At 39.1% G+C, this 52,294-nt stretch overlaps 1 protein-coding gene across 4 annotated transcripts; it reads left to right on the top strand.

Annotated features, from left to right (window-relative positions):
• Window positions 1-11,073: 11,073 nt before the first annotated feature.
• CXADR (CXADR Ig-like cell adhesion molecule) lies at window positions 11,074-40,531 on the top strand. 4 transcript variants are annotated; one of them, XM_052667045.1, is made up of 8 exons: window positions 15,354-15,456; window positions 24,997-25,163; window positions 25,868-26,072; window positions 26,416-26,574; window positions 28,147-28,269; window positions 28,540-28,678; window positions 29,010-29,196; window positions 39,961-40,531. In XM_052667045.1, exons 1-8 carry the CDS (start codon window positions 15,369-15,371, stop codon window positions 40,000-40,002), a joined length of 1,110 nt encoding a protein of 369 aa, XP_052523005.1. In that variant the 5' UTR covers window positions 15,354-15,368; the 3' UTR covers window positions 40,003-40,531. The 4 variants fall into 4 exon arrangements, with proteins under 4 accessions (XP_052523022.1, XP_052523013.1, XP_052523005.1 ...); XM_052667062.1 differs by lacking the exons at window positions 15,354-15,456; window positions 39,961-40,531 and adding an exon at window positions 11,074-11,344 and having other exon boundaries at window positions 29,010-33,336; XM_052667053.1 differs by lacking the exons at window positions 15,354-15,456; window positions 39,961-40,531 and adding an exon at window positions 12,942-12,978 and having other exon boundaries at window positions 29,010-33,336.
• Window positions 40,532-52,294: the final 11,763 nt, after the last annotated feature.

The following is a 52,294-nucleotide window of genomic DNA, read 5'->3' on the forward strand; positions in this document are numbered from 1 at the left end:
TGCACATTACACCTTTCTGCTTTCTTGTTTGATTCTCAGTAGCATCAAAATACACTCTCCCCCTAAAAATAAGTAAGGCCACTAAGTTGATTTATTCCACATGCTTCCTTAAAACCTCTCTCTCCATGTAAACATAATTAATTTGCTAGTTAGTAGGCACTTGGGTGTTAATACCTGAACCAGAACCAAAACTATTTTCTTTGTCTACCTCATACTTACTGTAGAGGCACTTAGTACTTTTCCTGACCACATTTCTTTTAACTTTTTTTGCATAGGTTGACTAAATGACAAGTCTGCATTATAATTTTCATGTCTTTGTTGTTATTGTGTTTTTTTGTTGGTGTTTTTTTTTTTTTAATGGTCAGCTAATTTATAGTATTAAACACATCTGGAGAGAGAAGTATACTGTCCATAGTTTTGGTCAGAACTAATTGTTTTAGTTTCTGTTTTTTACACTGCTGAAAGATAGAATGTATTAAATTCTTAGCTTCATCTTGACAAAAGCAAATGACAAACAGTAACTTACAAAAAAGGGAAGTATCCCCCCTGTTCTCTCCACTAAGACACCCTCTGGCCTCTCCACCAGAAGTTATTACCAAGCACAAAAATAGGAACAAAAAAAGAGGTTTGCCTTGTTTCTCTCTTCCATTCACTTCAGTCCATTCAGAAGCTGGTGACCTGAAAGCTCTTAGATGTGACTGATTTCCAAAAAGTAAACTGGAGAAACTGAGGTGTAAGTACAGCTGTTATTTTGATGTTCCTGCTATTAGAGTAGTAATCACTGAGAGAAGGATAAGAAAAATGTTTGCAGGAAAAAAAAAGTGCTTCTCAGGGCTACAGCCTTGAGAAGAAGGGCTTGTTATGAAATAGTCACAATGAAAACCAGTCATGTTTGCTCTGGTATGAGGTTACAATGCCAAGTCAATTATCATCCAAGTAATAGTTCTCTGTGGGAAAATTAAAACACCTTATCTTCCCTGAGAATGCATGTTGGAATAGCTGGGTTCATGATGACTGTTTAATTGCACACCTTCAAAAGAGCCAGAAGAAAAAACAAAAAACAACAACAAAAAACCACTAGCTTCAGAAAAGAATGTAGACACATTGCTTAGGACATTGATCAACATTTTTTTACACATATTTAGAGTACTTAGTGAAATAGAGCTATGCTTTGTGACAGGAGCCTTTAGACACTGCACAAAGAGACAAGAGTAGCTACAGTTCTGACAGTTGTTTAATAGTAGATTTAGCTGAAATGACAACTGCATTAGCTGATACAATAATCCCAGCCCCATGGTCATCCTTACCTTTTTGCAAAACTACTAGCCTGCAATGCCACTCTGTCCTGCATTAGTTTATGTACCCTGCTCCCCATGTGTGTTATGGTGACCACGGTGATCAGCAGTGATTTGAGATGGGATTCAGCAGCCACCTGTGGAGATGCTGTGTTGGCAGCTGCTGCTCATGGGAAGCACACCTGGTGACAAGAAGATCTGGCCTTGCTGGACATGGTGCTGGAAGTTCATTCCCAACATGCCAGAATTTCTCTTGCAGCCTTTACTATGGGGAAGTATCAATATCTTTCACCAACTTAGCAGCATGCCCTGGCAGCCCAAAGGGCCAACTGTACCCTGGGGTGCATCAGGCCCAGCACTGCCAGCTGGGTATGGGAATGGGTTTTCTTGCTCTGCTCTGTGTTGGGCAGCCTCACCTGCATGCAGGTTTCAGTGCCACAATTTGAGAAGGACATGAAACTATTAGAGAGCATCCAAAGGAGGGCTGTGAAGATGGGGAAGAGCCTGGAGGGCAAGATGCATGAGGACAGGCCAAGGTCCTTTGGCTGGTTCAACACAGAGCAGAGGAGCTGAGGGGAGACCTGCTGGTGGCTGCAGCTCCTCACAGGGAGCGGAGGGGCAGCGCTGAGTTCTGCTCTGTGTGACAGCGACAGGGCCTGAGGGAACAGCATGGAGCTGTGTCAGGGGAGGGGAGATGGGGGTTAGGGACAGATGCTTCACAAGTAGGTGGCTGGACTTGATGTTTCTTTCCCCCTTGAATTCTGGGATTTGCCTAATCCCTCTTCCCCAGTGGCCACAAGCCATTGAACACAAGCACAAAGACAAAGAAGTAGCAAAGGAGCAGTGATGAGCGCAAGGGGAAGAGAAGGACCAGGACTGCCTGTCTGATGTCAGTACAGGTTATTTGTAAGACTCAGCCTCTGACACCCTGTAAAGTAAACATAATTTCTTGTTCAATAAACTTCTCATAATAAAATACATTAAAATGCTCCATGAAACGGGCATTATTGCACCTCTAACACCTCTTACCCTTAGAGTATTTCCAGCATGAAGGGGAAGGATGTTTTGCCAATTCTAAGTTGTTGATTTTTTTTCATATTTTCCCTTTTAGTCAAGCAAATACTTTATCATATAGCTATACAGATTAGACAACTAAGGAACAGACAAATGAAGCAAACTGCTCAGAGATTTCAACAAACAGCAAAACTAAGAATCTGGCTGTCCTGCCTCCCACTCTCCTCTCCATGTCTCGCAATTCACTTTTGAACTCCCGAATGCATTTTACTCGTCCTCCTGGAGCATTTCACTAATTGGTGAAAGATTAAAATATAATTCAGGATGACATTCAGCACTGAAATCTGCCTTAACAAGAGGCAATAAGCTGAAACTACGGCAAAAAGGGAAAAATAATTACAGAAAAGCAAATTACAGAATATGAAAAGTAGCTTCATTCCTTTGTAACATTCTCCATGAACAAAGTTGCATTTCTTTGTTCATTCTGTACTTGCATCATGTCCAAAAATACACCACAATTCTGTAATAAGCATCACTTTCAATAAACGCCAACATCGTTGTAATTTCCCATTAGATTAACAGTGCTTGACTTCCAGTTAGAGAATACTTCTACTAAGCAAATATTTTCCGCTGGCTCTCTGAGAGGCCATTTAAAACAGGTTTCGTTGTAAATAGTTACGCAAGCCATTACAAAGGCTGTTATCAGTGAAAATATGTATTCCTTAACACTGTCAGCAATTTTCTACCAAGCTAATCTAATTACAAAGCACTATTGAAACTAACCCAACCCGTAAGGGTAGGGAAGGTAAATTACATAACCATACTTTTTTTTTAATTATTATTTAAAAAAATTTTATAAAGTTGATCTTTTACAGTGATTTTACTGTAGTGTGATGTTAAAAGATCAAGCAAGACAGAAATGCATCCAACTCAACTCAACCTGAAATACAAACTGGAGCTCTCTCTCATGACAGGAAGCTGTTTAGGTGCAAAGGCATACAGAAAGAATCACAACTAAAGACAGGTGCACATCGGAGTGGATTCCTTTTCGGATCAGCGAGCAATATTCAAGCAGCCATGTCATACACTCCCTTTCAGAAACTGGTGAAGCCTCGTATTAAAAGTTGCTAGACTTTTATTTTTGCCTCCATGGGAGAAGGCTCTTTTAGAATTTCCAGCTTGGAGAATTAAAAAGTTTCCTTTAGGAGGAAAAAAAAAAAAGTAGAGTCTTGGTCCAAAGTTCCTGTTATACCCAGCAGGTGTGGCTACAGTGAAAGGCAAAGGCAGGTTTCTAGAGTACTCCAGGACTAAATGTACTTCAGTACTTCAGCAACAAGAGGCTGGCTCAGCACCAGGTCTATTCCTGTCTGGCCATGGTTATGTACAGTATGCCTGAGCTCACTTAAGGGCAGACTGTTGCCGGGAGCACTGGAACACTTTCTCCAAAACCAACCCTGATAAACTACCGGTTTCTGTTGACAGATCTGTTGATGAAGTGGTTTCATATGATTCGGGAGGACAAGAAGCAATGGATTTTATTTTCCTTTGTAGGATTAACTTGCCAGTGTGTCAGTGCATGGACTTAGTTGACGGATACATGACCATTACACAAAATAGGAAAATGGAGGGCAACATACTGGATGTGGAACTATGACTAACAGTAAGACTGTAAGACTACTATTTTAGTAGCAGTTAGATACTTAGGCAGGCAGTCATTTGGCTATTTAGTCCTTTCTGTTTTCTGAGAACCTCCCTGATAGCCAGCATAGTTTGAAGGAAGTGTATAATTTTTATTTGCATTTTTATTTTGTGATTTCTGTAGGTCTTCTTCCCAGACTATCAGTTGCAAAGAAGATCTAATATTTGTTAATTTTTAATGAAAGTTCTGATTTTCACAAGTGTAAAAGCTGGTCCTTCAAGCAAACTGGAGAAAATTGCCAGTGATATTACCATCACAATCTTTGCAACTGTTGGCCCCAACATACAGATCCTCAAACTTATTTAACAATTTAGCTGGCAAAAATGGCAGTTAACGCTTTGAGGAGCTTGGCTTTATGTACTGTTCCAGTCACCCCATGGCAAGCAAATTTTACAGTTCTAAGCTAAGCATTCAGGCTTCCCAGGAGAAGGGGGGTACTAGACACCTACACAAGAAATATTTCAACAAGTAGCCAGCTGAGCACAGTGTCTCACACTTGTGAAGAATGAAAGGAAAAGCGTGGAGCAACAAGTAAGGTTGAACAGGCATCTATGCTACTGACAGTTGGACTTGAAATGGCACCTACCCACCTACCTATTCTTAAGATCTTAATCTATGAAGTGGTGACACACTGGAACAGGTTGCCCAAGGAGGTTGCATTCCCTGTAGGCATTCAAGGCCAGGCTGGATGTGGCTCTGGGCAGCCTGGTCTGGTGGTTAGTGACCCTGCCCACAGCAGGGAGGTGGAAACTAGCCAATCTGACGTCCTTTTCAACCCAGGCCATTCTATGATTCTATGAACATCTTTATGCCAGCAGCAAAGACTGGTTTGGCAATACCAGATGAAACAGGTTGTTTTTCCATCCTGTTGTCACACTGCCCATCTCTTATTTTGCCCTATCATTTTATTCCTTCCACTGTCTTCTGTGCTGACACGCTGTTCTTCCACCCTTGTTGGCTTGTACTCAGACCTTTGAGGACGTGAGCTGGCAGAACACAAACATGAGCAGTGATCTGGGCATGCCTGTGGGATCTGGTCTCACTGTCAGAATAAGCAAATGAATGTCAAATGAAGTGAGTATGACATGCAGTTGGCTCCTGGCACGTTCTTGCTTCTTCCACTGGCTAACAGTTGTATCGCAACACAGTTAAGAGTAGAAAGACTGTATAGCAGACTTGTGCACTCCAGGCCACAGGCTCTCCCTCACACCAATTAGGCCAAAGTAGTCTTCCAGCTTAGCATGAAAGGGTAATTTCCCCTGATTGTGGAAGATCTTGACTCAGGTTCAGGGATATCATTTCAGGAAATGGCTTAGAGCAGATGCTAATGAATGGGAAAGGTCAGCAGTGACAACAGGAGAAACTTGCTGCTTAGCAGGATAATGCCAGCTGAGTAGCAGTTCAAAAACTGTACCAAGTGTCTGTAGATATAGACATTAAAGTGGATAGTAAGTGCTAAGGCACTATTCATAAATGCCCTGCCCAAATAAAATAATTTGAAAAGTCACGACAGATTCCAAGAAGTCATCAGCTACTCGTTCTAGGCATCAAAGCTGTCCTAACTTTGGGATTAGATATAAAACACCATTGCTTCTGACCTATCTGTGATCATCTTTATGTTCAGCTGAGCTCCCTGAAGGGTTGGAAAAAACCCTTCCCACTACCATTAGCTCATGAATGCTCACAGATTTCAGGTATTGTTTCTTTTCTCCTTTCAAGCACTGTCTTCTGTTCAGTCCTTACAAGATGACTGATTCCTTTTGTTCTGCGCACTGGATAAATGTACTACAAACACCCTCCTGTCTATAGATAACAATTCATACAGTGCACCTTCCTGCTTCTTCATGGGCGTTTTTCGTTTTCCCTTTGGCCTTTTGGCTCTCTAATTATCACTTCCAGCCTGGCCGTGCAAGAATCCACCCCAGTGCTGGTGAGATCCAGTTGGAGATTATAACCCAAACCAAGCATAACTCATAAAAACTGTGTACTGAAGAACCTAAATCCTCTGTCTGGCTGTAATATTTAAGATCTGTGTGTGGAGCACAACCGGCTGGGCATGCTAGTATGCACACTGAATTCCCTGCACAAGGAGTCAATTGTAGGAGTAGAAATTCAGCACTTAATCAACACAACCATTCCACGATGCAGCTAATTCTACTCTAAAGTGAAATTAAACCAAAGCTGAGAGGCCAAATTTCATGAGGCATCTGAGACAATCTATTACTACAAGGAACAAGTATGGGCCTATTCACGCCATCCTTTGTCACAACTTCACCTCCACCTACCTTGTGTTTGCAGGGCTTTTATGGCACCAGCAGTGATCAGCTATCAATTCATCAGGTAAATTAAACTGATAAAAAAAAGTGAGGAGGATAATTATTTGCTAGTCAGGTGAACTAAATTAGCTCACTAGGTTGTCAGATGGCTATCAAAGTTAGCACAAGAGAAAATCTGGCAACTGCAAAAGTGGGGAGAGGTAATTGGGATTGTGCTTTTTGTGAAAAGCTGTTGCTGGTCATACAGGCAGCAGCTAACTTCACAGCTGAAAGACAATGCAAAGAGAGAAAAGGGGAAAGAAGAACGCGAATGTAACCTTTGGCGACTGCTTATTTCTATATCAGCTGCTACAGAAGTACTTCCTCACATTTTTTTCTTTTGCACTTTACTACCATGCACATTTACAATGAAAGTCTGAATACAAATAGATCCCACTATACAATTAATAGAAGGCACTAATGTTTTTACAAAGACAAATCATGCAATGTACTTATGCTACAGACTTTATACAAATCAAATCTATTTTGTATTACACAGATTCAGCTTCCCTTTTATAGAGAAAATATGTAAATTTAAGCTTGGGCCAAACTCAACTGCTAGGAAACTGTAGGGAACTGGTGTTCCTCCTTAGCCCTTTATTGTCAACACCCTACATGATGCATATGTTTAAGTAACCTATGAAAAAATAATTATTTGAGGCAGTTTTTATTATTAAACTTTAACATACAGGGACACAAAGGTGTAAATTGCTGCCCCCATTTTTGCCAGAAACAGTCTCCCCAAAAGGAGCACAGCAAGGTGTGAATTGTATCCTGATAGCAACTGTAGCTTGATTGAGGTGTTAAATTTCAAAGCTGTTATTTTAACTCTGAACAAGGCCACCTGTGAAAAACATTAACCCAAATCAGGGATAATTAAACCCCTGCTATTGTTGGCTATTTTTCTCTTTATTCCTTTTTATTTTCCCAAATAATGGATTGCATTTAGTGATCATTATAAAAAGGTAGTGATCTCATGAAAGCTTAATAGGAAACCACCCAAGGCCATTAAAGAAAAAGGTGGAACTCATTCTGATCTCCCCATTGGTAATCCATCCATCCTAGTGTGGAAATTAAGGTGAGGAAGAGGTGGTGATACCTAGCTGGAGCAATCCCAGTTGGGAAGCTGGAATGCTGAGCATGTCCTAGCCTCAGAAATTTGACTTTGTTCCAGGTTCTGCCAGTTGGGACGTAACACGAGTGTGTGCTCAAATCAGTATTATGAAATACGTAGTGCTCAGTAAATTTGCCTTCTAAAATCCTTTGCTGTAATCTCTCCATGTTGATGAGACCTTAATGTAGTCTATATCCTTGCTCTGACAGGTATTTTCAGCATATCAAACTGATTTGCCCTGGGCTGGTTTAACTGATGTTGATAAGGACAGCTAGAGACAAAAAGCTTCATTGCAGAAGTGCCTGTGCCTCCCTCCCAGCAGGGCATGTACTCCAGCTAATGCAGTGCTGAAGTTTCTTGGAAAAAAAATTGGCTGCACATGGTAGACTCTTCCCTTCTTACAGTTCAAGATGCGGTTCAACAGCAGATTAAATTGATCTCAGCTGGGCCACTGAGTCCTTCCCTTCCCTGGCTGCCACCCAACCTCATTTTTAAGGTCAACTGAAACTCAGGCAAATAAGCAGGAAAACAGTGTGCAGAGCTGAGCGTGTTGAAAACAAAAAGTATTTGCTGGGCAGGCTTCCTGAGCTAACATCAGCTAGTGTCGCAAGGTCCAGACCCAGCAAAATAGCACATGTGGCAATTCTGGTGTTCAGGGCTGACCTCCAATTTAAAATACATTCAACAGCAGCAGCCTGCAGCTTCAGAACATAAACTGTCCCATTCCCCTCTCTTGGTTAAGACTGTTCTCTTCATTTGTGTGTTTTCTGTCTGAATTCTAATGTAAACTGATGCAGTACATTGATCAAGAAGAAAACTCGTTCCAGAAACAAATGCAACAAATCCCTTTTACAGGTAGAAATCCAAACCCAAGGTCCCATGGGTACTATTTGCTCCTTCTTTATCTTTCCTTCTCATTTTTTCTCTTGGCCTTCTTGAGACACATTGTTAACCATGTTAGAAACTATATAGGTCCATGGGCAATCTTCCCTCAAGACTTGTGCTGGCTGACCCCAGCAACTTCTCCATTTGCCAGCATGGAAACCAAAACAGAGAATAGCTCTTGTAGGTCAGATAGTAAAGGAAGTGCACCAGAAGAAGGGAACAGAAATTACTCATAAACTGAGATTTAAATTGTTAGATTGTTTATTTCCAAGAAAAGTAGTGGCAAGTTGCAAGAATATGCAAGCATATTTATTCAGTCTTTCAAGTTATGAAAAAATTAGTTTTGGATATACATGCCTATCTCACCTCAGTATTTTGTAAATGCATTTTAAAATTACTTCTGAATTTGTGATTTATGTAAAAACAGTATTTTAAAACTTTAGCAAGATTTTACTGGTATTATTTCAAGGTACCTATACATACAGGCTGATACCGATCTATGAGTTCTCCTACATAGCTCTGATTCTTTTTTTGGGTTTGATCCAAAATGCTGGCATAAGTGGAAATCTGTTCAAGAAGTTTTGAACTTGACCTGTTTTATTGTGAGTGGAACAGATTTGGTCATTTTCAAAGCTATTTTTTCCATTGTGGTGTTTAGAGTTCCAGGAATTATAGATCATTCAAAACCTACAGCATGTCACATCCTCTAATAAATCCAGTAGCTTTATGCCCTATTAGCCTGATCTGTCTTTGCAGTGGAGAAGAATAGATTTTTTTATTATTATTTTCTTTTCTTTTTAATAGTAGTTGTCATTTAAACATTTTATGTTGATGGACTCTTCATTTGCTAATGCATGACAGTTTTCAAGAGTGTAACACAACTGCATCAGCGTCCCTTTTGATTTAAATGAGAGAAATATTCTATCTAGGCTAGACAAAGTGTGGATTTCATATTTCTTGAATGCAGTACAGTATTTCTTCTAATTATTAGCTGGGATTTATTTTGCAGAAGGTTGAACATCTCCATTTTAATGATGAATCATTTTCTTTTTCTGTGATGACCACAATTGCCTTGCTTGACCATGATTACCATGCTTTCCATGGTATATAATTTATATGTTGACACAAGTGGATATACAGCAAAAATCTCACTCATCCAGCCAGCCTAGGATTAAGACAGATTACCCTTTAAAGCACAAGTTTGCAGCACATATAAGAAGTACATGAAAACAAAATCTGAATATTCCCACTTTGAGTTCCTGGTCTCCTTAGCATAATATCACTTTGTTTCCTTTTATTCAGAGAAGGGAAAGACGATTCTATTTAGTCATTAACTAAAATGCTTTAAATCTCTTGATTTAAAATTCTGTGCTTTATGCGTAGTTTCTAGCATCTTATTCAGCAGATTTGTTACTGAAAGGAGATCTAACACACATTGTAGGTACTGCTGTGTCCATTATAGGAATTACTGTTTCCTGGCAAGATGTAAGCAGTACTTTAGCTGTGCTTTAATGGAAAACAGCAAGGCATTTTCCTTATTTATCGAGAAAAATAAAGATTCTAAGCTGGTAGGTAAAAGCTGCAGCTTTATTTACAGCACCCAACCATTCTGAAAGATGTCAGTGTACACTCATACATACATTACTCCAGCAGAAATGGAGACACCACCCATTTCATCAGTGGAAATCCCTAATTGAATGAATGGAGTAACACCTTCTCTGTAGCCAAGTAGACATTTACATCAAGGGCAGAAAGGACTCGTTTCTTACATACTCATAAAATATAATTATATAAAAACATCAAAAAGAAATGACGAACAGTAATACAATTGCATTCAAAAGCCACGTTTGGGCTATACAGTCTGGACTACTTACGTTCTGTTTTTGTGTCAATAGTTTTATTACAGGGATGTTCGTTAATATAGGCAGAGCAGTGGGCATGAAAAAAGAAGTGCTCACCATGCAGCTCATCCCTTTACAGGAATGAACAGTGGTAACGGAAGGCCATTTGGGTCACTTAACACTGTGCCATGGGCACTTTACCCTGGACAGCCTGATCTAGTGGGTGACAACACTGCCCGTGGCAGTGGGTTTGGAGCTCAATGGTCTTTGAGGTCCCTTCCAACCCAAGCCATCCTATAATCTTGAGAACAAACTCTACAGAGTCTGCTTTATCTAACAATAAATGTAATGGACAGTTTTGCTGCACATGGAACACAACACAAACCACATCCTTCTGGAATCAGCTGCGACTGCCATTTTGGGGGGTCCTGCACCATGATAAAAGAAAGCCGCCCTACACCCCACTTGTGCGAGCCATTTTATCTTCCTTTTGTCCTTTTCTAGTTTTCCTCGATTTCGAATCATTCACAGTCAGAATACGTACGCTCCGCACAGGGCGAGAGCCACACAATACCGCGGCGTTGCCATGGGGACTGCCTCAGATCAGCCTTTCTCGGTGTCTTCCCCAACAGCCGAAGCCAGCAGCTATCGATAGGAAAAAGCAGCGGCGCCTTTCTTTGATAGCGGCGTTCACACGGCGCTCTCAGCATCTCACTTCTCCTCCCTCAAACGCACTTCCATCTCCGGCCCTTCTGCCGGAACGCTCTGGTTAACACAACCTCGTACATATCACGATCGCTAAGCGCAATAACGCTCGGCTTGGCCTTGTAGCACGCGGGAACAGCCGCCCTAGGGCGAGGATCGTTACTCTGCAGCCGCACCGGGCGACGCCGCTCTGCTGTGAGCACGTGCGGCCGCATGGGAAGTTCGCAGCCACTCCGACGGACGCAGAGCAGGCGGAAACCCCCCGGGGGCGGCCGGGCGAGCGGGCACGACGATACCCCGCGGGGCCGGGCCGGTGCCGGCCGGAAGTGACGGGCGCTTCACCTGCTGGGCGGTGCGCGCGGGGCGGGGCGGCCGCCGGGAGTCGCGGAGAAGCAGGCGGTGGTGCCGCTCGAGCCGCGCTATGGAACCGCCGCCGTTGGTGCTGCTGGTGGGGCTGGTGCTGCTCGCCGTCGCAGGTGGGCGGCGGGACGGGCCCGGGACAGGGGAGGCGCCGGGGTGCAGGTGGAAGGGAAGGAGGGAAGAGGAGCGGTCGGGGCTGCGTTGGGCTGAGAGAAAGGGCGGCGGCGGTGGCGGTGGTGGTGGGGTTGGGGGCTTCTCCCGCCCCTCTGCCGGCCCCTGGGGTGCTGCCGAGCCCCCCCAGCCCGCGGTGTGGCCGCGTAGCAGGGTGTGTTGCGCTCGGCGCCCGGCGGGGCGGACCTGGGCTTTGTTCGCCGCCGCGTTTTGTCTCCTTTCTCTTCCTCGCCGCGTGCATCTGCCTGCTCGCCCCTTTCCCACCGCTCGGGCTTTGCGATTCCTTTCATTCCGCCTCTCTTTCTTTCACCGATTCAACTTCCAACGTGGTGGCGGTGAGGATTGCGAGAGGCGCTTCCACGTGGTTCCCGGCGAATGGAGCGTCCCGCCGGGTCCCCACGGCTGCGGGCAGCGGTACGGCCGTGCCCGGTACGCACGGCGCGGTGTTTCCGCAGCGGTCCCTGCCCTGGTGCCTGCCGGCACCGCCCGGGAGTGAGTGGCTGCGGTGGGCGGCGAGGCTGCAGGCTGCCTGGGAGCGGGCATCGAGAGAGCCCGCCAGGGAAAACCGAACGTGGGGAGGAAATAGAGCCTGAGAATCTGCGTGGTTAATGCCTCTTCAGGGCTGGTCTCATTCTGGGAGGGTGGAAGAGACCTTGGTGTCTTATGGGGAGTGGCTGAGTGAAACGAGATTGTTCGATGTGGAGAAAAGGAAGCTCAAGGGAGCCTCTGCAATTCGCTGAAAGGAGGTTGTGGCGAGGTGGGGGTTGGCCCCCTTCTCTCAGGTAACGGCATGTAATGGCTTTATCCTGTTCCAGACGAGGTTCAGGTTGGATATTAGGAAAAAAATTATTCTCAGAAGGAGTGATGATGCAGTGACACAGGCTGCCCAGGGTGGTAGTGCAGGCACTGTCCCTGGAGGTGCAGAGACCACGTGGATGTGGCACTGAGGGACATGGTTAATGGGCACGGTTTGGGTGGGTTTGTGGTTGGACTAAGTGATCTTAGAGGTCTTTTCCAACCTTAACGATTCTATGATTTGGTGACTTCCAGAGAGCACTTGCAAGTTTGATTGTTCTGGATTAAATGAGGATGACTGAATTTTATGGTGGAAAAAGGGGGAAAATGAGGGATTGTGAGGGAGTAAAAGCATTTGAATTAAATACTGCGTCAAAACAGAAAAAGCATGTTTGTTCAAATGAAAAGTTGGCAAACACCTGGATAAATTGAGATCAATAAATCAATTGAACCACGTGCAATTACTTGCGCTTCCTTACTTCAAACGTATCATTTGAACCAGAATTGTTTCAGACCTAAGTGAAACTACATAAGATGCCAAAACACCTACAGAGGTTAATGTTTAGAGCAAAGCATGTCAGGCAGATAGGGTTTGTTTCCTGTTGGAATGCTGATGCCATTGTTGATGTCACCTCTGTTTTGGGAAATTACTCACGGGATCAAAATTCTGTTTCACAGAGTGATGAGCTCTAATCCCTTGCATAAAAGGGTATTGGTAGCTCAGCATTAACTCGCTCTCTAAGCAGGAGTTGTGTAAGGACTATGAATTACAAGTATATAGAAGGTAGGTTAAGTTTTATATTAAAGTGTTTCTTGTAACAAAAGCTGTGAAAAAATGCTTGAGCAGAATCGTATGCACTGCAGATGAGCAGGATCCTCTGCTATGAAATGTGATAATGCTATAAAGCTGGAGATGATTAACACAAAGCGACGTGCAAAGCCACAACCAACCTTTACACCTTCACTTCTCTGAGGTGTGTGTGTGTGTGTCTTCAGACGTCACTGTGAAACTGGATGATTTCGTGTACTTCCTTCAAGTATTTGGCTTTCTGAGTGTGTGCTTCGATTAGGAGTGGCTTTGCTTATTTGATGGCATGGTTAGTTGAATAACTAGTCTGAAAGATGCACAAATCTCATAGTCCTCTGAAGGAAACAACTTAAAAATCTGTGCATCGCAAGTTAATACACCAGAGGTTGCTGGTGTTTTTTCCTCCACAAGGCTGAGTTAATATTTATGTCGGTGCTCCTGGCAGATGTTACTTCCTTTGTTGAGGAAATAGATACTGCTTTATGGACCAGAGTTAGAGGAAGGGAACTCGTGTAGTTGTGTGAAAGCTGTTGGTGATAGAGGGCTGTCTCGTTGTTGAAGTCCTTGACTTTGTGGTCGCGGAGTAATTTTATCATGATACTTCAGGGCTTAGTCTGTGTTATGTACTCGTTTTTTCCCACTCTTCTCTGTAAGCCTACTGTTTCTTGTTTCCATGTTACTAACAGTTGAAGATTGGAAATAAGCCTCTTGATTTGTACAGAATCAATTATCTTGACTGTGCAAAACAGATGCTCAGCTATGCCATTCTGTGTTGAAAGAGAAAAGTGTTTGTATTTAAGCTGTCCCTGAACCCTGCTCAGGGATGTAATATCTTTTCTAAGGTCAATTTCACAGTCATAAATAACTGAGAGCTTTCCCTTGCAGGAAGGAAAGAATTCATACAAGAACGTTTTGGGATATAAGGGGAGAACAGTCCTCTTTACCCCTATCATTGTAATTGGTCCTGTGTTGATTGTAGCCATTGCCTCTGTATTACTTGTTTGTGCAACTGATGGTTTCCTGTGGTGTTTTCTGAGTTGGTGCTTCTGGAGAATGCCCACACACAGAATGGATCGGTGTAGTGAAACTCAGTCTTCTGCTGTCTTGAGGACTTAGGATATGAATTTGACATTTGAATGGCTTTCTGCAACTGTACAAGCTTTTCTAAAGCTATTTTACTGATTCTTCTCCAACTGAAAATGCACGCCAAGCCTGTGACAAATGACAACTTGATGTTATGTATTGTAGTTACAATAGTACAATAGGCCATGTCAAGTAGGTGGGGATTTCCAAAATGTGCAGATTCTCTTTAATATTCTACAGCTGTCACCAACAAATCCTGGATTAGGATAATAGAAATGTTGAAAGTATACCTCTTCAGATGTTGAAATATTTTACTGATAGAATTGGTATTAAATTGTTTTCCAAAGGATGATGCAGAATTCTGGTGTAAGGGGTGGAAACTCAGTGGCAGGTCATTTTGTAGGTCTTGTGATGATGCAAATTGGTGCATTGAGCTTTTTTTTTAATTAATTCTAAGCTTTCTGAGCTCTTGATCATCTCAAGAGTAATAAGGGAATCAGGGAATCATAGTCTGAGGTTGTCAGTGGCATTGAGCGTGTGTTTGCTTATTCTAACAGGAAGTGTGTTGTAAATATTTGTAACCCTTCCCTTGGTATACGGTATTGGAGAAGTTGTCTTGAAGCATGGTAAAAGTTTTTGCAGGGTTTCAGAATGCTTGAGAATATATATAGCTGCCAAACTTGCAGCTTTTAACAAAGAAGATACTAACATTTTTTCTTAATGTGTAATGGCAGAACACAAGCTTTCCATAGCTATGAGATGACTGCAAAGATAGATTCTAATCAGTGTTAACGCTTCTTAATATCTATACATCTATGGTGATCCTTTTAGCCTTCAGGAAAGGTAGTAATGCACTGCACATAAATTCTTAGGAGTTATTTACTTTGAAAAGTGGATTCAGCTTGGTTCATGGTGGTAGGTTTTTGTATTTTTTTTTTTTTTTTTTTAACAATACTAGCAGGTAACTCTGTACTCTACTACATCCTGCACTGTTTGAAGCTTTTTTTTTTTTAATAGAAGATCAAGCTATTAGTTAAATAATGTTTGGATAGGGCAGTTATGCTAGATTTTCTCAAAAACTATCATTAAGTGGTATTTGTGAAACTTACAGAAGTATTTCTGACAATGCTCGTGGAGAGCAGAACACGGTAAGTCAGCATTTGGTGGCTAGTACACTTTGTCAAGTATGCGTAAGAGGGAACTTAAGCCTCTTCGTGTTTTTATGCAGCAATAGGATCTCAGTGAAGCTTAACTAGGAGAAATTTGACTACCTCTGGGATTAAATGATCACTGCTATCCTGGTCTCTCAAAATGCCGAGCTTGGTGCATTTGGTCTGCCGAGGAATAACTTCAGCTGTTTTCAGAGTTCAGGTACTTCTTAACTTTTAACATCACTGGACAGTGATCTGATGCTCAGAACTCTTCTCCTGTATTTCCCAAATCTTTTTATTTTAAGTAGTATGAAAAAAGCAGTAACTGATGTTGTTTGATACATCTAGTTACTGCTGTGACATCAATCTTAAGTTATGAATGACAGTCACCTTGCTTCATTTAATCTTCTATTTATCTGAAGGTATTTTATGCATTCTGCTGCAGAGATTATTGTAGCTTGTCACTTAGGTCTCCTGGCTGGCTCCCCTTGCTAGTTTCCTCTGTGTTGGATCAAGCCTCAGCTGCCTGTCTTCACTTTCAGTACTTGTCACAGCATTTTCCATAACTGACTCTGCTTTATATAGAAATGAAGCTACCACACCTAAATGGGGATTTTTTTCAGCTTCTTTCACTTTTTTTTTAAGCAAAACAAAAAACCAAATACTTGTATGCTTTGCCTTTGATTCTATTTGTGAGTCAAGAAATTCCTTGTAACCATCTTCAAATCTATCTCAGCCTCAGAGTGTTATGAAATTCATTTGCCTCAGTGACCCAAGAGATGCATATACACCAAGGAGCTTGTTTTTGGGGCCAGTATTGTTTCATCATACTTCTTAATTAAATTAATCATTTGTTGTTTCTTGCATGTATTCATGAGCTTTTAATGGTAGGGACTCATTTTTTTTGCTCACATTGCAACTTCATTTCATGAAGCTTTTAGATGCTGTGTGAAACATTAAATATGTTTCAACAGTAGTATGGCTCAGCAGCTTGTAAGAAGAGCTCCCCTGCCAATTACATCAATTTAGTCATTGCTGGCTAAGTATACAGTCAGCTTATGTTGCCTTTTCTTTGAATTCCTCTTTTTAATAGTTTTTGTTGTACAGGGAGTAGTTACAAAAAGAGCCACTTCACCCTGTTGTCATGGGAGTGAGCAGGTGGCAGTGAAGCTGTAGTTTTGTGGAAATCTATTTCAGAAGCAGCTTGAACATGCACAGATCCAGCATTCTTACTGGTAATTTCCTTTACCATGCAACTGTGTTAGTTGCATGAATGCATGATGAATGTGTCTGAATGGAGACTACTTAAGCTTTCATTAGATTTATTTTACTTTAATCAGTTAAGTTTCATGATTTGGAACAAAAAAAGTTATTCCATCAACCTTTCCTGGTGCAGGGCAGGAACAATCATTGGGGAGGTGACAGAAGAACGTTTTTATTTTACTTATTTTTTTATTTTTCCAAAGAGTTCTGCGCGATCAGTATTCTCCCATGTGAGAAAAATGTGTAACTGTGGCCTGAGGGAGCTTCATTAGGAAGTCTGACTAAATCAGACGGTTGAGTGGCTGGATTCAAGAATTATTCTTGCACCCTGTTTCAGGTGGTACCTGGCATTTGTCTGACTCCATGTTGAGCCTCTTTAGGGAGTTTTCAAGTCAGAAAAATATTAAATTTGTGTAAGGTCAGTTTTCTACTGGTACCTTTTCTTGATGTGACTCAATGAGCTCACTAGTCAGAGCTGTAAGAAAATGGTCAGTGGTAACCTCAGACCCATGTGAGTGGGATAGGTAGCTTGATTTTTTTGTCACTTCTTGGATTGTGTATTTGAAAACTGCATTGTAATAGACAAGCAGGATCTTGAATTTTTGTGGCTGTGGGTTGGAGCTAGTCCTGAGCCATTCAGCAGCATTAAGGAGCTCCTAAAGTACTCAATGGTCAAATGTTTTGCAGTTCAGCTTACTGCTGCATTTAACTTTCTGGCTATTTAGGGTAAATATTCAATTTCTTTGAGCATATTCCTATCCTTCTGTTTACCTACATGTGGAGAGAGAAGGGAAAGCAAAACCAAGCTGGCATTGTGTTGCTTACTTTAAAGCAGCACCACATTAAAGATAATTAACAGTTGAACAACAACAAAAAAACTAATGCCACTGAATAAAATAACTTTCCCTCCTAATGTGAAACTTGCATGTGCTAGAAAAAAATGTTTCTTGTTCACTAGCTCGGAAGAGCTCAAACTCCTTTACTCGAGTGAAAGTAATATGGCTGCTCAGTTAAGTGCTTGATTGGACTTGAACTCCCTAATGCACTGACTGACGGATGTGCCTCATGCTTTCATGCTGCAAAAGGGCTGCTTCATTCATTTTCCTTTTAAATGCTATCAAATTGACAGGAAAGAAAAACAGAATCATGTAGCTTGATTGCTTAGTGACTATAAGCCTTCAATATCAAATGGAGTGATTGATAAATGTGATTTGCAGGGCTAGTAGTAAAAAACAACGGCTGCAGTTGATGTGGACTTGGGAGCAGAGGCAGGCTTTTGTGTGTGTTGGTGTCAGAATATGTGGGTTTTTTTGTTTGTTTTTTTCTTTGATTATGAAAGTCTTTACAATGGTTGGGTGCCGTTTCTTTTTACTCTCCTGAGTACTATGTATGGATGGGTCCTAAGACACCTAGTTGCATAAAGGTGTGCTATGATTACATCTGGTGCAACTTCATGTGTCCATCTAGGTTGTTGCCACTTTCAGAGATGACTTTGGGTTCCTTCTTCCTTTCCCTACTGTCTACAGTCAGTGTAGTGCAGCAGCTGAATGAATTCATTGAACACGTTAATTAATTTGAATCACTCTGTGGTTGTGCAGCGTGGGGATGAGCAGTGCTTTTACTCTTGAGAGCTGGGAGCAGCTTGGTTAGTGTAGGTGTAATGTGAATTTCTTTCTGTGGGTGGGGTTCCAAAGCAGCATAGTAACCAAATCCTTATGAAGGCTGCGGTATCCCCACAGCTTTTACGTGTGTGGCTTTGTGCTCCTGAAATGTGCTTAGTAATTCAGAGAATTCAGTCTGGAAAGAAGTACATGTTCACGGTGCATGAACAATTTTAATCAGAGTCAACTGTTTGGTTTTCTACTTCTTTGCATTAAGTGTTTTTCTGTCAGGAAAGGAGGTGACAGAATCAGAATTAAGGATGAAGGGGCAGCTTCTGAGTAAGTCTAATGTGGTCCGGTTGCCTGTCACTTAATTCTGAAGATTGAACTGCTGCATACTTAATTGTTTGGATGTGACCATGCATTAAAACTCAGAATTCATAGTGTTCTTCCACAGATGTTTCCCTAAACAATATTTCTTTACTTAAAATCAATCACAGTTTTTGTTATATCCCTTCCCCCTGTATGCGTGGCCCCTTCCCTACTATTTCAAGCCTGTCCTTCGCTTCAGCAATGAGATACCAGCTCTCCCACTCTAAACATGATAAGCATGTCCCTCTTAAGTAAGGTCATCATTTGCTGTAGTTGCTAGGATACTTGGCTAATGACTTTGAGTTTAGCTACAAAAAAACCCAAAACTTAAGAATGTACTGAGCAACTTAGGAACACAAGGACAGCAAAGAAAGGAATATTGGGTAGAATCTGAAGAATGTCAAAGGAAAAGAAGTAAAATGTGAGGAGGAAAAAAGATCAGTAAAGCTTAAGTCCATGATTTTTAGGTCTTTGTTGCATAACTTTCAACCACTTCAGTGAGTTACAGTTGGGAATGAAATTTAAAATCATGCTATGTATGTGCAGTATTTGTAGGTTTGTTTGTAGTCCTGTTTGTTTTATAGTTTTTTAAATAAATGTTCTTTATGAGACTGGGAGAAGGAACAACTTCTAACTTCATTGTGCAGTATGTTTTAAACTGGAGTTTGAGAATGCAACTCTGCACTATTAGAACAAGTTATTAACTTGATCCCCCCTGAGAACTTTTTTATAACAAGTCGGTAACATCCAGACTGAAATATTTTTGTCTTCAGAAAGACAGTATGCTTAGCTGGTTTCTTGTTGGTTTTAGTGTTTTGTTTTTCCTGTGTGTAACTTGAAAGGATTTATGGATTCAGACGATCTCAGAGACTTTGTTATTTAACTTATTTCTGAATTAATGTATTTTGTCAGATTTCTTAGGGATAGATAAGTTTAAGGTGGCGTTTGTGAAATTCTGAATTACAATCAGTCTTTTTGAGCTTTCCTACCAAAATTGTGAGCTTTTCTACCAAAATTGTGAAAATTAGATTGCGAAAACTCTTCAATTTTTAGAATGGGTTCAGTTTCAGATTCTGTGTTGCTCAAAACCATGTTTCTGTGAGTCTGGTGACTGAATAGTGGAAAGGAATATAAGACTGTCCCTCAGGAATCCTAGACCCTCAAGATAGAGAGAGTAGGCAGAAAGGAAAACTCCCCTTAGCAAAAGAGGATCTGGTCAGAGATTAACACAGTGCACACAAATACATGAGCCCCAATGGGATGCATCCAGAAGTGCTGAGGGAGCTGGCAGAAGTGATTACCAAGCTGCTCTCTATCATCTTTGAAAGGTCATAGAGAATGGGAGAGGTGCCTGAGGACTGGAGGAGAGATAATGTCACTCCACTCTTCTGAAAGAGTAAGGGAAGGGAGCTGAGAAACTGCAGGACAATTGGCCTCATATCTGTCCTTAGGAATGTGGTGGAACAGTTTATTCTGGGTGTCAGCTCCAAGCAAGTGGAAGAGAAGGTTGTGAGTATTCAGCATGGATTTTCAAGGGAAAATAATGCTTGACCAATCTGATAGCCTTCTATGATGTCTACTATGGCTGGGCAGATAACAAGAGAGCAGTGGATATAGTGTGCCTTGGCTTCAGTGCAAGGATTTTGACACTGTATCTCATAAAATCCTCATGGCTATGTTTAGGAGGTGTGGGATGGATGGGTGCACAGTTAGGTGGATTGAGAACTGGCTGGTGGAGCTTGGAGGGTTGTAATCATTAGTGCTAAGTCTAGCTGGGGGCTTGTAGCCCTGTAGCTAGTAATATCTCCCAGGGTATGATACTGAGTCCAGTCTTGTTCAACATGTTCATCAATGACCTGGATGAAGGGGCAGAGTGCATCCTCAGCAATTTTGCAGATGATACAAAACTGGGAGGAGTGGCTGACGCAGAAGGTTGTGCTGCCGTTCAGTGAGACCAGGACGGACTGGAGACTTGGGCAGGGAGGAGCATTAAGAGGTTCAACAAGGGCAAGTGCAGAGTCCAGCACGTGGGGAGCAACAACTGCATGCATCAGGTCAGGTTGGGGGCTGATCTACTTGGAAGGAGCTCTGTGGATAAGGACTTAGGTGTTTGGTGGACAAGAGGCTGACAACGAGCCAATATTGTGCTCTTATGATCAAGAAAGCCAATGGTATCTTGGAATGTATTTAAAAAAAATATGGCCAGCAGATTGAGAGTGGTCCTCTCACCTCTGCTTTGCCCTAATGGTGTTACATTAGGAGTTCTGTGTCCAGTTCTGGGCTCCCCAGGTCAAGAAAGACAGCTACTGGAATGAGTGCAGCAGAGGGCTACAAAGATGATTAGGGGCTTCGGAGCATCTGCTGTGTGGGGAAAGGCTGGAAGAAGTAGGACTGTGTTCACCTTGGAGAAGAATGAGGGGAGTTCTTATTAATGCTTAAAAATATCTAAGGAGCGGGAATGGTGGCACACTCACTGCTGGTGCCCAGTGACAGGACATAGCACAGCAAGCACTAAGTGGAACATAGGAAGTTCCATACAAATATGAGAAAGAACATCTTTACTTTGAGAGTGACAGAGCACTGGAACTGGCTGCCCAGGGGTGGTGGAGTTTCTGCTCTGGAGTTATTCAAAACCGACCTGAACACTTTCCCTGAACCTACTGCAGGGAACAGCTTTAGCAGAGGAGTTGGGTGATCTCCAGAGGTCCCTTCCAAACCCCTAAGATTCTGTGATTGTTTTTAATAGTCCAGTCCTCCTTGACGTGGAAGCAGATGAAAAGTTAGAGAACAAAAATAGGGAGAACTTAAATACGTGATTTGAGGAAGTGATTCCACCCCAGTTACTTTGAGGCTGGCCATAACTGGGAGACTACTCAGTGAATGTGCCTCAAATCAGTGATGTTCCCCACCATGATTGTTCAGACAACGTGAAGTTTGGGGAAGAAAAACCAAACCCTGTCTGGAGACCCAGCACTGTAGTTGATTGTCCAGGTGATACAACTTTACCAGAACCATTCTGATGTGGATTTTTTCCCCTGTTTTTGCTGTAAATGCTCTGTTCATTCATCAGCTTTCACTTTGTAGCTTATGGCAAAACCTTCCTTGACGGTGATAAACTGCACTGGTTTGTGCAAAAAGTGTTCTGAAAGCTTACCTAGACCAGTTCTCAGACTATTTGATTGTTCAACTTTATCCTGCTGTTGGTAAGGCAGATTACATGAAATGTGAAAGAGAGATTTAAATTCTTGTCTTTACTAACACTGTATAAATTTCAAGCTGTTGTTTCGAAAATGCTTTATGGGTTTGTTTTTGTGAAATGTTGTCTTGAACAAAATGGGCTTAGAAGAAAGAGGTGTGTCTGGGATGAGAACTGAGAGTTATATCTCATCTTTTTTTAGGCTAGTGCCCTTTTTCATGGATTTTTAATTTCTATGGCTCCATAAACTTGGGATGCTTTCTGCACAGTAGAGGTGGTGTGGCTCTGGTGTACTTGCAGAAAGTACTATACTGGTAGATAGGAAATGCAGGTGTGAACATCTGAATGTTGTGTTCAGGAATTAATGTGTCCTACCTAGGCTAGTAAAGGCAGGCAGGTTTTTATCTTTGCTGATCTATTTGTAGATTGGGCCATTTAAGTAGAGTGGTATGTGGTTTGTTCATGTGAGTAGCTTTGGAAGTGTTTGATGTAGAAGCGTTTCAGATTTTTGCTGAAGTGGTGTGTTGGTGTTTTTTGGTTTTAGTACTTACTGTGAACTGTGCTTTACTTATGAAATCTTTTGTAGCATTGTATGATAAGTGTCAAACATTGGCTTGTAAAACGTATTAAACATTAACTGTTTGAAACTTATTAAGCTAGTATAGTACTTTCTCTGCTTTGCAATTGGCTCTTACCAGTGCTATATTGTCATCAAAATCTGAATTATCTGCAGAACTCTGAAATTACTGCATACTAAAACTTGCTCTTTAGATACTTATCCACTACAGATACAGAAGCAGTACTGCTGTGCCATTAAAAAGTAATAGACTCACTGTGGTTGAGAGGCATGTTTGGAAGTGAAATGGTGAGTTATTTTTTTGAGACTGAAGTCTGTCAAGAAGGCATTAGGTCACAGATGTGCAGGCAAACATCTGTAACCTGTGCTTGAAAGAAGAGTCTCTTAAATGAATTTTATAGCTTGCACTTCAGAAAACACTAATACACATTTCTGATTGTCTCTGGTATTTCCTTCTTAAAACCTCATTTTATGAAGAAACTTCAATGCACCTACAAGCATCTGCTTACAAGCAAGTATTGGCAAACAATCTGTTTTTTGGAGAGTTTGTTAGTAAAGTTGAAGTGCTTTGCAAATGCAGGTCGTGTATGGATCAAATATGATTTTAAGAGCAGCAGCAAAACACATTAACTCATTTCTTAATTCATCAAAACACATGAACTCGTTTCTTAATTCATTTAGAAGCTGTCTGTGCTTCTTTGCAGAAGAGTATATATAACTCCATGGTGCTTGCTGCTTCAGCACTCGGTTTGAGCCTGGGGGCAGCAGTCTACCTCTGTTGTGCCTGTTCCCTCTGTTTTCCAGTTGCCATACTTCTTGCTGTTCCTGCTGATTGATTCTCTCTCATGTTACCTATTTAGGGAGGGATTGTGTTCTCTGGGTTACATAACACTACCATAGCAGTACTATCCAATTGCCAGAAATGTTTACATCAAGCTTAAATTTACACTTCACTTTGTGTAAGCCAGAAATCCAGAATTTCAGTGTATCCTGAGCACTTCACATTCATTTAAAATATAAACTAAGTAAAGACAAAATTTGTTGAAAATTTACCTTCTATTACTTCTGCTGGAATGTAGAATGCATTCTCCATTTATTGTGTTTTCTATATTGAAGACTTGTTTACAAGCGATACTAAAATAATTTCCATCCATTTGTATCAAGCATTCAGTTTTTCCTAGATTAAAAATACAATACTAATGTAGCTCCCTAAGCTTTGTTTCACTTGAGGGGTATTTGATGTTATGCCTAAATATTCAGAAAGAATATTCAGAAGAACACAGATTTTCTGTTTGATAGAGTCATAGTAGCACTAAGATGCCACAGGTGATCCACTTATGTTTTGAGGAGTGTACTAAGGGATGCGCAGAAGTTGAGTATTTCTGATTGGAGCAGAAACTGAAGAAGATGAGGGCAGTTTGGTGACAGTATCATTTGATCATTTATGTGCATTAGCTTTGCATAGATCTTTAATGCATTTACTGGTGACCTCAGTCATCTACTTTTCTGCTGCAAGCAGAGTCAACAGTGAGTTCTTTAGTCTTACATCACCTGTGACTAAACCACTGTCCTTGCTTTCCTTTGTGAGTCTTTATGCTTATGTAGTAGTAGAAGCTTTTCAAGACTACCAATCCTGCAGCCAGCTGTTAACTCACAGTGCCTGTGCTCCCAGTTCCTTTTCCTTTGCCCTCAGTTTTGTAGTCACTCTTGTATGAGGTTGTCTTTAGTAAGCAGGGATCGGATGCCAGTAAGAGTAGGTAGTAGTAATGATTTAAACAAAACAAAAAAAGGAATAACAAACAGTAGTAGCAATGATACTGTAATAGTTGAAGGATCAGAGGAACCTTGGCAGTCTCTTAACACTGAATCTGTCTAAGCCATCTTTGCCCGCTTATTTGGCAGCAGGTGGGTGTCTGCTTTACAGAAGGGAATTTCCAGCTAGTTTGACCTGCCACTACCTCCTAGTGCTAGTGCTTGATTCAAACCCAGCTGGCTCTGACATCTCCTTCAGCTAAGATGCTTGCTTCTTCTACCTGTCAATTCTAATATTGACTAAATGGGAAAAATAAATAAACCAAGTAGAAAATAGCTTAGCATGCCAACATTGTTAAGAGCTGTAGAGATTTTTTTGAAGAGATTATTTTGTCCATTCCTTCCAGATAAAGCAGTCCCAAATTCACAATAATTTTGTCTGTCCTGGTTGACTTTTTCACTGTTTAATTCCCTCGTTTTATCAACAGTTTTCTTTATTCATTCAGAATGTCATTAGACATTTTCTGTATTTTCCTTTTTCAATAACTGTAATGTCAAAATTTTCAGCAGCAGCCTTTTCATGTATTTAGCTTTGTATGGGACTTGAATTATGCAAAAGCTGAAAGATGCAACTGCCAGTTGGATATGATTCCAAACTAGCAGTAACAAACTTTGTATTGTGTTTAATAACTTCACAGGATTTCTCGGGTAGTGATAAAAGTTTGATGTGATTTTTTCAGTGATATAATTGCCATACAAGAAAAGTGTATGACAGATTTGAAAAAGGAATTATGTAACTCTGATTTTTTTTTTCTTATTGAGCAGAAGATTTTAGATAAGCAGCTGAGAGAGCTATTTGAATAATCTACACATTATAGACATACAGAGATTGGTTTTAGGCGTTATTTTTCTAGGAAGATATATTAATGTGCAATAGAACACTTACTGTGGAAACTGCATGTGAAATGCTTTTAAAACAAAAATAATTTTTTTTAATAGGTCTTACAAGAAGCCTGTCTATAACTTCAGCTGAGTCAGCATTTGAAAAAGCTCAAGGAGAGAGAGTTACATTGCCGTGTACTTTTGTACTCTCAGACGAGGATGTAGGCACACTAGATATTGAGTGGGTCTTGATACCAGCAGATATTCAGAAGAAAGAAGAAACAGTAAGTAAAAACTTTAATTTTTGGCAGCTCTGATTGAGTTACTAAACTAGTTCAACGTGTGAACTTCAGTAGTGACTCTTTCGACTTTTGCTTCTTCAAGACGGCATGCGTGTGGTCTTAAACTACTTTGAAGCACCAAGGTGGAAGTTTTGAAATAGTAAGAATGTTGCAGTATTTTGTACTTAATCCTCTACTAACTGTAAACAACTCTAAAATTAAAAATGATTCAGAGAACAGAAGACTTTGCTCTTGTACACCTACATTATTTACCCTGATTGAGGGTAGTCATTCATGAGAATTTGGTCTTAAATGTACTATGTCTTTGTTAGATATTAACTATTTCATTTATTCTGAAGTCTGAAAACTTCTTTAGCAGAGATTTTACAGAATGAAGATTAGATAAATAGTTTTTTTTTTTTTTTTTTTTTTTAAAAAAAAAAAAGACAGTGTTGACATCCTGTCACCTGAGCAGGTATTGCGTTGCAGTATTTCTTAGAGCATTTTGTGTGGTGTTATTTAGAAAAAAAAGGTACATCATGCCCTGGGATTAATTTAAGCAGTAAAGAGAAGTTGCTAAAAATCTGAAGATGCTTTGGTTTTTTTTGTTTTTTGTTTTTTTTTGGTGTTTTTTTTTTTTTTTTTTTTTTCTTCAAATGCTTATATGTGAAGTAGATTCCTGAATTCCTATATTTTTTCTTTTACAGATAATTCTGTATTCTGGAGATAGGATTTATAATCATTATTATCCTGCTCTGAGTGGGCGGTTGCAATTTACTAGTTCTGATCCCAAATCTGGTGATGGTTCAGTGGATATCTTGAATTTAAAGTCAGCAGATACTGGCACATACCAGTGCAAAGTGAAGAAGGCTCCTGGAGTTGAAAGCCAAAAAATACAGCTGAATGTACTTGGTAAGCAAGTTTGTTTTTTTTTCTTTCTTGAGTTTTCAATGGCATATTTGTGTTTATGCTATCCTTCATTTGATATATACAATGAAAACGTATGTAGGGCAAAGTCACACTGAATCTACAATAGTGCATCCATTATTAAGTCTTCAGGACAGGGGCAGGCAAAGGAAATAATGGAGTTGATGAGCGTTTAAAAAAATTTTGCATTTGATTTGTATTTCATAGAATTTTTTTCATTCTTACAAAGGCTTTTTTGTACAAAATTTCTATAGTAAAATGTGCTGATGAACTAAAACATTACTATTGTGATTGTGACTTATTAATTCAGTAATATTTTGTTTATCAGTAAAGCCAGCAAGCACTAAATGCTCCATTGAAGGATCACAGGAGATTGGAAAGGACATTACATTGAAGTGTGCATCACAAGAAGGAACCCCACTTCTGTATTATGACTGGAGAAGAGTAGTAACTGGCACACAAGGACTTCCTGCAACTTCCGTGCTAAGTATTGTCAAGCTTTAAGTATTTCAGAATAATGAATAATAAAGATTGTATTCATATTTTTGACATATTTTGACTTGTTAGCAGCTTTATGCATGCTTTTAATATAGAGCAGTATAGAGAAGTCACTTCTATCCTTTCAGTGGATAATAAAACTGACATTTAAACAAGCTAATCCAAGTTGAGAGATATCTTTACCATTAGGTTTGCAGGATCATGCTCATCTCTGCATATATGTGTTTTGACTGCTCTAGCTTGCTGATTCTTAGCTGCTTTTCTGTTCATGTGGATGGGGTAAAGAATCAGAATAAAATCTAGACCAGTGGTTTGAACTGCGTTTTCGAAACCAGAAATGAAACTTGAATTTTAGTAGGGATTGAAGAGAGAGCTTCAATTCCTGATCAAGTTAATGAACTGCTTAGTTATGAAGGGGAGAGAATACATATCTGTAGAAGAAAAATTGTCATGAGTAAAGGAAAAGAGAAGGTTGTTTCTCTTCTTATGTGCTAACATCCAGGAAAGAATTTTCTTAAAAATGTTGTGTGGTAAATTGAGAATTATGGCAATATTGGATTTTTTTCTTGTGAAAACTTAATTGCTGAAGTTTATTAGAAAAATTGATTTTACTCATTTTGTCAGTTCAGTTCATTGGTAGTCTGTGAGTTCTGACTTTGAAAGTTATTCTGGAATATTTTATGTGATTACGCATCTGAAAAACCTTGTGCTGTTCTTCTTGAGCTTGCCTTGTGGTAGTGCTATTTGATATGTCCTATTTCTTGTTTTGACAACAAGCAGTTAGTTACTAGTGTCTCTGTGTATCACTCAGGGCCTTAAGTTTCTATTGTTCTCTCTTCATCCACATTGCAAGTTTGTCTCATAAGTAAACTTGACAGTTTTAGTGCTGAACAAGAATGAGGAAGTATACGAAAATGGTGTGTAACATCATAAAGCTACTGTTGCTTCGGGTTTGGGATTGTAGGATCCTGAGCACTGAATGTACTGTCAAGAACCTAGATGCTGCTTAACTTCAGCTGAAAGAGCTAGGTCTTTGTGAGATTCTTTCTTACTGTGATGTAATCCCTTGCCAGCTTTGGGTTTAAGTGCTGATGGCAAATCTATGAGCGGTCTAAGCGTTTAAGCCATTTGAAGTTCATATAGTAAAATCTCAAAGGTAGTTACCAGTTGCTTTAAAAGCCTTAAGAAGAAGCTTTTTCTGTTTTCACTCTCTCAGCCTATCTAGAGTTAGATGGTCACCCACTGGATAAGCCTTTTGTGTTGAAACAAAACACGAGGTTAGGGTGAGAGAACTTGCTGTTTTAAGCATCCTTTTTTTTTTCCATTGACAGAGCAATTTGAAGGCTTTAATGCTATAGTCAATTTCTGTGGCATAAATTTCTACTAAAGTAAAAGGCTTTTGCAAATAGTAGCATTCTGTGGTGTAGTAAACTTGTGGTTTTATTGTTTTCAGTGTGGCGTTTTTAGTTAGGATTTCATGTATGTGCTTGATTAATCTATTGCACTGAATCGGAAATTAAGCTTCAGTAAATGGTAAACCATTGCTTTTTATTCTTTGTAGATAAAAATACAGGGGAGCTTCTTTTGAAAAATGCCTCTAAGGACTATTCTGGTACATACAGTTGTGTTGCTTCAAACCGAGTTGGCACAGATGAATGTTCTGTTGAGCTGAATGTCACCCCTCGTAAGTGTTCGCTACGTAGTAGTCACATAGCATTTTATGTATTTGAATAATCTTGTTTCTCTTTAAAAGTTTAAAAGCAACAAACACTGTTTTGCAGCTGAGGGTTGCTGCTTTAATTTTGTACTTTGCCAAAAATTAGATTTTTTTTTTTCTTTGTGTAGAAAGATACAGTTCTCCTGTCATTTTAAATCATAGAATTGAAATTTACCTCTATTTCAACTGATAGATTAAGTTTGATGTTTAAATGCTATTGTAATTTATCTATTCTAGCTATAAATACAGCTGGTGTAATTGCTGGAGCTATTCTGGGAACTCTGTTGGGTCTTGCCTTATTGGCTTTTCTTGTCTTCTGTTGCTGTAAGAAGCATAGAGAGAAGAAATATGAGAAAGAAGTACATCATGAAATCAGGTAATGACATGCCTACCTTGAGGTACTGCTTGAAAATTAACGTGTCTTTCTGCAAGTGTCTTTTCTGTTTCAATCTGGTAAATTTATTAAAACACTAACAATTTATCTGAGAACTTGTTTTGAATATGGTGTAGGTAGTCAAGTCTACCTACTTTCAGTAAAGATCTTAAAGAAAATGAAAACTTTATTTTATTTTTTTTTTAACAAACAACATTTTTGTCTGCTGAGTCAGAATGAAAAGAAACAAATGGAAACGTTATTATGTAAGCTGCTGCATAGTAGTAATAGTGACTGAACTCTTGTTGTGCAACTGTTCTCTCTTTTCTTTCAGAGAAGATGTTCTGCCTCCAAAAAGTCGCAGTTCAACAGCGCGCAGCTACATAGGCAGCAATCGTTCTTCTCTGGGTTCAATGTCTCCCTCAAATATGGAAGGATACTCCAAAACTCCATATAGCCAGGTTCCAAGTGAAGACTTTGAACGTGCTTCTGGTCAAAACCAAACCATTGCATCTTCAAAGGTAGCTGCACCTAATTTAAGTAGAATGGGAGCTGTCCCTGTGATGATTCCAGCACAAAGCAAAGATGGGTCCATAGTATGAAATATTAATTTAAGACCTGTTTTTTTTTTTTTTTTTTAAGTGTTTGTTGTAAGTATTAGAGAGAACTACAGTATTCCAACCCTCATTTAAACAATGGCATGCAATTTTCCTTGAAGAAAATGTGTAGGTTTGAAAAGCCACCAATTCTCATTTTTAATTTTAAACTTCTTAGTGTGTAACAGCTGAACTATTGAAAGTGTGAAAATTCCTAAAATATCAGGTTTGGATTTCTGGTGGCTTACTGAAGAGACACTATTAGCTGATGTGCAGCTTTCAGAATCTGAAAGAGCAACACAACTGAGAAGTAACTGTTTCATATGTAGACTGTGAAATTCCTCAGTTCTTGAAGCTTTATTCTCAATCTTGGAGTAGCAGGACTATTTTAATTTGGCCACTGTCTGATGAACTTTCAGTGGGGCTGAAATACTGAGGATGAATTTGAATTCTGCTCAAACTCAGAGGATTTATGCAGTTCTTTAAATTGGTAATGTTTGTCTGGAGTGTTTCCTGAGTTAGTATCTCAGGGACTGCCAGTCATTTGGATGGTTCAGTTAATTTAATGAATCTCTTCTGAGTTTAAAGTCACAGAGAGTAGAAATGTGAAAGGAGATTTTGCAAGCTCCTTGTAATCAGAATTTTACTACAATAACTAATTCTAGCAGTGTCAGATAATTAATTTATCCTATGTAAACAAGTTTTATCAGTTTGTTACTAGTGGTATCTGAGTTCTCAAATCTATAGCTCAACTGTTACATTGTCAGAGTGAACATGCACCTCTGCAGGTCTTAAGTTAGCTGTATCTCACGTTTTCCAAAGTCTGCCTTAGATTCTAAGGCAGTGTTCTTTTCCTAAACCAAGTACCTAGAAGTTTCATGGGGCTTTATTAAAGCTATTAAGTAACTGGTATTTGATAGTTGCTCTTGGTCTAACATCACTTCAGAAAAATCTTTTCCAGGTTCAGGTAAGCAATAGGTAGTCTAAAGAGAATGATGCATTTTAGTGTGAATTTGCAAGGAATTCACTTCCTCACTTCTTGTCTGTTCAATAACCCTAAATATTCTTAATAGATGTTTAGAATTCTCATCAGCAAGAGCTTCATACAACCAGAGTCTAAGAGAACATAGTTACCCAGAGTTGTTGATAGGAACGTGATGTTTGAAGAGTTAATTTAAAAAAAAAAAAAAAAAAAAGCCATTGCATTTTTGCAAACTTAAAACATTACAGGAGAAATAGAATAATTCCTGATCTTAATTGCACACCTACTTAAAGGTAATTGATAGTTTCTGATGAGTGATATTGTATATCTGTAACAGCTAGATTTAAAGTTAAATGCTGTTTGAATCTTTGTTTTTTTTATTTTTACTTCCCGTTTACTAACCTCTTTCTCATCTTGTGCTTGGGAGTGTAGGGAGGAATCCCTTCAGCTTATTCTAGGTAAAGATGTTGAATTGCCCGTTAGTTTGGAAAACTCTAAATGAATATAGTATGTGGCACAGAGGTTGATGAAGAAAATATTTGAAGAGCCTGTTGAAAGGTATATAATAGGAGTGTTTGTATGTAGCAGCAGTGTGAGATAAGAATTCCTCAAACTTCTAGGCTTCGTGTTCTGCTTTCTTGTAGCTGGTTAATTAGGTCTGTGATAAGTTATTTGACTTTCTATTAAATAATTGTCTTTTGTGTAGTTAGATGTACAATTTTTGGTTGGCTCTGTTAATGTAGAAAACATACCCTTCATACTGAATTTAGATACTTGAATGGCTACTAAGTGTTCTAGACTTAACAATTTTACACATTTGGAACTTTTTTAGATTGTAAACTTATACTGTTAGAGATTGGACTTTTTATCTTTCATGTGTGCCTTTTCAATAAACTTTGCCTGATTGTATCTTCAGTTTTTATGAAATTTCTGGTGCCTAAATTTACTGTTTGGACAGGTGCTTAGATGATGGTACAATTTTTAAAACATGACACTGTGATCTGATTTCTTGATTCTTATGTACTATTTATACCTCTTCTTGCCTGTTTTTTGGATGTGATTTCAGTGGCTCTCTGTATTGTTCTGTATTTCAAAATGTGAGTTACTCCTTCAATTGATAATTACGATGTGTTTATATTCCTGAAAACTGTTCAGTTGTACTAATTAGATGGATGATTGACTCTCACTTGTGTGGTGAATAATAGGTTTAGAAACTGTGCCAAACACATGCTTGTGAAGAACAATAAATGAGGAGACATCTTCTTGCATCCAATTACTATGATAGAAGAGACTTTAGGATATTTTAATCGTAATCTGATTGTTTATCTTGAAACTAAGGCCTTTCCTAAATGAAAGGGTGTGGTTATTTGGATCATAAATAAAAGCTGAGTACTAGAACTAGACCTGAGTCACAGACTGAGAAATAGCTAGAGACCTAAGACCTTTGCAGGCAGCAAACCTACGGAACTTAGTTCTTAGCCATCTATGGACATATGTGAGATTAGGTGTGGCTTTTTTCTTTTCTTTTTTTCTTTTTTCTTTTCTTTTTTTTTTTTTTTTTTTTTTTTGCCCTGTGAGTCCGTGCTTTCCATCAGGTAAGCCCTGGGACACTCAAGAATAGTTATCTCACTCAAACATACAGATTGGAGTTTACACATACTTTAATGCTCTGTCAGATTGCACAAAACAATAAATTGACAGAATGAAAGGACAGCATGATATGCCCTAAGAGCCTAGCTGTTGGGCTTAGTAGCCTTGGCAGTGTCTGTCTATTTATGTACTGGCATGGAAAATAAAAAGAATGGAATCTGACATAGTCCGTATCTGAAATAAAGAACCTCTGACTTGGGGTAAGCTTTCCCTCAAGTTGCTCTCATCATGCCTTTTTAAATGAATAAAACACTACAGCAACATAATAGCACTATTATAAATGATTTCTTCAGTCAGTGGATTCATAATTATAATTCAACACTGCATTATAATTCTCAAAAGCAGTTACTGTAGTTCAGCAGCAATTTTTAGCTGTGTAGGACACGAACTGAGGAATCACGAGGTGTCCGATACAGATAAACCTGCTAACAGAACTTCTGTGGGAGGTAACGGCAGCTGATATACCAGTTAGAAGGTGGCATTTGTACTGTCTCATGTTATTTAAAAAGAGGAAAAAAAAAAAAAGAGAGAAATAGAGGAGGGAGGCTTGATATCATTATGTAAATAGTCTGAATGAGCTCAAGAAATTACTAGATAATGCCATGACTGTGAACTTGCTTGTTAAGGATGACAGTGTAGAAGAAACCATTGAATTTTAGCATGGTGTGAATAGTGTTAGACTTGTAGTACTGTAGAGGTTATGTAACATTTGTCCATACACTACGAGCCTTTTCATAAACTTCTAAAATGGATATTTAAAGATAATTATGTGAATCTTCCTTACCTAAAAAAGAATACTTTTTTTTTTTTTTTTTTAACTATGTAGTGCACAGAAATGCCTTGTTGGAAGGGTAAAAGATAACTTTTGGAGCAAATGTACAGTGCATACATCGTTCTCTAATAGTCACGTTTGTATTAGATGTATGCTTCCTGCTTAATAGTACAAATAAGACTTGTTAATTGCAAGCTGTCTCTGTAATAATGAATATTGTATATTACTGTTTTCCAGGATAGCCTTTTGGTTTTGCTCTTAACTGTGTATATTCCAGATCACTTTAGATCGCTGTGGTAGTCTAAAGACACAATACTATTTGTATCACTTGAACCTTGTTTTATACACTTGATAGGTGCTTTCTAGGGCCCTTTGGGTGTTGGTCCTCTGGTGTGCAACACAGCTCAAATGAAATTGGAGCAATAACATTTCCTGGAATACAACATGTTGCAACATTGCTTTATACTTCTCGTGCACAAAGCATGAACTTGAATATTGATATGAATTTCAGTATATGAGGTTTTATATTCACATTTTTAGGGAATGGTATTATACAATGCAAGTACTGTGAGTGAATCTGTAAAAACAAATTCAAAATTTTAAAATGCTGTAGTTCCATGACAGACTTGTGTACTTTTTGAAATAAAACTGTTGGAGAAAACAGTAGTCTGTCTTTATTCTAAAGCAGCAGTTATGTATGCCTTCAGCTTTCTTTCTGTAATTAGAAGTGAACTAATAAATATGGCTGTGTATACCACACTGGCAGTAATCATTTATTGCTTCTTTTCCCCCCATTAATTTCAAAATAAAGGAAAATGAAACTGTTTATAAGTATTTTAAAACCTACAGTTTATATGAGAATTCTTACTGTAGGTACACTAATGCAGTGGTCAGTTTAAACAAATTCTGAAACAATAAAGTGGGAAGGATCTTAATTTTTGTCCTCTGTTATTTTAGCTAGAACTAAGTATTGCTGAATCTAATAAATTCTTATAAAATTCAAACAAGAATGTTTACACTAAAAATGTTTGGATAAAATGCTTGTTTTTATGCTGTCAACCAAATTTTATTTAAAAAAAAAAAAAAAAATTCAAGTGAAGTTGGCCTGGAATATTCTCTACCTCTTAACCTTGCAAACCAACTGATAATTTATCATTTAACTTATGCAAGTTCTCTAGTGTCATCTTGGGCACTTCCATTTAATCTCAGGAAAGAAAGCCTAGCAAGAACAATGTTTGTGTTATTATCATGTTCTGCGTTTACCACTGGAGGCCTAAATTACTTAGATTTAATGTATGCATATCTTCATATGATAATGCATACCTGTGCTGTGCCAGGTGCTTGTCATTTCTTAGTCTATGTCTTATATCTATTTAATGTGTATGCAAACAGAAGTTGTTAAATAGTAAGAGTATTACTAAGAGTAGAAGCCCTTTTTTATGTATTTCAAATTATGGTATTTGCTTAAATACAAAAGAAAACCTGATAAAAATGAAGATTTATGTTGTTGCTCTTTGTAGAACTTTCTCTACCTTTTTAACTTGTTAACTTAAAGGTTTCGGTTCTTTCACAGGTTGGCAGTTTTCTCTCAAACTTCAGTGCTTCAGCTGCTCCAGTGATTTTACTTAGAAACAGATAATTGTGAATCAGAGGAGCAGCTGGATGTGGGAATTCTAGCAAAACAGCCCTTCCTTGATAGTCTTGTAAAAGATGAGAGGACACTTATTAGGTAGTTTCATAAAATTTTTGTGGTCTTTACATATATAATCAGGCAATGCTTTGGGTAATGTTTTTTATAAGGTCTGTCTTGTTTCTTCACGAAGCTTGGACTTACTGTGAGTTTACTATTTCAAACTTCTTTGCAGGTGGAGGGGCTCTGTAATTACACTGGTAGGTAAGAAATTACTAGATCACTTTAGAAAACAGTTAATGCAAGCTACTTAGTCTTGCTTTTTTGTCTATGACAATTCTTATCCATAAAATCAAAAGAACAGAACTGCTTCTAAAGAAAATAGCTAATTAAGGAGCAAAAGTGAATTGAATGAATGGGAAAAGCTTGTCTAGACTGTCTATCTTTCCAGATCTCAAGATCTTTTAAATTCATAATTCAGTTGATGAATGACTATTCCCAGGTACTCAGTTCTGGGGAAGGGGAAGTTTTGTAAACAGGGATTCTGTAATGAGTTTATATCGCTATAAGTCAGTGCCACCTTCACGTACTGCTGCTTAGAATACTTAAATTCTCAGTTGTCTAGTTGTCCTTGTAGGCCAGGGAACTTTGAGTAAGAAAATTAATAATTAGGTAGCAGAGCTGATAGCTGTATTTTGGTGGTGGTTCTTTTTGTTTTGTGGATCAGTATAGGCCTTGAACTTTTTTTTTTTTTTTTTTTTTGCTTGTTTTCAATTGTACTGACTGGATGAAGGATACTTCTGCCATATTATTTAGAAAAAAATGCAGTTTTTTAGCTCATACCAAAGATCTTGATATGGTGTTAGGGGGAGTGGGAGGTGGGAGGGAAGGGATAGCGTTGCAAACAAGTTGAGTAAGTTGGTTATGTAATTTGATTATGTAACAATTTTAAAACAGCAATATTAGAATAGATGTTAACATCTGAAAGCACATCATTTTACTTTCAGTAATCTAATTTTTTCTTCAGGGAAAAACCTCTTGAGGCAGTATGTCCACTGGGAAGCTCAGAAAACTGTGTGATGCAATGACAGTTGTCCCATTTCTCAGGGCTGGAAGCTTTGGTTCTGTAAGCGGCAGGCAGGCAGGGTGGAAGTTGAGCTAAGTAGCTGAGGGGTAACAGACTTCTTTCCAGGAGTACTCTTTGATCTCCTTATTTCATATTCCTTGATAATACTTCAATTGCACAGAAGTGTGCAGCAGAGCATCCTTTCTCAGTGTTCAAGGTCTCTGCAGCTGTCAGTAGCAACTTGCAGCATCTTGCTAGTCGTGTGAATGGACAGCGTTTATAAGAAACTACTTGCTGAAGTCAAAACACTTGATCTGTGCCATTCTTATGCATAGGAGATTAAGATTTAAAAAAATAAAAAAGTTTTACTACAGATTTCTACTTACCTGTAGAAAAGCTCAAGTAGGAGAGAAACTGCTACCCTTAAACCAGAAGTAAAGGTAGCTGGAGGTAATGCATAAAAATTCCTGAATGGCTTGCAACTTCTGAATGAGATGGCAACTCTGGGGCACAGCTGGTGTTTTGTAGAACTTGTCAAAAAGCTTATGTTTTTGCTGCCAGCACTCTACTGTTTAGCCCAATAAATAGAATGTCCTTTTATGTCACTTCCAATACTTCCAAGAGTAGAAACAATTCATGTAAGCTTGGAGGAGCTGTGAAATACAAAATTAAGCTTGCAGTTACTTAATGTAGTCTAACCTGTTTCTTGTGGCCTTTGAGTACTCTGGGATTTTTCTTGTGTGCCAGTAGCTTCAAGTGGACTGTTTGGGGTTGCCCTAATTTTGTCCCTGTATTCTATAATCTAATGTGAAATTGCTTAAGAATTGCAATGCCTTGCTTCAGACTTGAGTTTTGGTGAAGGTCACTTCTTTATGGAACTTATTTGAATTTAATTACCTTGTTATTCCTGTGTAAGACAGAAAACTCAACATGTTTGAAGTGCAAAACTTGAAAAATGCTGTTCTCTCATGCTTGCTCCAGCTGGCTTACAAAAAAAAACAAAAAACAAACAAACAAAAAAAACACATATATATATATGGCTAAATATGAGCCCTTTGGACCAAAGTGATCCATTTTCTGTTTGAGAATACCGATTGCCCTCTGGTGGCTGACCTGTTAGCTGCCTTTAATCCTTTTGCTGATGCTAAAAGGCACTGCATAGTTGTACTGATGGCTAAGGAATGCTGTGTTCTGTCAAAAGAGAACACAGTAAATTTCTTAAACAGTTATTTTTCTAATTGTTTGTTCAGGAATATAGATTAAGAAAGTGACTGTTGCAATCTGCATCAATTAAGAAACTTTATTTCTCTGTATAAGATCTGACAAAGAGCTGTAAACTGTACAGGTATCATTAAAGGAAATGCGCAGCTGAGATATGAGTATAGGATTTGACAGATATTAACAGTTTTGATGCAAAATACTACTTCTGTTACCTTTACAAAGCCTATTGCTAAGCTGTAAGTACAAATTTGCTACATTCTTTATACTTCAAAAAAAAAAAAAAAAAAATATCACTGAAGCCTGATGGACTACTGTGGACCAGAGCTTAGTGATGATCCTTGAAATACCTGTTTTGCTAAGGCTGAAGTTAAGGTCAACAGCATTGCTTCTTCATTTGCAGGCCTTTCAGGGGAAAAAAAGTTTCTCAGACCTCTTTAATTATAGCAGTTGAATTTTTTTAAGAGGCAAGACAATGAAAAGTGTGGTTTTTGTAAAATAAAATAAAATAAATTAAAAAAAATACAGTTCTGATCATGCTAGGCTTGCCTAATTGGAAGGTATTGAAGTTAAATATTATTACATCTTCTTAAAATTGAAATTGTTGCTGTTTGAAGTTCAGTGGTATTATTTAAATAAGATATACCAATATGATATATTTTTTTTAATACTGGATGATTTGGGTAGGCAGGGCTGAACTTCAGACAACCTTCAAAAATACTTTATTCCTAGATGAAAGAGCTGAAAGCAGTGTTAGAGCCTTTGTGCTGAGCAGCCCTATTTTCCCCAAATTAGCATAATTTTCTTGCCCTCGGTTATACCTGGGCAAGCTATGATTTTAATCAGCACTCTGAGAGGGCTATTAACTGACAGTGAAAATTGGGTCATTACATTACACATGTGAATTTTATTCTGACAACATTCTGTGTCTGTGACAGCCATATTAGCAAGCTAACTTGCTGCTGGCTTTATGGTTTGTTCCTGAGGGGAAATTGCTGAACATGCAAGGAGCTATAGGACATCTTTAATGTGTGATGTGGCCAACAGATGTGCACTCACCTGCAGCAGTGACAATAACAAAATAGTTCCAAGGCACGGAAGTAGAGGATTAGAGTTGAAGTCCTGGCTATGTCATTACTTTGCCACATAATTTGTTTTTCTCATTTTTTTGAACACTGGGAACATCTCCTTATTTTTATCAGTTTTCACATCTCAGAATCACAGAATGGCTTGGGTTGGAAAGGATCTTAAAGATCATCTAGTTCCAACCTGCCTGCCAGGAACAGGGTTGTCAGCTACTAGATCCAGCTGCACAGGGCACCCAGAGAATGGAGATAATTCTGTGGACTGCTAGAGACTTTAGAACTAGATTTGCCTATCACTTTGCTTTTTTTTTTTTAAAAAAAAAAAAAAAAAAAAAAAAAAACTAGCCATACATACTTAAACTGACAAACTGAGATTTTCTTTCCTGTTGTTGCTTTATCACAGCTACATGAATAAGTCCTAGCTGCATGCAAAGCTTCATTTGCCAGTCTGCATTTTTCTTTTTTTCTTTTTTAAATAAAGATTTACTTAGATGAGGAGGAGAAGAAAATGAAGACTGAAAGTATCAGGACAGTACAGAAGGGAAAGCGGATTAGGTTGTATTTGTCTGATGTTGCCCTTCCAGCTCTCCTAAGCATTTGATTTTTACCTTCAACTTCTTCTGAACAAATGGGCGATCAAAAACTATCATTCTGTCTAAGCTGGTCTGTGTGTGCCACATAACAGACTTCTGTTTTCACATGCAGGCATGTTAATTGTCTTAGACTCATTTGTGGAAGGGAGTGAGCAGGACAGACTTGATGGAGAGCCATCATTATGTAAGCCCCGACTTGCATGCCCATTTTATCCTTGAGAATAGCTACCAAGCTTTATAAAACATGTGAGAGCTGTTTTTTCAGGGTTTTCCAGGAGAGTGGGATAGGATGAGTTGTGAGAGGAGCAGCTTATTTTTTTTTAGAAGGCATGTGTTCATTAACTACCTCTAATTATTAATTATTACTAATGAAATACTAATTATTAGTTACTTCTTTGAGAGCTGTTGATGGCAAAGGTCAGAAATAGGGATGTGTGTTAGCTGTATAGCAAGGACAGAAATACAGACAGTAAAGGGTACTTGTTGATTCAGTGTACAATTCCAATTAATATGTCTCTTAAGAGTATCATTTAATTCTATCAAATACAACTTCAGGCTGATGGCAGTGTTCTTTTTCCCTCAGTACAAGAGTTGAGGACAGACAGATGCATGAAGTTGGAGTGGGATATAAATTCCAGGAGAAAAAAGTAACGTTGCCAGAATCTTCCCAAATGGAGAGCATGGTAGATAAATGATGCTGAAAATTTGCTTTCTCACATTGTTACATGTAGTTACTCATTTAAAAAAAAATTGAAAACAATTTATAAACAGTAATCAGAATAAGAGGGTAGAACACTGCTTTGAATTATACTTCCAAGCATGGTTTTTGAAGGTATCCATTTTTATTATCGCATGCACCTGGAAGGTTTTACTCAAAGTGTAATTGAAATTGAAATGTGACAGTTTGTGAGGAAGAGCACAAGATGTTACAGAGATAGCTTGAGTCAGCTTTATAAATACAGATTTGACAGAGGAACAGTGGTGGAGTTGAGGCATATTTTAAACATCTGCGAGGACTGGGGTGGCAATACAAAAAGTCTTAATAGGTTGAAATGGTGGAGTAAGAAAATGAGATCTTTCTAGTAAATGCAGCAGATGTATACACGTTGAAGAGCTGGTTTGTGTATCGTGTCTTGAAAATGAATATTGTTTACTGTTAAGTACTTTTTATTGAGTACGGATGTGTCACTGGATACTTTGAAAAAAATATATTTTTTTTAGTATTTAGCAGTAAACAAAAGTGTGTGATTCTTTGATGGTTCAAGTTACTGGGATGAAACTGAAGAAACAGTCATCCCAGCAGTCTTATCCAGAAACTTTACAAAATGACTGTAGTGCTGGGAAATTCATGAGAATTTTCAGATAACTTAGTTGAAAATGCTGGAAAATTTGTGATGAATGAAAATTGCATTATTAGCTAGGTGAAGAGTGATCCTATTAGTTGTTGCTGACACTTGACTTGAGTGGACTTGAAGTGTGTTCTTGGCAAACTCAGTCGTTTCTTTTCAAGTTAGCTAATAAACACTGTTAGCTTGCTACTCCACTGTACTTGTTTTATGTAGAACAGTGGTATAAATTCTTACCTGAAAGGCCATTGTTTGGATCATTATCTGAATCACGCATTTAATTGCTGTATGTTAAATTGCCTGGCCCATTTTTAATTTAGATTAATGATATTCTTTTTTTCTTATAGTCTGACATCGCACACAAGATTGGTGACATAACAGTGGTATAAACATGAAGAAACACACATCATTTTTTGCATGAATTTCAAGTATGGTGAAACCGAAGTTCAAAATGAAGTGCTGGGTTTTTTATTTTTTATTTTTTTTTTGTACTTTTTCTCACTTTAGATCCAAGACTGTAAAATAGGCTGTATTCAGTTTTGTAAGTACCAAATATGTTAAAGAATACTTTTAATGCCAAGTTTACAGACATTTTTCCTGGTGGTTCTGTTTTGAAAAGCACGCACAATCACTCCGCTCTGCCCCACTTCCACGTCAATTCAGAAACTTCTCGAGTTCACAAAATCAATCCAGGTAGCAGAAATAACAGCCTTAAATGGTGGGGCAATGAAAAAGATTTTAAACTTTGAGTAGTTTTGTTTATCCCTAGCCTTCTGTCCTGCTGATACGATAGGAAGTGCATCATCAATTCAATGCTGTAGTGATACTAACGGAGACTTGGAATCTATGTTTGAAATGCACTGTATTTTAAGACTGTATATATTTTATAATACTTAATAAAATATACTTGAACGTCAAGGCATGCTTCAGCATAATCTGTTAATGCCGATGTTGTAGTAATTCATGTCTGTACAATGTCTCATTCTTTTTCTTCTCAGCTTTTCCCTGCAGGAAACTGGAGGAAAGAAGAGTGCTTTCTTTAAAGAAAGCTAATTACAGTATTTTTTTCCTTCTGTGATGTGAAACTTTGAGTATAGATTTCGTAATAAGAATCTGCCTAGCCGTAGAAGATCACTGTAGACTGATAGTGTGGTTGGGAACTTAATAATTCACTTTCTTCTTTTTTAAAAAAGTTATGACTGAAATGAAAAAGGTGGGAGCCTTTACCCCACTGATGTTTGGGCAGATTTAATAACTGTTCTCTGATAACTGACACAGTCGACGTAAATCAGAGCAAGCTGAAGGACTCTCCAGCACTGAGGAATTAACAACGAGGGTAGACAAGTTTAAACCTGTCTTTGATCATCAACACCTTTCTCTGCTGTGTGATTGGCTTTTTTTCTTTTTTGGTTGCTGTTTTTATTTTTAATCAGTTACATGCAGTTATGAATTTAAATCTTAATCCAGTGATACCAGCTATGCTTTTCTCTGAAGGTAACTGTATGCTTTATTGGTGAAGCTGCCAGTTATAGCACTGAAAAGGTGTGCTTCTTATCAAATTATTTTTAGTCCTGGTTTTGAGAGGGGCATACCTGCTTCTACAATAATCTCTGAGATGCTTTTGACCAGAAAATCCATATGATTCTCTTTGTTACTGCACGTAAAAAATAAAACGTCAGGAAATAAGAATATTCTCGTAAGAAAAAGAGAAGAGTTTTAGAAGTCACAGGCTTGAGTAGCCAATGTTTTTTTTTAAGTCATTCCAAATCTGATTTAATTTCAGTGTTAGAATTGCAGAAAAAATACTTTGCCTTTTAGAAACACTTGTTTTTGTGCTAAATGTTATATTTCTCATCCTCTCTTCTGACTCCATGCTGCCTAAACTTGTGTGAGCAAATCTGGCAGGTAATTAATCAGGGTAAAATCTGTTGGGATCAGTATGAAAGTCACCTGATTGAGAAGCAACAATTGTTTGATGATCCATAAGGCAGTTATTTGTAAGTGAAGTTTAAGTTTTGTACTACAGTGTCTAAGATGAATAGGTATCATCCTCCTCCTCCTTCCCCAGTGAATGCCAATGTTTAAGTGCTTAATTGCTAGTGTTTTAGTAGAGGAGGGAAATGTAGGAATTAGTATGTGAGGCATTATGTCAATTAAAAAAAAAAAAAAGTTTTGTGAAAAGAACTTGGGGAAAATAGGAAAAAATGTCATGCACCGAAGTATGTCCTTGGAAGAATAAGAGAAAAGAATTAAACAGGAATTTCAGGACAAAAATTAAATTAACTTTAATATGCTTGTATTTTTAGTAAAGAAAAATAACTGTTTTTGAAGTTAAATGTGTTGCATTTATGTTTTCTTCAAGAAAGCCAGTAACTGCAGAACTACTTTTCCATGCCTCATCCACAGCACAGCTGTTCTTAATCAGCTTTCTGTAGGCCACTGCGGAGTCTTCTGAAAGGTACTGAATGCTAGCTGTTCAGTCCAGAAGTCTGCCCCAGCGAGATGGCCAAGAGTTAATTTATTATTGTGGTGTAAGTTGGGTACAAGCTTGAAAGCCTGTCTGATGTGGCAGGGAGGTTGAAGGTTGAGTCTTACTCGCCATCTGCTGTCACATTCATGTTTAGAAGGTACAATAAAAGCTTGCAGATCATGCCTAGATAGACTGTTGTGACCAGCTGGCTGTTTATGAATTATTGTAGATGTCAGTAGACATTTTTAATTGGCTGTGGTGGAAGTTTTCAACCGTTCATCCCTTCTAACACACAGGAATGTCTTACATGGAGAAAACACCTGAACTTCTGTGCCAACAGTGTTAAATGAGACCTTGCCAGGGCTTGCTTTTCATACAAAAGTTCAACCAGTGCTTATTTGACAGCTCTGCTCTTACCACATCCAGAAATCTGTTTTCATGTGCAAGCTAGCTGACCTGGCCAATGGATAAGCCTAAATGTTGCCTGCACTCACAACTAGCCTGCATCTTTACTGCAAAATGGAGAAGCTAACTTGCAGTGCTTTCCCACTATCACTGCTTAATTTGTAGGTCTTATCAAACACATATCTTTGGATCAACCCGTACTCTATTTTGTTCAGACCACTTCAGTATAATTCTTTCAGCAGCCTTTCTCTAATTACAGACGTGTGAAAAACAGCACTGTACTCATTTGTTCTCACACTTCCTGGCCTCCTCTTCGCTGTTAACAAATGTTCCAGTCACAGACATCTATAGGTTTGAGTTTGGAAACTGTGTTTTGCAATCTCAGACCAAAGTTGATTACATGGATTCAGACTGCCTCCATGTTGTCTGATGTGCTGCCCAGGGTTTAGGGCGAGCCAGGTCCTTTACCAGCTGAACTTTCCTGTGGTTCAAGGGCTGATTCCCATTCTAACTTTGCACAGCAGGCACTGTGGCTGCAGCAGGCTCAGAAATTAGCTATGCCAGCACAAGGCAATTTCATATTCCTTCAAGTCTTTCCAGGCCTGAACTAATATCATTGCAATGATTTGCATAAAAATTAGAAAGCCAGACTGTAGATCTAGCATGTGTTTTAAGTGGCAGAATTCAGCATGCTACAGACTGAATTGGCCCTGCCCTTCTTGCTCCTGGCTCTTCGTTCCTGTCCTTGGGCTACCTCTAATCTTTTGTCAGCATAAGCACTGCTGCAGCTGCTGTGAGCCACATCAGAGACGAGATTTAGTTTAAAATTACTTACATGCTGTGTAGTTTAGTTTTAACTTGAATATGTTCATCCTTTCAGTTCACAAGGCAACTGCATCAGCATTTGTGCTGATAAAAGGGGAAGGAGGCAATGCGAAAGTGGAAACAAGGATCAAAGAATGAAGGAAAGGCAGGGCAGCTTCTTTCAGTAGCATTGCTAATGGTGCTCTGAGCAGGGAACTGGACTAGAGGAGCTCCAGAGCTGCCTTCCATCTTCAACTGCTCTGAGATTCTATGAAATAAACACACGTACCCAAACTGTCCTTGAATCAAAGCTGGTGATCGCTGGCTGCCATGTATGTTTCAAGGTGCTTGAATGCTGTGGGCACCTCAGTTTATGACACAGATGGCTCCAGGCTCTCTTAGCCTACTTAGAAACCAATTAGTCTGAATGGGATGCAAAGCTATGCAGTGTCGCATGTGCATCCTGTTGGCTGCCACACGAATGAACCAGTATGAGTGTCTCTGCAAAAGCAGAGTGTGTTCTCAGGACATCCTGCCCCAGTTGGAGTTGGGAATAAGCATGTTGGCAGCAGCTGTCTCTTTTCTTTTCATACGTAAGGGAGATGGTTGTTGATAATGCTGATGTTGTCTTCAACTATGAGCTTGTGAAAACGTACACAGTTATTTTATGTGACTCTAAAGTAATTCCAAGTCTCTCCCTGAGGCATCTCGTGAAGTAGATTCACAGGGGCCAACCACCGTTAGCTTCAAGGGCAGCTTGGATGGGCCACTGGTGGTGTGATTCTCTTTGCAAACTCTGGGTCTGTTCTTGTTTATATGACATAAAGGGGTGAAATGCAAGTGAAGAGAACAGCTTGCTTCAAACTTTACTCCAGTAACATGTCCAAGGATTGCCTGCTTTAATTCATGTACACAAGGCCCAGCTCACTGAATTTTAACATGGATAGCTAAGACTTCAGTGTGGTTCGTTCTAGGTCATTTGTATTCCTCATATAATTGTAATCGTCTACAGGAAAATGTAATATCTTAAGAATTGAAGATAATTCATTTTGAATTGTTTGCTTACATAACACAGTTTGCTTTAATGTTGAGGAAGCTACTAGACACGAACAGGAGCCTGAGCTGATACTGAAGATGTCAGAGTGCTTACAATGCACTGTATGTACTGTTCTGTATAAGTAATTTCTCAGTTACAGAGTAAATTTCTGTACAGTGATAACTGTAAATAATGCAACTATGAAAGTTTTTCTTGACAGAGAACTAATTATGGAATTACTGCCTTCTGCATTACCACTGCCTTATGCTGCTTTTTACCACCTCAGAGTATTTATTTAAATTGCCATGTGTCTGTCCTCATGACTGAGGTGTCATTAATGCAACAAGTATGCACTGTCCTTGCAGAAGAATCTGTTCCTTCACACCTGTCTTTCTCAGCTTTGGACCACTTTCTATGTAGCCCTCTTTTATCAGAAAACAAACACTTCCAGAGGCTCCAATAATCCTACTCTTCATGTTAATAGTAAATCTAATGCTTGGAATGAGCATGGGAATGAAGTGCATGTGACCCTTGCAGAACTCACTGAAGGAAGCTGTATGTGAGTTGTTTAAACTGCAGAATAAAAAACTAACACACTGATGCCTCTCCTATAAAAGAAAAGTTTCAAATCTTAATTTTGATGTATGTATTACAATTTAAATGTTTTTTTTTTACAGAAGATGGAGACTTACTGTACACATTGGGATAGTGATAGGCCAAGAGGGAATAGCTTTAAACTAACAGAGGGGAGATTTAATTTAGCTGTTAGGAGGAAATCCTTTACTCATAGGGTGGTGAGATGCTGGCACAGCTGCCCAGAGAAGCTGTGGTGCCCCATCCCTGGAGGCACTCAAGGCCAGGTTGCATGGGGCCCTGGGCAGCTGAGCTGGTGGGGGGGGGCAGCCCTGCCCACAGCGGGAGGTTAGGGCTGTGTGGCCTTTAAAATCTCTCCAATCCAAACCATTCTGTAGTTTTATGTTGGGACTGCTTATAAGAAGCTAGGCTAGTTTCAAATTTAGTGTACAATCTTACTGGGTTTACTGTTAACAAGATGCATTGCCAGCCATTATTACTGCACATGCAGTACAGTTCAGCCTTAATGATCATCATATCCTGAATTGCCACACCAGAGCTGCAGAGCTGATGTCCTGCTGTTGGTGGTGTTGTGCCCTCTGGGGCAGTTTTCATCCCAGCAGTCAGGGTAGAGTGGCTTGAGATCCCTTGGATAGGGAAAATTGTATTCAAATGGCTGCCTATTTTTCTCTGCCCCTCCTTTAAGTCAAAATCTTGGTCTGTTACTGGATGTTTGAGCCAGTTCCTAGCCCTCAGTCTTTTGCCCTGGGATACATGCTGCACAAAGTTGCTGTTACTTTCTTAGGGCATTGCAGGTGCCTTACTTAGTGCTCTTTTTTTTATTTTTTAGTTCCTCAGCTTTTCTTAAAATAAAAGGAGTCTCTTCTCACCCCTCAGGGTTGGTATTTCAGTGACCAGTATTTAACCATCAGAGAGCTGTTAATAGTTCCACGAAATCTCCTTTGCATTCAGTGGAATAAAGTATTAATAGAATCTTAGGATACCCTTAGTTGGAAGGGACTCCTAAGGATCATAGAGTTCAACTCCTGGCTCCACACAGGATCATGCAAATATCAGACCAGATGTCTGAGAGCGTTGTCCAAACAATCCTTGAATTCTGTGAGGCCTGGAGCCATGACCACCTCCCTGAGGAGTCTGTTCCAGAATTCAACCACTGCCTGGTCAAGAACCTTTTCCTGACATCCAACCTGAGGATGGTTTAAATCAGCTTGGATTAGCCTTTCTTTCAGGAAATTTGGTGTGTGCGGATAAATTCTATTACACCAGCAGATCTATCTGGCAACAAAAAAGTTTTTTCACCCAGATCTGTAGAGGAGATATTGTTGGGAAGCACCTTTATAGAGCAAAGATGCAGCGAGCAACAGGTCTAATGTTATATCACAGTATCAGTTCTAGTGACTTGTGCAGAAGTTCTTGTGAAGCAACTGTTGACATAGTTTCTATGGTAGTAAGCAATGTAAATCTATATTTGTAGTATCAAGAACCTTTGTACACAGCTAATAACAAGGAGTTGTAATAATTTATTCTTAACAGTTTTGAGACATAAGAAATAAACTTCGTAATTTTTTTGTTTAAGATTCTGTTGGTTCATCTGGTGATGATATGTTGTGTTGTCTTTTCATTAGCACTGTGCAGATACTCTGAGAGCTGACGATCTCAGCCTCCTTCCATCTCTCGGATCTGGACCTTTCTGGAGATGCCAGCCAAGTCTGGGCTGCAGTGGGCAGAGTGTAGGGCTCCTGTATGATGTGATAGGGCTGGAGGAGCCACAGGGCTTGGTTCCCTGCTGGGGGGATTGCCTGGTCTCTGAGTGCTCTATACTGGCATCTGGCCTCTCTGTCATGAAAATTCAGAAGAAGATTTTGCTCTTAGTAGCAGGGAGGTGGCTCATACAACATGGACTGCTAAGAATGGAGGTTTCTAGAACCTCTTTCCCTTCCTCTTAGGATTAGCTCTCCCAATCTCTTTAGTTGCAGAGTAAGACCAACTGTTATTTGACCTAAAATAATGCCATTACTGTTCATAAAATGCAGTGTACATGAGTAAATCATTGTCCTATTGTATTACACTAAAGAGCCAGATTTGGGCATGTCAGTGGATTGCCTGAAGCAAGGAAATGTATGGATGAACTTAAACGCTATTATTGTTCACTGATATTGGCGGTGGCTTCTCTTCCTTTGTGTGTTCTGAATGTATTTGCTTGGCATTGCGCTGTCATGCAGAAGAAGGAGGATTTGTCCTGCTGTGCGATGACTCATGTATGGAGAATGTGCAGATTCGGAAAGAGAGATTGCAAGAGTGAGCCACTCAGGAGGGGCTGTTTGTAGGAATTAATAATAACCTGATAGCTGAGCAGGTAAAAGTGGATTTAGGACAAGGTATTAAAATGAAGAAAATCTATTCAAACCACCACTGTTGCTTCTCTGTCTGTTTCCACTAAAGTCACTTCATCATTCTTTTCAAAAATATATTTTGTAGATATACAGTTTACTCTTTGATTTTAGGTCATGTGTACATATTTATACATATTTACATTAGATGTTATTACGTATGTATGTGTACATATCTAAAACAAATATGCATCACCCTGAGGTGATTTTCCAGCTTTGGTGTATGGTTTTGCTTTAGTGCAATGTAAAACCTTACATAATATTAGAATAGGAGTGGATATTTAAAGTTAGTATAACATCAACTAGATGTTGTATCTAAAAATACTTAACATTTTTATTTTGCTAGTACTTAGCCAAGTAGGAGCTTCTGCATGTGGATATTATTCACGCATTCTCAGAGACATTAATATAACCCTGGAACTGGCATGAATTCAATCCAGTATTGAGCACTGTAGGAAATGCATTTTATGTTAGTTCCTTGTTATGTCGTCTTAAAGCACAGTGGAAATTCATAGGATATAACAAGCTTTACATTTGGGTACGGCTGATTTTCTTTCTGTTTAACTAATTTATTCTGAAGTTGAAAGGGAATATCGAGTCTAACATCAAGGCTTTCCCAGTAGAAAGCTTTCTCCAAAAGATTCTCATTTGGATACATGTGCCTCATTTCCAAGTGGGATGTTATATTAATTTTAAACAGACACAATCAGAAAATCTGCATTTGAACTCTCTTGTTGAGAAAGAAATTAAAAAAATGCGGGAAAAAAATGGCAGTAAATAAGCAGAAAGCTGGAAACGATTGTTCTGATTTCAGCTCTCATCTTCATCACCCACTCGTGACAACATTGTCCTGGTGTACAAGCCCCGAAATGTTAGATTTACAGAGCAGAACCATAAATAAGACTGCCATTGTCTTTAGCTTGTCGGTTTGACTCCTGCCTAAGGATAACAGACCAGTGCTAATGCTGCTGAAAGACTGCTTGGAAACCTTCAGGAAGTTTTTCTGCCTCTTGGTTCAGTGCCCACTGGCCTGGTAGCCATGTCAGAGAGGCATCTGCGGATCCTTTGGTGTGTCCACTGTTTGCTGTTCTGGATCAAGAATCTGAGTGGAGAAGGCCATGAGATGGGAGATGCAATACATTAGTGTGAAATTAGTTTTTAAGTAACTTGTCAAGACTGAAGTTATGTGACCTTAGGAGTAAATATTAGTTCTAAGAAAAGAGTATGTTTACTCTTAACAGTATGTTTACTCTAAGAAAATGGCAGCCTTTCATCTTAACCAGCACTATCGGAGCCTCTGTGGCCTTCTTTTCTCTTTCTGCACTCCTCTAGTTTTCCTGGCCTTATTCCTGGAAAGCAGCTACCCCTGTATGACAGTCACCTGTCCCACCCTCTTTCTGCATTACCTCTTGTATTGTGGCCTTTAGCTTTCATTAGTGAAGAACAATAAAGTAAATAGCCACTTAAATTCTTGATAATATGTACCCATTATACATGCCCATAGAAGCTTCACAACATGTATGACACTGGCATCTAATGAGCATACTTCTGTCAGTGCTGAGAGCATTTTAAATAGGAGCAGTCAGTGGGGAATTTGATCAGCTCCCCCACAAAAATGTGTAATACCAAAAGGAATGTATAGCTAAAATCCATGTCATCCTCATCACCTTCATTACTGCCAGCTACTGTGCTGTAGTTACCTAAGCCTCCTGAACTATTCCTGTTTCTCCTGCTGGCTACTTCCCCTTTCTCCTCTTCATGTTCCTGTTTCTGTCCTTTTTTAAAATTTCCCTTGTGAATTAACTGTCGGTATTGGAGTCATGCCATTGAGTACGCCATAAGTTATGGTTGCTTCTAACAAAGCTCCGCACCTATAAGCCCATCAAAGCATCTTTTATGTAGCAAGTACCAATTTCATTTCTTTTTTATGTCTCTTGAGTAACAAGGCAAGCCAAATCCAAACACTGTTTCTCAGGTAACAAGATATAGTTGAGAATGAGAGCTGCACCTTCATTAAGAGCAATGCAAAGTGTGTAGTGTGGAAATTTATGTCGATCAGATTCTGAGACCTAGCCTCAGTACAATATGAAAACATCAGTTTTTTTTCTATTTCACTGCAGCAAAGCTTGCAACAGGGAGTTTGTTTGCATTTTTTGCAGTTTTTAAGTTGCATATTTTGCTCCAAAAGTAAGGCCTTCTATTTACTTCCATGATAACTATGACAGATACAAAGAGCACAATAACCCTATGTGACAAAACAAATTTTAAGCCACAGAACTCTATTTTTCAGCATAGTCACTATCATTAGCTGCTTTATGCAGATGAACTGCTTGAAACAGTCTTCATTACATGGAATATCAGTTGTTCATGGCCATCTGGAATGTGGCTTGTCCTCCACCTCACTGTCACCACTTCTGAAAAGCATCAACCACCACCTCACTGTGATCACATCCTATGGTTGGTCTCTAGAAGCATTCAGCAAGCGTCAATGAATGTCAATGGGTTTTTTTCCACATGGAGGAATTCAGTGACCTTTCTTTGCTTCACATGCACTTTTGCATCAGATGCCATTTTGTCAGACTGCCCCTCTGCTGCCACTTCTCACATAGCAACAAATTGGAATGGAATACTGGTGGGATAGTTCAACCTCTGCTACCATACCACCAACATCTGCTTCTGGCATCATGGTCTAACATAATAAAATAGGAGGCATAACTTTCAAAGGAGCCCTTATATTTGAAACACATAGTTAAACTACAACAATGCTGCTCTATAGAAGTTTCTGCAGTGAATTTCCATTGACTCTACAATGTATTTTTGGCAGACACTGAAGACGTTTACATGGCTAATTAATAGCAACTTGCCAATATTCATTTCTACTGGGTTTATCAGTCAGCCTTTTAAGAAATGTAAAATCACAGAATTGTTTGAGTTGGAAGTGTTAGGGTTTAAGCTGGAAGGGGCCCTTAAAGGCCATCTAGTCCAATTCCCCTGCAATGAACAGGGACACCTACAGTTACATCAGATTGCCCAGAGCCCCATCCAGCCTGATCTTGGGTGTGTCCAGGGACAGGGCACTCACCACTGGGCAACCTGTGCCAGTGCCTCATTACTCTTATGTAAAAAACTTTTTCCTTATATCCAATCTACATCTTCCCTCTTTTAGTTTGAAACCATTTCCCTTTGTTCTGTTACCACAGACCCTGCTAAAGAGTGTGTGCCCCCTTCTTTCTTATAGCACTCCTTTAATATTTAAAGGCCACTATGAGGTCTCCCTAAAGGTGTTTCACCCCTTGGATCATTTTTGTGGCCTTTTGATGAATACACTTTGTATAATCAAGATGTTATAATTACAATATAATTGATAATCAATAGATATGGAGATGTTATAACTACAATATAATCAAGAGAATTAGGCAAAGTAAACAACGATCACAAAAGAGAACTAGTGGAAGAGCTTACCCTTTGGCTGAGCTCACCAGAAGACACCAAGAGGGGGTGATCTCCAGAAGAGATCCTTCCCCTCTGGTAGCCAGCTCTTAAATAGGTCTAGGAGAGGTGCAGCCTGGCTCCACCCCTTCCGGCAGCACAGGTGAATTGCCTTCAGCTGTGCTCCTCTGGCTGATCATGGTTCGCCTTAGGTGATCAATCAGAGGTTCAGGCTGTCTTTCTGTGCCCTGCTCTCAGTTTGTAATCCTAATTTAGTTTATGGACTTAATTATTGTTAGCTTAGTCTCTGTAACTGAAGTGAAACAAACAAACAAACAAATGCACGCTTAGAGTTTCCTCATTGTGGTTAATTTTTTAAAATATATTTTCCTAATTATGAAATGGCAAATGAATGCAATGAATGCAAATATGAAAAAACACTGGATTCTACAGTCTGATATTTAGTATTTTGTATATGATAGCAAGGTTGAACTGTTAGAATTATTCAATGAAAGAGCAATTTATGAGGGAATATTTAACTAAAATATGAAACCACTGTAAGAAGTCAATAAATAAATAAAATCACATTTTATATACAAAAACCACACTTATATTCATATTTAATGTATGATGTAAAGAATAGGAATTTAGTCAAAGAGAAGCATAGAAGTGCTCTTCTTTTAATATTAATTTGATGAACTCGTTAAACGTGCTTCTTCTTACCACTAGCAAGTAATTGTGCAGTTGCTATACTTAGGGTAGAGACAAGTGTAAACATTTTGACCCAGACTGGCCTCACTGGGTTAAACACTACAGGCAATCAGTCAGAAACCAGTCCCACCACATAGGTCTTATAGTCTAAATAGTAACAACAGCCAAATGCTGGCAGATCAAGGGGCAGGCAGATCATTATCTTTTCTTGGGGAACTGAGCCGGAGATCAGTTAAGTGAGATACCATAGATCAAAAAGGAGCACTGTAAGAGAAAGATAACCCAACCCAGGTTACTGGCATCAAAGTCCAGTGCATTCACCAGATCAGCATTCTTCCAACAACTACAGTGTGTGAGTGGAAAAAGAGAAAGCACACCCAGTCATTAGTTGAGGTGATGGACAAAATTGTCAGTCAGTAAGTAAAAAAAGGAAGCTGGAAACTGGAGAAAAGGATTATAGAAAAGCTAAAAGCAAAGCTTTTAACCTGTGAACTTTCCCTTTGTGTCTGTTTGGGGTATGACTGCCAAAATGGGATGTTTACTGTAGGATTGTTTCAAGCATGAGGCCAGAAATGTGCACGGATCTTTTTTTTTTTTTTTTTAAATTGAATTTCATCAGCTGTTGAAAAATCTGTGCTGCCCATCCATTTCTGGAGGTTGGAGCATGTGTATGCTCCTTTTTGATCTGTGGTATCTCACTTAACTGATCTCCGACTCAGTTCCCCAATCTGTCCCTTTGGAATTATTTGCAGCAGCAGACATTCCCAGTGCAAATCAGAGTGCAAATCAGATGGTGAATCAGTGATCTCAAAAGAGGATTACTTTGGATTAGCTGTCCGGTG

This window comes from Tympanuchus pallidicinctus, unplaced genomic scaffold (assembly GCF_026119805.1).
Source record: "Tympanuchus pallidicinctus isolate F22 unplaced genomic scaffold, pur_lepc_1.0 scaffold10, whole genome shotgun sequence".
Taxonomy (NCBI): Eukaryota; Metazoa; Chordata; class Aves; order Galliformes; family Phasianidae; genus Tympanuchus; species Tympanuchus pallidicinctus.

Bases quoted from the DNA above. Each gene is read 5' to 3' on its own strand.
- CXADR (XM_052667034.1), top strand. From the start codon at position 15,369: ATGATCACTGCTATCCTGGTCTCTCAAAATGCCGAGCTTGGTGCATTT. The intron at 15,457-24,996 runs GTACTTCTTAAC...TTTTTTTAATAG, and splicing joins CAGCTGTTTTCAGAGTTCAG to GTCTTACAAGAAGCCTGTCT. The intron at 26,575-28,146 runs GTATTGTCAAGC...TATTCTTTGTAG, and splicing joins TCCTGCAACTTCCGTGCTAA to ATAAAAATACAGGGGAGCTT.